The sequence below is a fragment of the Mya arenaria genome, chromosome 11 (assembly GCF_026914265.1).
Source record: "Mya arenaria isolate MELC-2E11 chromosome 11, ASM2691426v1".
NCBI classification, from domain to species: Eukaryota; Metazoa; Mollusca; class Bivalvia; order Myida; family Myidae; genus Mya; species Mya arenaria.
In genome coordinates this window covers 65,030,216-65,102,304 of record NC_069132.1, presented here as the reverse complement: position 1 = coordinate 65,102,304, position 72,089 = coordinate 65,030,216, and the positions used below count along the sequence as shown (strand labels likewise).

The 72,089-nt window shown below is 35.0% G+C and overlaps 2 protein-coding genes across 3 annotated transcripts; one reads left to right on the top strand and one right to left on the bottom strand.

The window, feature by feature from the left end:
• Positions 1-12,516: 12,516 nt before the first annotated feature.
• LOC128207970 (galectin-5-like) lies at positions 12,517-23,463 on the top strand. Of its 2 annotated transcripts, none has more exons than XM_052911206.1 (5): positions 12,517-12,613; positions 18,502-18,534; positions 19,065-19,153; positions 19,454-19,649; positions 22,881-23,463. In XM_052911206.1, exons 1-5 carry the CDS (start codon positions 12,593-12,595, stop codon positions 22,998-23,000), a joined length of 459 nt encoding a protein of 152 aa, XP_052767166.1. In that variant the 5' UTR covers positions 12,517-12,592; the 3' UTR covers positions 23,001-23,463. The 2 variants fall into 2 exon arrangements, with proteins under 2 accessions (XP_052767166.1, XP_052767167.1); XM_052911207.1 differs by lacking the exon at positions 12,517-12,613 and adding an exon at positions 12,668-12,692.
• A 36,180-nt stretch (positions 23,464-59,643) lies between these two features.
• LOC128208695 (uncharacterized) lies at positions 59,644-62,560 on the bottom strand (the record flags this gene model as incomplete). Its single annotated transcript, XM_052912242.1, has 4 exons — positions 59,644-59,673; positions 59,888-59,971; positions 60,530-61,317; positions 62,380-62,560. Coding segments are annotated over 4 exons (1,083 nt in total), but the record flags the coding sequence as incomplete, so codon positions are not given.
• Positions 62,561-72,089: the final 9,529 nt, after the last annotated feature.

Sequence of the window (72,089 nt, the reverse complement as noted above, 5' to 3'; positions counted from 1 at the left end):
CCAGACGACAAGCTAGATCACGTGTACAAAAACGACGTCGATTATCATGGTGACAACTTCGACCAAAAAACTGTGACTTACAAGGCATTAGGCCGAATTCAAAACATCCACTCTCACTCCAACCACATTCCCGTAAGGGACACTCAAGTGATCACTTGAGTGAAATAAGGGGAGTGACACTCAAGTGATCTCTTCGTATTCACATGCCTCGCTAACACTCCACTTCATCAAGTGACCAATACAGTTTATATACATGTATGTTAACATGATCATATCAGATTATCTGTTTGACTATGGTGATGTTTACATTATACAATGTGGAAATTACACCTCGGAGTAAAACACAAATACTACTACTACTACTACTACTACTACTACTACTACTACTACTACTACTACTACTACTACTACTACTACTACTAATAATAATAATAATAATAAACATGATGATGATGATGATGATGATGATGATGATGATGATGATGATGATGATGATGATACTACTCCCTGACCAAAATGTTTCCTATTCCAAAGCATTTTTTATGCGTTCTTTTCTAAAACAATGATAAATAAAATGTTTCTATTCATAAATCAACATCCTTTAGCGAATATCAGCATTTCCTCTTTTTTATGGGCTGCTGGATTGAGTTTTGGGGAATTTTAGGCCGCTAGGCCACCAGGCCGCTAACTTCACGCCGCTAGGCCACTGGACTGCTTGATCGACTTATAGATAAAAAATCGCTAAGGCCGCTATGTTAATGTACGAGTAAAAAACAGTGATCAATCACTCACGCAAAACACTTGAGTCTCACTCACACCTGAAAATACGGATATACTTTTTACTCGAAAATATCTGGACCTTTATGTGATAACAGAGGATTAACTCATTGAGTGTGAGTGAGAGTGGTTGTTCTGAATTCGGCCCAATAAATACGACCAGTCTCTTATTGAACTATGCTGCACAATAAATCAACACATTCTAAACGACCGCTTTTTGAGAGATATAGGACCGAATTCAAAACATCCACTCTCACTCTCACTCCAACCACATTCCCGTAAGGGACACTCATTCATCAAGTGACCAATACAGTTTATATACATGTATGTTAACATGATCATATCAGATTATCTGTTTGACTATGGTGATGTTTACATTATACAATGTGGAAATTACACCTCGGAGTAAAACACAAATACTACTACTACTACTACTACTACTACTACTACTACTACTACTACTACTACTACTACTACTACTACTACTACTAATAATAATAATAATAATAATAAACATGATGATGATGATGATGATGATGATGATGATGATGATGATGATGATGATGATGATACTACTCCCTGACCAAAATGTTTCCTATTCCAAAGCATTTTTTATGCGTTCTTTTCTAAAACAATGATAAATAAAATGTTTCTATTCATAAATCAACATCCTTTAGCGAATATCAGCATTTCCTCTTTTTTATGGGCTGCTGGATTGAGTTTTGGGGAATTTTAGGCCGCTAGGCCACCAGGCCGCTAACTTCACGCCGCTAGGCCACTGGACTGCTTGATCGACTTATAGATAAAAAATCGCTAAGGCCGCTATGTTAATGTACGAGTAAAAAACAGTGATCAATCACTCACGCAAAACACTTGAGTCTCACTCACACCTGAAAATACGGATATACTTTTTACTCGAAAATATCTGGACCTTTATGTGATAACAGAGGATTAACTCATTGAGTGTGAGTGAGAGTGGTTGTTCTGAATTCGGCCCAATAAATACGACCAGTCTCTTATTGAACTATGCTGCACAATAAATCAACACATTCTAAACGACCGCTTTTTGAGAGATATAGGACCGAATTCAAAACATCCACTCTCACTCTCACTCCAACCACATTCCCGTAAGGGACACTCAAGTGATCACTTGAGTGGAATAAGGGGAGTGACACTCAAGTGATCTGTTCGTATTCACACGCCTTGCTAACACTCCACTTCATCAAGTGACCTATACAGTACAAATACATGTACGAGTATGTTGACGGATTATCTGTTTGACTATGGTGATTTTTACAGTAAACATATGGGTTTTTTTTGCGATTTGAGTACATTATTAGTAAATATGGCGACAAACAAATGACAATAATTGTTATTCTGAAACTTAACATTTTAAACATTTGGTTAATAAAAATAAACGTTTTGGATTGTATAGTACTGTTGCAAACTGCGTTTAAATGCATGTTTTTTTTTGTTGTTTTAAATATGCAGCCGTTTTCCATTTTATCACATGATGTAAATATGTATTGGTATATAATCTTGCTTTTGTAGTCTACATAAAGCGGTCTAGGACGTTTGAAAATAAAATATGAAAGTTGAAAACACTAAATTTTAAACAGCAAATGAATCTACCTCTTATGGGGAAATTACACCTCGAAGAGAAAAAACAACTTAACAAATGTAAGGGAAATTGGATGACGATAATAATAATAATAAAAAAAAATAAAAATAATAATAGTAATAATGATGATGTTGGTGATGATGGAAGTGGTGGTGGTGTTGGTGGTGTTGGTGGTGGTGGAGGTGGTGGTGGTGGTATTTGTGGAGGTGGTGGTGATGATGATGATGCTGCTGCTGCTGATGATGTTGATGATGAATATAGGCTAGAAATTACATATCAATTCTCTGACCACGCTCTGAAATGAACATGGTCATTGCGTTAAACTGTGTACATAAAGTCTAGCGGCCAAGCGGCGTATAGCTAGCGGCCTGGCGGCCTAGCTGCTTAAGTGCCTAGCGGCCTTAAATTGTTTCCTGTTCCAAAGTATTTTATATGAGTTCTTTTCCAAAACAATGATAAATTAAAGGTTATACTAGTATTCATAAATCCACATCCTTTAGCGAATAACAGCATCACCCCCCTTTTGGTGGCTGCTTGATTGAGTTTTGGGGTATTTTAGGTCACTGCTTGATCGAACTTTTGAAGAAAAAAAAATCGCTTTGTTTATGTACGAATAAAAACACATTGATTTATAATATTTCCCAATTAAACGCATGAACAATTACTTTGAAATAAAGAACAAATTTAGGCCGCTGGTCCACCAAGTTCACGCTGCTAGGCCGCTAGGCTGCTAACTTTGCGTACATTTAGCTGCATGTTCTTGCAGCCATCGATGAAACGCAACCATCAATTTTGCTGGGCGTTAAAGATCATTACGAAACAAAACAAATGTATGATTGGGGCATCCTTTCGAAAATTTGATTTTTTATATAAGGCAAAGTTATTGAAGCACACGTACTTCAATGGAATATCCCTGTCTCTTAAATATGTTCTGGGAACGAGGATGTCCCTTATTTGTTCCAAAATCTGATATATTTAACCTTTTCTACTTGTCATGTATATTTATCCCTCACACTCCTTCAATTCGTATTCACAACCAATCCTCGAGGGCTGTTCAAGTGGCCTAGCCGAGCACTCACAAATGTCCCACTCACGCAAAAGATTTGAGTCTCACTCACACCTGTGAATACGGATAAACCTTTCACTCGAACATATCTGGACTGTTATGTGATTACAGAGGCTTAACTCATTGAGTGTGAGTGAGAGTGGTTGTACTGAATTCGGCCCATATTTGGTATACGTGTATACAGTTCAACTTCACCCCAGCAGTCCGTTTTGTTTTGCCACATGTGCTGTTCATGTAATTGTCACTCGTTTAGTCCATGTAATTTTCATGTTTGTATAATGTTCTGTATGGTGTGATGTCTTAAACAGGTTTTATATATTTAATGTACAATTTCATTGGTCGATATTTATATTATCACCGCACCAGACCAAGTTTTTATTTTCCTCTAACCATTCTTTACCTGGACGTCATCCTGCAAAGTTTGACAGAACATTTAGTGCTTGCTCTACATTTCAGCCAATCAGGGGCGCTAGATTTTTATAATGTTCAGTTTTTTTTATTTGTGAAGAATCGCTACTCATTGCTGAAGAAAACTTTTTATGAATAAGTAAATTACTATAAGTGCGCATACGCATATAGTCACGCCTACTGTTTGCATATTTAATGACGTCACACTATCTGGCAGTGATTGACAGGTCTTTTTGACAGGCGAACGGATTAATTTTAAAGCTGATGCAATTTTGGAAGGGCTATCACTTCGCTGCGCTCCGCTTCCCTAGGTTACTTATTCACAATGACATTACTTAATGAACTCTAGCCTATACTTAGAATCAATTTACAATTTGTTAAACATTCAGTTTTTAATATAACTGTTTGAAATTTTATATCGTCTCATATCCTAGTGAGTTGTTTTTATGTTATAGGTTACTATTAGTCATTGTATTGAATAATATCTAAATAATTAAACCCATTTGTATTTCGTTCTATTTTGTTCCAATACATGGTCGTGACTATTGTATTGTACCCTCTATTATGTCTTTTTAACATTTGTATTGTTTTGTTTTAAAATATGTTATGTTTATAGGTTTCACCATACTAGTAATATGAACTGAAGAACCCCAAGAAATGTTGTAATATATTTCACCATCTACAAATTGGCTCCCCGATAAGAGTTCCCAGTGGGCCAGGATATTGTTGATCCAAGACCCAGTGAGGTTGGAATGTTGTAGGCACTGTCCGCCATATCGAGCAGCCAGACGTCCGCCCAACTCCGCGCGGCACTCCACTACTATTGGAGCGGTATACCCCCCCCCCCCCATTAAATTCTACCACCCTGCCAAGCTCCATTTCGCCAATTTTATGATTCGATTCCCCATATCCCCTTTCCCTATTTTTAAAAAAATATTTTAATAACCCCGTCGCTCGATCTGTGGATATTAACATTGACTGAGTCTGTGTTAACAGAAATCAGCTGTTCCTGTGTGATTACCCGTTGGATTCTTCGCTGAAGGATTTTGTTTGTAAAATGTGCTATTTGTGTTAGTTTAAATTGTAATTTGTATAAAAAATATGAAATTTGGATTGGACTGCTGTAAGTACATTTTTCTATTTCATTATATTTGATAGATGTTTGCTGTGTTAATTGCGCACTACTTTTTTACACTGCCAGTTTAAAAACTAGAACGTGTCGGTATTTAGATTTTTTGTTACACATGTTTGAAATTGTTTGGAGTTAAATTTCAATTAAGAACGTAAGGTTTTTGGTTGAATCATTCAATTTCATAGTGATCTTTACAAATTAAAAGTATCAAATCTCGTTAACATTGTCTATTTTTCATTTGTAGCATAATGATATTATTCACGTTATTTTTATGATATAATAAGCTTTTAATTAAATGGATATTTGTCTTCATACTGAATGTTTAGTAATTATTGTAGGGTATATTTGATTGTTAATGAATGCGGAAGTGGTTGACAGCCGACTTGGTTCAAATGCGCTTTGGGTTGTTAATCTGTCACATGTGCCTCATATTCATAGTATTTAAGTTTGATCATTTTCTATGTGAAGCAGAGAGGGCCGGGGTCCTTTTTGGACTTGAGTTAGGTTTTGGGATGAGATTAGAACGTTACATTGTATTTAGAACTGTATAATTATATTTGAAAATAACGTTTTAAAATAAAGAAAGAACATTGAAGCCATTGTTGGTTGATAACTTAAAGAGTTCTAACAAGTTTAAGTGGACACTTAGAGAGTTCTCCGTAGTGTTACGCTACACACGTTATTGGCGAATCATTCATTTTTTAATACATGTTTATGACCTACTTTCAACTTTCGTTTTTGAGGTTTTTTTTTCATTAGAGCGCATATACAATTGGTCTTCTGTCAGTTTAATCTTTTGAGGTCCAAGTCCATAGAGATGTATATATTGTTTTAGCCATAGGGTGACTCTCTGATATGTCTTAAATATTGCATCATCAGAGTTTGTTTACAATAATACTATACATGTTAATTTATTGAGTCTTTGACAATACAATTCATTCAAAATATTTTGCTTTATTGTGACATTTACATATTGCTAGATATTAAGACAGCTTGGCCTATCTCAGATGTTTTTTTTAGTAAATTTAGTGAATGAAATAGTGTTTATTGGAAATTTTGCTTTAGTTTTATAGCGTTTATTAGAGATAAGATCATACTCTATCGTAGCTATAGTTTTTGACAAAATAGTGTGAAGTATAAAAAAAAAATTAATCGCATCTGTTCTTATTCCTACAATCACTTTTGCATGTAAAATTCTCTACGTATATTTCAATATATTGCATTTCCTTTGAACTGCATTTATTCAGGTGATTTAGAGAAAACTTGAGCGAGAAATATACATGTATATGTCTGTTTATTTGTGTATGTGTTCATTTTATGTTTTGCGTTTATCTGTCAAATCGCATAGTTTTATAAGTACATGTCTCGAGAACCTATAGGTAGACACATATGTATATACGTAGCTAATTGTGTATACATAACCATACATTGATGGTTATTGTTTTCACGTGATCCTTGATTTATTTATTGTTCTGCTTGACATTTTTGTATAGGCAGTGTTACATTTCTTACATGGATATTTGCTCATTCCGGCTAATTGACATTAACCTCATCATTTTAATAACAGTTTTGAAGCAGCACATTTGTGTACATCTTAAAGATACATGTATATGTAATAAAACACATAATATTTCAGCTGTTTTCTAATAATACATTTTTTTCAAGATCATTCATATTCCCTGTGCTTTTGTATTGCATATTTTGTACATAAACATATTTAGGTTGAGGACATTGTGTACTTGATCAATACAAACTAGATTTAGTGACCTACTTAGTTGACACTACATCAGCTGTTTTATTTTATCGACCTGTTTACATAAGTTTTTAATAGAACGAACACTTTAAATCTCTGATAAATAATTTAGTGAGATGGGGTAGGGGAGGGTTGGGCTCATACTGCATTGTGAGTGAGACAATTGTGGGGGAATGGAAGCCGGACGAGGAAGGAGGTGCTTTAAAAATGCCCAAAATGCTTCACATCAATTTGTGCAAGAGGATGGTGCTGTCACTGGAGGGCCTGGGGGTAAACTAGTATCAAGTTTGAGGGTTGGGGGCTTCGGTTCGGAAGCCAGAGGGGAGTGCTATAGAAGGATCTTAAATACTACTTCAACTAATAGAAAACACTTATATGGTCCCTTCCAAATACATTATTTTGTGGGCGGGGGATAGTGGAGGCTGAGGCTGATAGTGTATAGGGAGGGTATGCTGTGTGTGGGTGGGGAGGCGGCGGAAGAGCGTTGGGAAGCCGGGTCGGGGTGTAGAGGGAGGTGCTAGAATAAGTCTTAAATACAACTTAAATTACAGCAAAACACTTCAGTTTTCCCTATTACGTACACCATTTTGTGCGAAGGCTTGAGCTGTCATTTTTTCTCGCGATGGAGAAATTCCCTTTCACTCACCTTATTTCGTTTGAGACGTGGAGTTGGGTGAAATGGGGCCCATTCTTATGTGTGAGTAGGGTATGAAGGGTGTTATGAGGGTCGAGGAGGATTATCGCGTTTATAGCAAGTAGGTATGTAATTTCAGCAGGCGTTTAGTCTACCTTGTTTTTTAATAATATACTTTTACAGAGATCGGAAATTGTCAGAAAGTTGGATGTTAAAGCGGCACGCCCTAAATGTTTGGACACCAGTAGTTGAAGACTGCTGACAAAAGATCAGATTGCAGGTTATCATATCAATGTTAAATTTGTTATGCCATTTAAAAAATATTTCTTTAAGCATTTGAATGCTTTTAGGCATAAAACATCAATTTACAAGCGCAAATAAGAAAATAATTGGTTTCCAGACATTTACGTAAAACAAACTGATTCTAAAACAAAATAATAAACTTGTCAAAACAGTCAATCTACGAGAGTGCAGTTTTAAGACACATTTTAAAAATTAAACAATATCCGGATATGTTTGAGAGATTTTTAAATATTTTTTAAAGAGTTGTAGTTTGGGTGGGGGTGGTAAACAGGGGTTCTAAAAGACGCACCGGACACCTGTGGATACTAGAAAACCAGTATCGATTGATATGTCATATTTGAGTCATTCATGTTTTGAAATGACATATTTTAAGCAAAATAATAAATTGAAAAAACATAATTGTGTACAAACTTTATAGCAAGTGAGTGTAAGCAAATGCAATTAAGTGAAAATAGCCTCATATCTACGAATATTAATCGCATGCAGTGACGAATCTTGAACATTTCACGGCCATAACACGATGATTATTGACCCCGTCTGCGCATGTGCAGTATTGTAAGTATGACACTTTTCACTGGTCTTCAAGTCACAATGCTGGCTCAAAAACTAATGGCCGTCTACGTTATAAAAACATTTACACATAGGGCTTTTGTAGCCAGAATATGCACAGGAAATAACAAATAAAACGGAATCACAACCTGCCTACCAACTCCACAACTGGGGGCAGGTAACCGCAGACATTTGTGGTCTAAATAAAATTATTTCGAGATGTTAAGATTAGATCGTCTCGTATTACAAATCAGGGTTTAAGCTGGTCTAAATAAAATGATTTCGAAATGTTTTGAAAAGCACGTCTTGTTTTACAAATCACATGAGAAGAAAGGTACGAGTCACTTGAGTTTCGTTTCTTTTTGCATGTGGTAAAGGCAATTATTACCAGTAAGATGTGCGATCTTTAAGCACTTTGGCGAAGGTTTGTAAATGCGTTTTAGATGGAATTCTGCTGCAATCTTCGTCCTTGAAATGTACATTGTCATAAATAATATATATAGTAAAGCATAAGTCTAAAGAACATGTAGCTTTAATTATATCAACCTTCAACTGCTATATTTTGATCGCTTTTCACTCGTCTGTTTAAACCAATAATATATTGTGGAGGGGCTGCATGCAATTAAAGCAATTTATTTTGACAATGAGCTAAGTTAATTGCTGATTTCTTCAAAGTTAAGACCGCCGCGCAGATGACATGCAAGTCAATTGTACCGATTATTGACTTAAATATTGTTATACCATATTAAGTGAGGCATTGCCGGCGTTGAAAATGTAATCTTTGATTGGAATAATCTTTCCATCGGCTAATTGCTCTAGGTTGAAATAAGCCTTATTTCAAGTGCATGCTATTCATAAAAATATTTTTATATTATTTAAACATCAAAACAAACTACAACTGCTACTACTACTACTACTACAACTACTACTACTACTACTACTACTACTACTACTACTACTACTACTACTACTACTACTACTACTACTACTACTACTACTACTACTGCAACTGCAGCTGCTGCTGCTGCTGCTGCTACTACTGCTACTGCTGCTGCTGCTGCTGCTGCTGCTGCTGCTGCTGCTGCTGCTACTGCTACTGCTACTGCTACTGCTGCTGCTGCTGCTGCTGCTGCTGCTGCTACAACTACTACTACTAGTACTACTACTGCTACTGCTACTGCTACTGCTACTGCTACTGCTGCTGCTGCTGCTTCTGCTGCTTCTGCTGCTGCTGCTACAACTACTACTACTACTGCTACTGCTACTGCTACTGCTACTGCTCCTACTGCTGCTTCTGCTGCTGCTGCTACTGCTACTGCTACTGCTACTGCTGCTGCTGCTGCTGCTCCTGCTGCTGCTGCTGCTGCTGCTGCTGCTGCTGCTGCTGCTGCTGCTGCTGCTGCTGCTGCTGCTGCTGCTGCGTCTGCTACTGCTACTGCTACTGCTACTACTACTACTACTACTACTACTACTACTACTTCTACTGCTACTGCTACTGCTACTGCTACTGCTACTGCTGCTACTGCTGCTGCTGCTACAACTACTGCTACTGCTACTGCTACTGCTACTACTACTACTACTACTACTACTATACTACTACTACTACTATACTACTACTACTACTACTACTACTACTACTACTACTACTACTACTACTACTACTACTACTACTACTACTACTACTACTACCTTTTACTACTACTACTACTACTACTACTACTACTACTACTACTACTACTACTACTACGACTACTACTACTACTACTACGACTACTACTATCTATAAATAAAGAATGCATTAGAGATGATACGAAAGAAAACAATCGCAATGGAAATAATAAATAAGGAAGAAATAACTGCCTTTACAAGGTTTGATATATATTCTGATAATCTGATTTTTGAGCACTTTGGATTTTGTAAATTCAAAAACAAGTTTTTCTTTATATGCAAACATAACATTGCAATATAGTAATTTTATGCCTCATGTTGTAACATAATGCGTTTGTATTCAACAGCTCAAACCTTTGATTAACTCAATATCTCCTTTCATGATACAGCGCGTATCTTTGCTTTAAAGACACTAAATACTGAAATATGCTTCACATAGGCCAAGGACTGTTTCATGCTTAGCACGAACGATCACAAGGGTTGTTCCAAAATCATTGACTTATGATGACTTTTTATTTCAAACACAAATCGATCTACAGGTCCGAAAAAAAATCCTATTGAAAGGGGACGAACAAACGCTGTATATCTATAATACCATACTCGTAAAACGATAACGAGATTTCGAAAAGAACAGGTTACTATAGTTTGTCTTCGGTAAGTTCAAACACAAATAGTATCATTGTTCGAATGCAAAAGATCTCAATGATTATTCACACACATTTGACTATATAGCTATATATTCACTCCAAAGCTCAGAAAACGCCAACATGATTTACTTAAAGTAATTATTTTCAAAATATGCCTATGTCATCTTAATCTATTACCGACTATTGTGTGGTGCCATTTTAGGACTACGTGTCATTCGTTCGTTGTCAAATACTGACATGAGATTCATAATTTTCAAAATACAATCGACATATAACACCCTAAAACATCAAACATAGTTCACTATTCATCAATTGTAACACAAGTACTTTTTGTTGTTCAATCATGTTTTAATAACAACTATACTTTGATATACGAACGCTGCTTATTGCTCAGTAAGTTTGACATGTTTGCGTCGGACTGTTACTATGGTACAGAATATTAAAGATATCAAAACCACGTACAGTCGAAATCGAATCTCGTTTGCTCGAACTCCCAGGGACCGGCGGAAATACTTCGAGCCTCGAAAACTTCGAGCCAAGTGAGAATGTTTGCCTTCAGTTTAAAGAAACCTTGACATCCAGTTGAAACCAACGAGGAATTCGAGCCTAGCGATTTCGAGCCAACGGGATTCTACTGTAATAGAAAGTATACATACCTCGCGCAACCAAGAATTAATACTTATAAAGAACACATTTGCTTAAGAAAAACGTGATAGATTGTTCAAAATTGCGCTTAATGAGCTAAATACTGATTCAGCTAATGATTTATTTCAATACGGTGTTTACGGCTCCTTTAAAACACAAAAGAAAGGACAACTGGGCTGGTATTCAATATTGGTCTTAATTGGATCTAAGAACGATGTAGCTAATCGGATAACTTGTTATTAAAAACTGGCCAATAGAGTGAATGCCGTCAATGTTGTATGACCATTAGATTGACTAAAGTTGTATAAAGTTGTATATATACCACCCCTAGCCTAGTATGTACTCTTTATATAAAATTAAGGCAACACTGTTTCTTTCTTTCCGTTGATGGATATACGTTGAATTGTAATATAATCTCAAACTATAAGAAGAAGTGTGCATTGTGTCGTATATAAAATGATTATAGTGTAAAGTGCTGCACTGACATTAAACTGACTCCCGGCATCTAGTACAGTTGAGTGACGTTATTTTTATGGGCAAATGTAAAATATAATTATGTATTATACTTTTTGTTTTGCCTTAAGTAAAGGAAAACAGTTAACACTTTAAGTATATGGTTCCTGCATAATTAATCGTACGCGAACTTCTAGAACAGTTTCTAAACATGAACATATCGGGGTTTCATAAGAATTTTAAATAGGAAATGCTCTACATAGTATATCGTAACCTTTTTTAAATTTCATTTAGTTCACTTAAAAGATAAAATTGATAATTACTGTATTTATACCAATTTAAGTATATAAGACAAAAATTGGTATGTGTCCACTATGGTGCAGTCGTTATGGACACTTGCTAAGTGGTATGGAGTTCGAGTCATGCTGTACTATTTTCCCGCTTTTGCTCTTTATTTTCAAACTTTTAAAGCAATGTTTTACTTAAATTATGTAATGATAGGTATTATGATTGCATAGTGGTCTGTTGTCTTATGGCTAGCTCTTCATTTGATTTTATACATACATCATAGTGGCTTATACATGTCTGTGTTATATGCGAAAGGTGTTATAATGGATGGAAAGTATCTATTGTCCAGTAAACTGACTGGAAAATGATGGAAACATGTATAACAATGTAGTAGGATAATTATCGACATTAAATGTTTTAAACATTATTGTATGAAAATCAAACATGTGAATAAAAATGGAATATTTTTATAAAATGGAATAGAATTATAACCAAATGTTTACCAAATCACCTTCAAATTATTCTAGTACTTATAATATATTGGACAGCCCTCGTTCAAACATTTGTTTCATAAACTTTCGACGCTAGATACCTATAAATTACTTGCGTGGTTAACTGCTGTCAAATTTTGCAGAGGAATATAAAAACATGGCAAAGCCAACATTTCAAGTAATACTTTTAATAACATGTTTTAATAATTGTGTTTTGAAATATATATATTGTATTATCATGAAAGGATATTTTGATGGTAAGTTAAATTACATGTACATGTTTATATATCATCACCAACATGAAATATACAAATTAATATGCCAAAAACTACAAGTTATGCGCTGTACAAATCTTCATATCGCTTTCTGTTAGTGTTCAAAGCGTCCTTTAAATCCTTTCAGAAGTGTCTGATTTAAACATCTGTAGCCAATCGAAGTATTATTAACTTCAATGCACAGTTTACTGTTTTACCTTAATTTCCTTTGATTACGTAACCGGAAGCGTCCTGTGACACATAAATAAAACTCAATTCCTTATGCTTTTAGTGACGTTAACTTGTTTAGCAATAACGTTGCAACAAAAGTATTTAAACTAATAAGACTGACTTTGAGAAGTATTTGCCGGTTTGATTTTAAAATGTTCGCTACAGTTTCATGATTCAGCAACATTTTTCTGCATTAAGATAAAAAGGAAACATAAACCTCTATAATGATGTAGTACTTGTAGAATTTGGATAATTCAAACATTATTATATTGTTAGGTTTGACATTTCTTTATCAAAAACAAGTGTCCTAATCAAATATTAAGAAACAATAAACAATATATGCAGCGAATTGAATTATTTGCTATCTTGTCCCATCGCACTTTGCTCAGGCGGTTCTATTCACCTCATAAGTTAATGTCAAACTGATTGCACATAGTGTGGTTGGCATTGATTTAGTTCATGCCCAAATCCTATTCAAATCACACTTAGTATTGCCATTCATTACCATTTCGCCGGTATCGGGTATCAATCGGATCTTTGTCTAACCGTTGAACAAAGACCTCATAACTGATCATTTTTGACTTCCCTTACCAGGTTTGAATTGAATAACCTTCAATAATTGCATAATTCGGTACTTTAAAGCTGCACTCTCACAGATTGAAAGTTTTGACAACAAATTTTCTTTTTTGTTTTGGAACGAGCCATTTTTTGCGAAAATCCATGGAAACCAGTTATATAAGACTGCTGACAAGAAATTATATCGGAGATTGTTATAATTAAGTTCAAAAATTGATGTTTTATGCATTTTTCATAAACCATTAGTTAAGCCATTTAACATTTTCGAACAGAAATATGAAAAACTACGATCTGATTTTTGTCTGCAGTGTTATATCATTGGATTAAAGATATATAAGCAAAAAAAATGCTCTTTCCAAGACAAAAAATAAAAAAGTGGTAAAATTCGTATATCTGTGAGTGTGCAGCTTTAAACGCGTATCAAATAACTAAGATAATGATAAACTCTAGATTTCTAAATCAAATGTGTACGCAAAAGTCTACATTCTTAATATTCGCCCTTTCTAATGGATGTTTTAAAGTAATTATTTAACTATCCACCTTTCTCGCTAAATTATTTCACTTTTACTTTGATATTTTAAGCAAAGATTTCCTGAAGCTTAACTCGATACATACGGGGGATTTAAATAAAACTTTTCACATCGATTTACAACTATTGTCAGTTGTGCACAGCGGATGCATTGTAATACAAAGGCAATTCTTGAAAAGTTACCTCCCCTTGTAATTGGGTTTTCCTAAAACACATTTTATCCAAAGCCAAACTCGGAAACTAGGTGTGTGAAGTTGGCGCGTAGCTCGTAGATCGTACATCAACATAACAATAAATAAATTGGTCAACCTGGATCGTAGATCGTAGATCGACAATGCATTGTTGACCTAGATCATAAATCGCAGATCGACAATAAAACGGAAATATGAATCAGTTGACTTGGGTCATAGATCGTAGCTCGACAAACCAAAATACATAAAATATTGTCGACCTGGATCGTAGATCGTAGATCGACAACCTCTTATACATAAAACTATTGTTGACCTGGATCGTAGATTGTAGATCGACAATAGTTTTATGTATAAGAGATTGTACATCGACAACCTCTTATACATAAAACTATTGTTGACCTGGATCGTAGATTGTAGATCGACAAACTGTTATACATAAAACTATTGTTGACCTTGATCGTAGATTGCAGATCGACAACCTGTTATACATAAAACTATTGTTGACCTGGATCGTAGATTGTAGATCGACAACCTGTTATACATTAAACAATTGTTGACCTTGATCATAGATTGTAGATCGACAACCTCTTATACAGAAATATATTGTTGCCCTGGATCGTAGATCGACAATGCATTGTCGACTTAGATCAGCAATCGTAGATCGACAATAAAAGTAAATCAACATCAAACATATTGATGACCTGGATCGTAGATCGCAGATTAACAATGCATTGTTGACCTAGATCATAATTCGTAGATCGACAATAAATGTAAAACAACATCAAACAAATTGCTGACCTGGATCGTAAATCGTAGATCGACAATGCATTGTCGACGTAGATCATAACTCGTAGATTGACAATAAAAGTAAAACAACATCAAAAATAATGTTGACCTGGATCGTAGATAGCAGATCAACAATGCGTTGTTGACCTAGATCATAAATCGTAGATCTACAATAAAACGGAAATATGAACCGGTTAAGCTGGGTCATAGATCGTAGCTCGACAAACTAAAACACATGAAATATTGTCGACCTGGATTGTAGATCGACAACCCGTAAACAGAAAACTATTGTTGACCAGTGTCATAGATCGTAGATCGACAACCTGTTATACAGAAAACTATTGTTGACCAGGGTCATAGATCGTAGATCGACAAACTGTTATACAAAAAACTATTGTTGACCAGTGTCATAGATCGTAGATCGACAACCAGTTATACAGAAAACTAGTGTTGACCAGTGTCATAGATCGTAGATCGACAACCCGTAAACAGAAAACTATTGTTGACCAGGGTCATAGATCGTAGATCGACAACCCGTAAACAGAAAACTATTGTTGACCAGTGTCATAGATCGTAGATCGACAACCTGTTATACAGAAAACTATTGTTGACCAGTGTCATAGATCGTAGACCGACAACCTGTTATACAGAAAACTATTGTTGACCAGGGTCATAGATCGTAGATCGACAAACTGTTATACAGAAAACTATTGTTGACCAGGGTCATATATCGTAGATCGACAAACTGTTATACAGAAAACTATTGTTGACCAGGGTCATAGATCGTAGATCGACAACCTGTTATACAGAAAACTATTGTTGACCAGGGTCATAGATCGTAGATCGACAACCTGTTATACAGAAAACTATTGTTGACCAGGGTCATAGATCGTAGACCGACAACCTGTTATACAGAAAACTATTGTTGACCAGGGTCATAGATCGTAGATCGACAACCTGTTATACAGAAAACTATTGTTGACCAGGGTCATAGATCGTAGATCGACAAACTGTTATACAAAAAACTATTGTTGACCAGTGTCATAGATCGTAGATCGACAACCAGTTATACAGAAAACTAGTGTTGACCAGTGTCATAGATCGTAGATCGACAACCCGTAAACAGAAAACTATTGTTGACCAGGGTCATAGATCGTAGATCGACAACCTGTTATACAGAAAACTATTGTTGACCAGGGTCATAGATCGTAGACCGACAACCTGTTATACAGAAAACTATTGTTGACCAGGGTCATAGATCGTAGATCGACAACCTGTTATACAGAAAACTATTGTTGACCTTGATCGTAAATCGTAGATCGACAACCTGTTATACAGAAATATATTGTTGACCTGGATCGTAGATCGTAGATCGACAACCTGTTACACATAGAAATCGGTTAGAGGTTGTCGATCTATGATCTATGATCCAGGTCGAAAATGTTTCATGTACATTATTTTTTATGTTGATTTACTTTTATTGTTGATCTACGATCTACGATCCAGGTCAACACGCCAACTTCACAAACCTTCGGAAACTACGGAAAGCTGATACTGATTAAATTATATATCTTGGATCCAATGTTTTGAACTGAAATACAATGCTGTCTTTATTATTACTCTGAAACTTGCTTAATAATTCATAGAAAGACCGGTTTAAGTGTAATTTTCTGGGAATTCTGTAGTCCTGAGCTTGGAAAATAAACATTTGTGATTTAGTAAAATTTATAAAATATTTGTTTTTAACGAGTTCCGCTTTTATCGCTATAACTTCTTAAGAATTATTTTGTGTATTTAGTATTAAAGTCATGGTTTTAGTATTAAATGTCTAAACTAAGCTGTCAATCATAAATTGATACAATCAAAAGTTATATTCTTAACAGTTTACTACTGTTTCTAAAGATTGATAAACTTAACACCCCTATACTACTCTTTAATGTAAGTTATATTATAATAGGTACATCCAAAAGAGTTGTTAAAATGGATCATTTCGGTTTGGTCACGAGATGTTACTGTACTTAAGCAGCGAAATGATAGATATGGTTAGTTTGTGTCTCACCGCAGATGGGAGAACATCACGTTAATATATATGTAAGCTTTAAAGTATCTTTTTGTACTGTTTAGGGCGGGTTCTTAACTAATGGAGACTACGAGAATAAAAGTGAAGCATTGCATTTTTGGGGCATCTTAGTAAGTCTGGATCATTGCGAAACAGACGGTCTGAGCAGGGTCAATGGTTTGATTCTCCATACAAGCTATACAATTAGGACTGTGGGTTTCACTGATATTGTGAAATTGTTTTGTTAACGTTTTGTACGATGGTCCTTTTTGAAGATGAACCATAGGTGTTGTAGTGTTTCTGTTTGTGCGTTCTTGGTTTTGGGATAATTAAGCACTGATTCTTGAACCATAATAATAATTTCTAATCATTTTTGCAAGCAATTATTGTCAATCGCGTGTATATATTACTGATTTCATATTTATATTTGGGGCAGTGCAGTCGAAGAATAGGTTTGTAGTTTAATTTTAAGGTAGCGTGGCCGAGCTAGCTAGAGAAGAAACGTGACATAACAACAGATTCGTTTTTTCACTTCTGTTTCCAACTGGTGAAAACCATTTATATAATACAAATATTTGAAAGGAATTGCGAGTTTTTATTACATTTTATGATCAACTGACTAACATGTTATTCCTTTAGAATTTAGGATGTTCTATTTCGATAAATTCTTATGATTAGGTACGTGTAGTTAAGTAAATTATCACATGAAATTGCAATAATTTTAGCTACTTATCGTTTAGAATTGAACTATTCCAGATCATATATGCTTAAAGTATTCAAGGCCGCGAGGACAAGTTAAAACTCACCCCGTATTCTATATAAATCCGCAATCTTGAAATGAGGAAATTTTCGAAACCGATGGGCGTTACGCTATGAGATTTCTAACAGACGACCCGCCGATCTTTTAAACCGTCTCGTGAAGTGCTTTAAATTCAAATGTTTTCGAATAAGATCATGGCGCCCGTCCATTTGGTTTAATTTCGATTAATACCATTGTTCAATAACTCAGTTTTCTACTTATGGTATCACGTATCTTAAATAAGGAAACCATCTTATTAAGCCAATTTAGGAATTACCATTGAGGTATCCTAGCGCAGACCTATTCATGGAAATTAGACGTGTCTTTTTGTAGAAATCAAATACAAGGTTCATGAATTTAAATGCTTTATTAATCGACATGTGTAAATACTTACAAGTAACTTTTCAAATATTGGTTCAAAAGATAAAATTGTATGAAAAGTACGAATTTACGTAAATAATAGTAAACAATTAAGAATGGGTGTACATCCTGAAAACACATGTATAGACATAGCATATGAACAATATCTAAACTGTTAAAGTTTTAGTTTTTAGCTCTTATTATGTTTTAACAACGTGACATTTTTGTGCAAGGTTATAAAAAGTAATTTAATTTAATTTTTGACATACTTTCTTTTTCAGACTCAATGCGACTTTAATCCAATTTTCAACCCGGTACGTGAACTTGTATGTTATAATACATGTAAGACTATTACATAAAGGTAAACATTGCCAGTGAACTACATTGTAGGTGCAGTAAGGAGTGTTTGGCCTGTCACATTGCTTGACTTAACGTTTTCGTGGTGTCACAGAAAAGAAACGAGAGCGATTTGAACAATTTAAACATTTAATTAATTATTAACTAAATGATAATTAGATATTTAACATCTTCACCTATATTTAATGAGACACATGATTTTAGCACGCGAACCTAGTAAGTTTTCAAACTAAAACATCTTACGATTATGTTACACTGTTTAATATCTCTGATACAGATTTTTTTAATATTAATGTTATACTTTAAATATGGTAAAATGGTAATATCGTTGTTTTCTATAAAAATAAATATCCTCTACATAGCAAATATTTTAAGTCTTTATAGTATACCACACTATTTTTTCAGTCGTACATGAGTTGAGAGAATACGCTTGTTGACTTGATTTTCACGAGTAATTGATGATTGATTATTTCTTTGTCTATGACAGCCTGTGCCGTTTGTGCAAAATTTTGGCGGACTCTACCCCAACAAGATGATCGTCATCAGCGGCATACCCATTCAGAGATCTAAGAGCAGGTATCCTGGCACTTAGTCAAACCTACTTGAAGTAATTGTTTAAATTTGGAGCAAAGATGGATAGTTATGTGAGGCTGTGAATCATGCAAGAATTATAACTCTAGGGCACTTTATGTCGATCTATATTCCCTTGTTTATTTGCTATAATGCAACTTTTGTACAGACACTAACTCTGTTTATTTATATACATTGACATAATACCATGTTTACTTTTAGAAGTATGTAAGTAACTTTGAATATTGCCAGCCCCCCAATGATACGTCTTAAATCAAGTAGATAATTGTAATTGTGTTTGCCTAGGTTCACTATAAACTTTGAGCATGGTGATGACATCGCGTTCCACTTCGACGTCAGGTTTGATGGCAACGTTATCGTACGGAACACCCAGCAGAGAGGTATCGGTTGGGGCAGAGAGGAAAGGGACAGTGCATGGTTTCCATTTAGCCATGACGTTTGGTTTGAAATGGTGATAAAGGTCGAAACGTCAAACTTTAAGGTACTTCACAACAAAACCATGTTCTAGCTCACATCTCGCAAGCAATGTAAGCTTGTTATGTATGTTTACCTTGTAGACTATAACAGAGTTGGTCCGATGTCATCAATCTCTTTCAATCATTTACGTAACAGTTTGTTATGAAACGCTGTGCTCGTATTCCTAGCACGCGGTCAACCTACGCTTGTTTATGTAGCATTTTTCAACTTTGACGAAACACGACAGTTAATGATACTGTTGCCCGGATGATAAATGTCCTAAATACCAATCACAATTAACTGGATGTGGCGCCTTGAATCAGGTGGAATATACACAATGTACTATATCCCTGTCACTAACATATTAATATACTGATGATTAGACAATTAAGAAATACAGGGCGCGAACGATTCATGCGTGGTAAAAGAGAAAAGGGCTTATTTTCATACACAATGATTTTAGAGGTGACACGGGATTGATGTAATGTCATACATCGCGTTACTATAAAAGGACACATGTGAAACCATGTAAAAATATCTCTGATTTAAGGGATAATTGATGATAAAAATAATATATTTATTACGACTGGAAACATTATTTAGTCATTGTCGACGACAACTAAGTTATTTAATGAGATAAAGATGTTCATTTAAGCTGTATATAAACCTGACTGTTTCCTATAACAATAATCTTTGCAATGACAACTCGGGATTTTTTCTTTATAGTTTAATACTATGGGTGCAAGAAAGAAGCATGAGCCTAGATTTCAAAGCTTCAACTCCAAGCGTGCTTATTAATCTAGTACCCTGGCCAGAAAACGTGTTAAATTCGCAGTTCTGGTTTTAAAAACAAACCGGTTTACTTGTGTGAAAACAAGAAGCCATGATGGATCGTAATCACTGACCTGAGTGGAAGTTTTAAACTTTGATACTGCCTGACAATGTTACCCACCAAATATCTTAGCTCTAGGCCTTTGAGTGTCAGACAAGAAGAGTCTTTGTGCTTTCCTTTACTTCTGAAATTAACACAGGTGACCTCGGGACGAGGCCAATTTTGAACACAGGGGCATAATTTGCACAATCTTCGTAGAGGGCAATTTTACAATCCTACGCAACATATATTGATATTTGTTTTCAAAACTTTACACATTATCCAAATTCCATGGTTGTAGCTTCAAAAGTAAGAAAGTAGCTCAAAAAGTCAAACTTAAGGTGATGCAATGAAAACATTGCAATTATTTTTCAAAACTGTACACATGGTTCGAAATGCATTGCTGTAACTTTAAAATTAAGAAAGTAGGTCAAAAGGGATAAGGCCAGCTTTGACCCTTAGGGCACACTTTGAGCAAACTTGGTAGAGAACAACTTTATTATACGACTTACAAAATACGAGTAAAGGGTCTGTGTCTAGCGATTTTAGACAAAAATATTTACAAATGTTTCTTATATCAGTCTATAGGAAACTGTTATCCCCTGGGATGGGGCCAGCTTTGAACACAGGGGCATAATTTGAATAAACATGATACAAAAATAAATGATGCTACATACAAAATATCAAGGGTCTGAGCCAGGCAGTTTCAGACATGATTTTTTTTAGATTTCCATATTTAAGTTTATTGAAAACGTGTGACCCCCGGGGCGTGGTCAGCTTCGACCTAAGCGATATATTTTGATTTTTTTAGAGGGCCATCATATGATGCTACATACAAAATATAAAAGGTTTAGGGCTTGTTGTTTTTGACAGAAATATTTTCAAAATGTTCTTTCCATAATTATTCAGGAAATTTGAGACCCCCGCGGTGTTGCCAGCTATGAGCTAGAGAAATAATTTGAACAAACTTGGTAGAGGACAACTATATATATATATATATATATATGGTGCTACATACAAATATCAAGGGTCTGGGGTAGCGGTTTCAAGCAATTATAGTGTTGAAGATTTCCTTATGTAAGTCTAAAATTTGGGAATCTCGAGGCGGGGCCAGTTTTGACACCAAGGGCATAAATTGAGCACACTTTGTAGAGGACTACGTATATTATATTCCCTATGCTGCCGCTATTAAAGACTACAGTAGAGGTCATAACTATCGCAACAACTGTCTCAAAGATGGTGATTTCGTAAACTTTGTGAATAATTTTGATAGTATATTTTGTAGCAAAACTTGGCAGAGTAAAAACAATGAATTTAATTTAAAAGGTTATAAATGTGAATGTGTGTACCTAGAATTGAAAGTATGTCTGTAAAACGTAAGAGTCAAAGAGGTCATGGTGGTATATGAATGTTTATCAAAGAAAATGTGTTAATAGGTATTAATGTATTAGAAAAAGATGAATAAATATAGAAAAAAAAACTATTATAATCTAGACACTGACATGTGTATCTGTAACATAGCAGTTTTTCCGGATATTCCCATGTGCCAAAACAGATAAATTATAAGATTATGTTAATTCATTATAAGGAAAATACTGACCCAGTTATAATATATAAGTTAGTATGGGATATTATGAAAGCTGAACATTTTAATGAAACATTTTTAAATGAAGAAAACCATCAACATGAAATTTTCTCCTGTATTGTGTCATCTAATGTTGATATAAATAATGGTATAAATACTGTTTAACAGGTACTGTATGCAAGTGCATTTGGTGTATTTGGTGTAACAAAGCGCATTGTAAACACAACTCTTAATCCCCCCTAGGAGAAAGCATATATGTCCGTGGTATACGGATGAGTGCGAACAAGCAAAAAAGGCGAAGTCAGCATTGCAGGTTTAAATTCCAAGTAAAAGAACTTCAGAAGAAAAAGAAAATTCAGAAGTAAACAAAAAAAATATTCGCGGCGAAATAGTATGTGCGGGCGCAAAAAAAAAGTTTGTTTTTTTCGATTTTCGAATTCTAGGTGCGGTAAATCCGACGAAAAAATGATCAATTTCTTGTGTACTAACAAAGTAATACAACATTAACGACGAAAGCTTTATTGCGCATTCATAGACTTTCGATCTAGAAACGGCATACGGTTGAAGCTTCTCAACAATAATGTTTCATCAAAATTTGTTTAAAATGTTACAAAAATCTATGTATAAGTTGTAAAAATATGTGTTTTTCCCTTTAAAATGTATTTATGTTAATGAATGCTTAACAGTGTTTATGTCCAAATAAACTATTTTATGTTACGTACATGTTGTTGTTGACATGTCCATTTCTTCTGTAACTGTACAACGATAGTAACTTATGTTCATTTCTCTGTCATCATAAGGTTGCAGTTAACAACCAGCATCTGTTGGAGTACTGCCACCGTCTTCAGCCATTGGGGCGCTTCGACTCCCTCCGAATCACCGGAGACCTTCGTCTGACACAGGTCCGTTTCCATGGATAAACAGTTCCTGTTATTAATGTCAGTTCACCATCGGTGTAAAAGAATGTGACGTCATTTTAAACAAAAGTGGTTAGAATTTGTGATGACATTTTTTCATGTTTCTGTTGAAAGTAATTGGCATTTCGTCTTAAGTTTAATTCGAGATACGTTTTGTTACTTTTTGTTCTTTTGCATAAAATACATTATCATCTTTCTAGTGTGGGATAAAAAATAAAGTGGTGCATAATATGTTTCACATAATCATACTCATTGTACAGCAAGTATTGATTGTCCATTTGCATTACATTTCCGTACAATTTAGAAATGTTAACATTTCAATGTGTTATTTCCTTGCCCGTTGGATTGCCCTCCTTTATGAGCGACGGAGTCAGGCGGAGCTCAAAATTAAAGTTTGCCTTTTACATTCATTTGTAAATATCCCCTTAAATGTAATACAGTATCACAATAAATATTTGAACTGCTACATGGTTTCTAAAAATGTGTTTTAATACTGAGGACTATTGTCCTACAGAAGGATGTGTATACAAGAAGACAAATTTGTAAGCTAAAAAACGTGAAGAATTAGATATGATCAGCCTTTGAACGCTTTTGAAAAGAAGAATAGTTAGATTACAACAAAACTCCATATGTATTTATTATTGTTAGAACATACTCATTATAAATAAACTATTACGTATTTGAAGCGACACGGGGATAATTATGGTACTAATAGCAGACAATTGCTGACAATTTATGCCAAAACTCGGCCAATATCGACCAAACTCGGCTAATATGAGTTTCCACCGTTTTGATTGGCTTCAAAACTCGGCAAATACAGGATTGGAGAAATGGACCATTTTCATTGGCTGTCAAAATCGCCTTTTATGAGAAATGTGATGGAATCTTTTTTAAAAGGTAGCGATTTTGTTTTCCGTTTTTCCGTATGAATTCTTAGTGAATTTCACGAATGGTTTTTACATGTATATAAGCTGTCTCGCTTCATTCGTTCGAAAACACGCTGCGATGTGTTTCTGTTTTTATACAGAGAAATAATTTCCGTATAAATGTCCTTTTGGATAAAATGGCTGTAATGGTCTAGTTTTTCTTGGTAAAATGTTGTTGAACGCAGTTCATTAAGAAAATTAATTGGCCTCGTCAGCAAGTGCTAATAAAAGTCGAATTCATTATCGTAGAAGTTTTGAGCGTGTTACCTCACGCGGTTATACTGTTACAAGCTTAACCTGCTATCATCATTTGGTGAACCAGGACAGCTCCATGTGGTACCGCTTTCATAAGAGAATATCGTATATACAACACAGAAAAAAATCACCTGAAGAACGCACAGCTAACACAGTAAAACGTTTCATAGCACTCTCAAAAACGTCAACAAGTAACTTTGAAGCGTGTTCATAATACGTCTTCAAAATCTTAGTCTTTATTAGTGTTTCTAAATTTTTTAGTCATAAATTTTAAGACAACAGCCTTCCGCAAACATACTTTGAAAGGCAATTGATATGTGTTCCAACGAAATAATTTTTTTCAATGTTTGCTTTAAGTGATTGATTCCATCATGTTACAGTGCTGCTTTAATTTACATGTTTTTGACTTTTGAACTTTCTAGTATTAATCGTCCATTAACATCTTGCAGTAATGTTCGATATTGGATGTAATATGACAACAAATTAATGAACTGTGAGTCCTTGACGAGTCCGTAGTTAATGTTATACACGTTGTGTAGACAGGCGAATCGGTGTCTCATGAAGAAATAGGTTTTTTTCTGGTCGAAAGAAGACAGAAAAGAGGATGAGCAACGTCATCCTCTATATACGGCATATCAATGAACGTCATCTCTGTATCTATAAGGTCGATAGCAGCTACATTAGCAAAGACAGACGCTATGTACCGAGGTGTTATATTGTGTTCTGTAGTACACCTGAATAGTCATTTAATAGCATTTAGTCTACAAGCAACAAATCATTTAAATGCTAATTACAGGAGTCGTCCTTTTGTACACCAACCAATTTACCGTTAAGAGAATTGGAAATGAAATGTATCTATGCACGAACTAGATTATAAAACATGACAACTTTCCGTGAACGCATCGCTGGGTTTGCGAAATTGTAATATTCTAATTATGCGAAGGATCTGATCCGTTTTTAAGAAAAATGTCCTATAAATGTTACTCTTTTGTAAAATGTTTGTAATAGGGTTTCCACCAAGTAAACTATAGTCGTACGCCGTGAGATTCTTTATATCTTTAAATTGAATGTTATTGGAATTAAAAGCTTAAAGGTTTGAAAAAGAATATCCTCAGTGTCATGATGACTTAGCAAAGAAAATGCACGGAAGGTGTATCTATCAAATATCTGATTGTATCCAAGTACAACATCGGCTTAAACTACAAACGCGCTTTACATTGATAGTCCGTGCCCCATTGAGAATGACCTAATTCTCTAAAAGATGTTTTAATTTTAGAAACCCATTTGTTTCTTAGCTTGTTTGCGAGCAACGCTGCAATAAGAAGTTTTGAAGACATTTTAAACGTATCATAGGTTCATAATAATAGAGTACTGTTTCTTGAAAAAAAAATATCTTTCTGTCTGTAGCAAACATGTTTGCATGTCCATTTTTAATGAGTATTAAACCGGTTTAGTTGATAAACGTCCACATACACACTCGCACGCACGCACGCACACACTCTCACACACACCCACACGCACACAAACACACACACACTTACGATCAAACGAACACAGACATACTTACGATCACACACACACACACACACACACGCACACACGCACACACACACACACATGCACACACACACACACACACACACGCGCACACACACGCACACAACTACTCACACACACAGAATGGAGTTAATGCCAGGTTCCAAGCGATATATACTTAAAAGGTGTCGGTACCAGCTGACATAAACAACACGAAAATGAATTTACTCACACTGCATTGCCCTACTCTACAACTGTAGGCCTCTAGGCCTACATACTCTTTAACGGTAAAACGAAAACTATCATCGTTAAATCGACATTACTAACACCGACTGTATAAATGCGCGAACGGGCGTATTACCACCGGCGCTGTTAGAACAGAACGACGGTGGTTTACAACCTCCTTAACATTATCATTCTGCTCTGATAGATACGGAGCCGTGTTGTGCATGAGTAGCTTATAAAGTAGTGCTGTAATTAATGTTCATAAGATGTTTTGCGGTTAGGTAATAGTGAAATGTGAAAAAAACCCTGCTTGTTCGCTATCTTGTTATGCAATGAATATACAGTCGAAACTCGATATGTCGACTTTGTCGGTACCTAGGGAAAAAGTCCACATAACGAACATTCGACACATCCGAATTTCATAAAAAATATCACCAATTCCAACACATTTCAGTCTGAAATTGAACGGTCTTGTTATCGTCGTAAAAACGGCAAACATACTATTGAATAAGGTGGCAAAAACACGAATTATTTGTGTCAAATTTATTTAATTCACGTTTATGGATTACACAAATATATATTAAACCACAATTACATTCACTTGTACACTGTAAGAAAACAGTACAGCACACATGACAACAACTTAAAATAGCACATTCGTTATGCCTGTTTGTTTTCTACATGCAGTATAGTTTCTTTCAATGTTGTCGAATTTTCCGAAGATGTCATCGGCGTCCTTGTGCGTTTCGATGAATAGCTTGAGAAATAAATATCTCTTCAACTAAAAATATAAACAAACAACTTTAATTATTCACACTTTAATCAACTTCAATTTACCTCCAATTATGACAGTTTGTTATTTTGACATGCACGGTAATTTTGCGACAAGACGCAAACGTCGTATTTTCGCACCTTCAACTCGATCTACAGTTCGACATGAGAAACAAGGAAAATGTGTGAAGTACACAGGGACTAAAATAGGAGGTGGACAAAGCGGAAATATCTAGATAAAAAATAGGCACAAGCATATTTATTTTTATATAGAATAAGAAGTAATAAATTCGGGACCGGAGAAAAAACCCGAAAAGTCGAGATATCCTACGTCGACAAAGCGATTTTGGTATGTATAATTAATGAGTTATGAAGACATTTCACAAATAAAGTGTTCGTCGATATTCTTGCGCGATGGATTTATTCAAAAAGCACTGCCAGAAAAAAAACACATTTTGGCCTTTTTTAGTATCTTGATACTGACCGTAGAAATATACTCTCAAAACATAAGTCGTATATAATATTCTATTCCCGCCAAACCAAATGCATCAAACTTAATGCATTGGACATATTTATCAAGTTAATTTTTAAGGTAGCAATCTATAATGAAATTATCATCGCGCTAGATTCCTCCGGATCGAATTACTCTCGCTCTAATTAGTCCCTATCTATGCGCCATATTAATTTAACATGCATTTATATATCCTATTTATGTTGTTGCATACATTGCAACCTGAATTAGTAAATAAAACGAGTGTTGAGTTGAGTTGAGTTGAAAATTGAGATAGTGCACTTGAATCAGATGTTCGTGCATTATAATCTCTTCATGTGCAAAACCCAATTAGGCCACACCAAATTAATGTTTCGTTTTTTTGCACACACAAAAATTGGACCGAGCGAGCAAAAAAAAAATAATACAATTTTCTCAGTTTTCTTAAAACCCGAAGCGAGCGATGACCGAATATTTTTTTTCCTTAAAATCAATTTAAGAAACATTGTTCAGTATAATTGCCCTTAAACCCATTTCAATGCAATCTTGAACTGAACCTCTAATGGACATTAGGAAAATGTCTAAACATATATTATTCATCATCTGTGTTTAGTACACACATTATATGGATAAATCAAATTTCTAATATAATTAAAACATATTTCAAGTATGACGATCATTCATAATAAAAAATAACCCTGCGTTAAGAAAAAAGCTTGAAACGACTTATATAAATCTAAAACTGAATCACTTTAACATCATTTGCAACTGTATTTAAATATTAATTAGGATTTATTTTGGATGTTTGAAAAAAGATGTTTTACACTGGCATCATCAAAGACCTGACTCCATATACACTTAAGTTTCTTAACTGAATTTCGTTTTTGTTTTTATTATTACAGTAAATGCAATGGCATGTGCTTATCGAAATAAAAAAAAAATGGGTATATTCAGAATACTTTTATGGTCAGTTAGTTAATTTTATAATCCCGGATTATGCTGCAAAAGAAATCAGAATTTAAGGTGATAAATTTAGAGGCTTGCCTATTTTTGGTCTATCCAATATTTACATATATTGTCATACATTGGTTCCACAGAACGGTTTCAATTTTTCGTTTAAGTGATTGATTTCATTAGCTTTTAATTAGTGCTGCATCACGAAACCTGTTTTCGACTTTTGAACTTGCGACTATTTATATTTCATTAACACCCTAAAGCAAATACGAAATTGGATGAAATATGACAACAAAATAATGAATTGTGAATTGTTCACGAATCTATAGATAATGTTATACATATTTTGTTGACAGTGCCTCATGTGCAAATTGATGAGCAAATTCTATTTTTTTTCTGGTCGAAAGTAGGCAGTTTAGTGGGTGATCAACGTCTATTTGTGAAAATCTATCTAAGCCATCTAATACATAACATCAACGTGTTTTGACGGCCGTTTCAATGTACAACGTTATATTTTCTTGTGATTAAATTATGTGACCTAGATTGTTATACAGCTGCTAGTTCATTGTTATTAAATTGGGAAGTATCTATATGAAACAAATAGTCAACATTATTGTGGTTTCATGCCATATGCATAACGCATATACATTGGGCAAAGACGACTTTCGTGCGAGGAAACAGCACTCTGCATAAAGTTCTTGTTTTAAGAAATAATGCGCACTCTGCAACACTTGTGGTGAAGGCAATATTGTCTCTCGTTGATAATGATGTTAAAATAGCGTTGCCCAAGACTTCTTTGTGTATCCAGTTCCTACGTTTTATGCATATCCAACGGGTGTTGGATATTAAAAGTGACAAGGATTTCAACTATTAATGATAAATATAATTTTGTTCTTTGAAGTCGGAGGTGACGATACAATTTCTGAAAAAAATCAATCTTCTTTTGCATTTTGACAGTGTGAAAACACACACGAAAAACTTTTTTGGTCAAATAATAATGCATGAATTATAAAATGAAAACTACAGGGGCAAGCCCAGTAGTCAAATATTAAAAATACTGCTTAGAGGCACAAGGAAATGCAAAACCTAATAATCAAGAGGTGCAAACGTATAATTACCACTAATACAATTCACTAAAACAGCCTGATCGATAATGATGAGATGGCCGCCTTATATAGGTCAGAGAAACACGAGTTCTCCGGAACACGAGTCTACTTGGGGCTTAAACTAGGTAATATGACCATAACTTCATAAGTGACCCAACATCCATCCTTACATTTTAAAATGTAAGCCTCATCAGAGCAAACATCAACTTGAAAAAAATACGAATATAGTAAGAAATAACATAAAAACCGGTAAGGTAATCTCAGGTACTCAGCGACCAGATACAAACATCACCTGCAAGTGAATAAATCAGGCAAAACTCGCAATATGATGAGAAAAACAGTTAAAAGTATTAACTCAAGGTTATCTCTCCGCATGCGGAAGAAAGGACAGATGATCCTCACAAATTAAACGACAATTATCAATACATGGTTATGCTATTGTATATTAGTATGTCGAACTAACTATCGACTATGTCTTAAGCTGCTCATAAACTGATAATATTACACATTAAAAGAAAACACAATGGTGGGAGTTTGCGTGAATAAATAAATATATTCATTAACTGATTACAAATAGGAAGAAACGACAACGACGAGACTGCGCGTGAATAAATGCTCATTCTTATATATACGTTACACGTTATGCAGACAAGACAATGGCGAGAGTGCGCGTGAATAAATGCACATACATATACACACATTACACGTATGCAGACAAGACAATGGCGAGATTGCGCGTGAATAAATGTACATACCCATACATACATTACACGTATGCAAAAAAGACAATGGCGAGATTGCGCGTGAATAAATGCTCATACCCATACATACATTACACGTATGCAAAAAAGACAATGGCGAGATTGCGCGTGAATAAATGCTCATAGCCATACATACATTACACGTATGCAAAAAAGACAATGGCGAGATTACGCGTGAATAAATGCACATACCCATACATACATTACACGTATGCAAAAAAGACAATGGCGAGATTGCGCGTGAATAAATGCACATACCCATACATACATTACACGTATGCAAAAAAGACAATGGCGAGATTGCGCGTGAATAAATGCTCATACCCATACATACATTACACGTATGCAAAAAAGACAATGGCCCGATTGTGCGTGAATAAATGCACATACCCATACATACATTACACGTATGCAAAAAAGACAATTGCGAGATTACGCGTGAATAAATGCACATACCCATACATACATTACACGTATGCAAAAAAGACAATGGCGAGATTACGCGTGAATAAATGCACATACCCATACATACATTACACGTATGCAAAAAAGACAATGGCGAGATTGCGCGTGAATAAATGCACATACCCATACATACATTACACGTATGCAGAAAAGACAATGGCGAGATTGCGCGTGAATAAATGCACATACACATACATACATTACACGTATGCAAAAAAGACAATGGCGAGATTGCGCTTGAATAAATGCACATACCCATACATACATTACACGTATGCAAAAAAGACAATGGCGAGATTGCGCGTGAATAAATGCTCATACCCATACATACATTACACGTATGCAAAAAAGACAATGGCGAGATTGCGCGTGAATAAATGTACATACCCACACATACATTACACGTATGCAAAAAAGACAATGGCGAGATTGCGCGTGAATAAATGCACATACCCATACATACATTACACGTATGCAAAAAAGACAATGGCGAGATTGCGCGTGAATAAATTCTCATACCCATACATACATTACACGTATGCAAAAAGACAATGGCGCGATTGCGCGTGAATAAATGTACATACCCATACATACATTACACGTATGCAAAAAAGACAATGGCGCGATTGCGCGTGAATAAATGCTCATACCCATACATACATTACACGTATGCAAAAAGACAATGGCGAGATTGTGCGTGAATAAATGCACATACCCATACATACATTACACGTAAGCAAAAAGACAATGGCGAGAGTGCGCGTGAATAAATGCTCATACCCATACATGCATTACACGTATGCAAAAAAGACAATGGCGAGATTGCGCGTGAATAAATGCACATTCCCATACATACATTACACGTATGCAAAAAAGACAATGGCGAGATTGCGCGTGAATAAATACACATACCCATACATACATTACACGTATGCAAAAAAGACAATGGCGAGATTGCGCGTGAATAAATGCACATTCCCATACATACATTACACGTATGCAAAAAAGACAATGGCGAGATTGCGCGTGAATAAATACACATACCCATACATACATTACACGTATGCAAAAAAGACAATGGCGAGATTGCGCGTGAATAAATGCACATTCCCATACATACATTACACGTATGCAAAAAAGACAATGGCGAGATTGCGCGTGAATAAATGCACATTCCCATACATACATTACACGTATGCAAAAAAGACAATGGCGAGATTGCGCGTGAATAAATGCACATACCCATACAAACATTACACGTATGCAAAAAAGACAATGGCGCGATTGCGCGTGAATAAATGCACATACCCATACATACATTACACGTATGCAAAAAAGACAATGGCGCGATTGCGCGTGAATAAATGCACATACCCATACATACATTACACGTATGCAAAAAAGACAATGGCGCGATTACACGTGAATAAATTCACATACCAATACATACATTACACGTATGCAAAAAGACAATGGCGAGATTGCGCGTGAATAAATGTACATACCCATACAAACATTACACGTATGCAAAAAAGACAATGGCGAGATTGCGCGTGAATGAATGCACATACCCATACATACATTACACGTATGCAAAAAAGACAATGGCGAGATTGCGCGTGAATAAATGCTCATACCCATACATACATTACACGTATGCAAAAAAGACAATGGCGAGATTGCGCGTGAATAAATGCTCATACCCATACATACATTACACGTATGCAAAAAAGACAATGGCGAGATTGCGCGTGAATAAATGCACATACACATACATACATTACACGTATGCAAAAAAGACAATGGCGCGATTGCGCGTGAATAAATGCTCATACACATACATACATTACACGTATGCAAAAAAGACAATGGCGAGATTGCGCGTGAATAAATGCTCATACCCATACATACATTACACGTATGCAAAAAAGACAATGGCGAGATTGCGCGTGAATAAATGCACATACACATACATTCATTACACGTATGCAAAAAAGACAATGGCGAGATTGCGCGTGAATGAATGCACATACCCATACATTCATTACACGTTATGCAGAAAAGACAATGACGAGATTGCGTGTGAATGAATTCTCATACCCATACATACATTACACGTATGCAAAAAAGACAATGGCGAGATTGCGCGTGAATAAATTCTCATACCCATACATACATTACACGTATGCAAAAAAGACAATGGCGAGATTGCGAGTGAATAAATGTACATACCCATACATACATTACACGTATGCAAAAAAAGACAATGGCGAGATTGCGCGTGAATAAATGCACATACCCATACATACATTACACGTATGCAAAAAAGACAATGGCGAGATTGCGCGTGAATAAATTCTCATACCCATACATACATTACACGTATGCAAAAAGACAATGGCGCGATTGCGCGTGAATAAATGTACATACCCATACATACATTACACGTATGCAAAAAAGACAATGGCGAGATTGCGCGTGAATAAATGCACATACCCATACATACATTACACGTATGCTAAAAGACAATGGCGAGAGTGCGCGTGAACAAATGCACATACCCATACATACATTACACGTAAGCAATAAGACAATGGCGAGAGTGCGCGTGAATAAATGCTCATACCCATACATACATTACACGTATGCAAAAAAGACAATGGCGAGATTGCGCGTGAATAAATGCACATTCCCATACATACATTACACGTATGCAAAATAGACAATGGCGAGATTGCGCGTGAATAAATGCTCATACCCATACATACATTACACGTATGCAAAATAGACAATGGCGCGATTGCGCGTGAATAAATGCACATACCCATACATACATTACACGTATGCAAAAAAGACAATGGCGAGATTGCGCGTGAATAAATGCACATACCCATACATACATTACACGTATGCAAAAAAGACAATGGCGAGATTGCGCGTGAATAAATGCTCATACCCATACATACATTACACGTATGCAAAAAGACAATGGCGCGATTGCGCGTGAATAAATGCACATACCCATACATACATTACACGTATGCAAAAAAGACAATGGCGCGATTGCGCGTGAATAAATGCACATACCCATACATACATTACACGTATGCAAAAAAGACAATAGCGCGATTGCGCGTGAATAAATGCACATACCCATACATACATTACACGTATGCAAAAATACAATGGCGAGATTGCGCGTGAATAAATGCACATACCCATACATACATTACACGTATGCAAAAAAGACAATGGCGAGATTGCGCGTGAATAAATGCACATACCCATAAATACATTACACGTATGCAAAAAAGACAATGGCGAGATTGCGCGTGAATAAATGCACATACCCATACATACATTACACGTATGCAAAAAAGACAATGGCGAGATTGCGCGTGAATAAATGCACATACCCATACATACATTACACGTATGCAAAAAAGACAATGGCGAGAGTGCGCGTGAATAAATGCTCATACCCATACATACATTACACGTATGCAAAAAAGACAATGGCGAGATTACGCGTGAATAAATGCTCATACCCATACATACATTACACGTATGCAAAAAAGACAATGGCGAGATTACGCGTGAATAAATGCTCATACCCATACATACATTACACGTATGCAAAAAAGACAATGGCGAGAGTGCGCGTGAATAAATGCTCATACCCATACATACATTACACGTATGCAAAAAAGACAATGGCGAGATTACGCGTGAATAAATGCTCATACCCATACATACATTACACGTATGCAAAAAAGACAATGGCGAGAGTGCGCGTGAATAAATGCACATACCCATACATACATTACACGCATGCAAAAAAGACAATGGCGCGATTGCGCGTGAATAAATGCACATACCCATACATACATTACACGTATGCAAAAAAGACAATTGCGAGATTACGCGTGAATAAATGCACATACCCATACATGCATTACACGTATGCAAAAAAGACAATGGCGAGATTACGCGTGAATAAATGCACATACCCATACATACATTACACGTATGCAAAAAAGACAATGGCGAGAGTGCGCGTGAATAAATGCACATACCCATACATACATTACACGTATGCAAAAAAGACAATGGCGCGATTGCGCGTGAATAAATGCACATTCCCATACATACATTACACGTATGCAAAAAAGACAATGGCGAGATTGCGCGTGAATAAATGCACATACACATACATACATTACACGTATGCAAAAAAGACAATGGCTAGATTGCGTGTGAATGAATACACATACACATACATTCATTACACGTTATGCAGAAAAGACAATGGCGAGACTGCGCGTGAATAAATGCACATACCCATACATACATTACACGTATGCAAAAAAGACAATGGCGAGAGTGCGCGTGAATAAATGCACATTCCCATACATACATTACACGTATGCAAAAAAGACAATGGCGAGATTGCGCGTGAATAAATGCACATACACATACATTCATTACACGTATGCAGAAAAGACAATGGCGCGATTGCGCGTGAATAAATGCACATACACATACATACATTACACGTATGCAGAAAAGACAATGGCGAGATTGCGCGTGAATAAATTCACATACCCATACATACATTACAAGTACGCAGAAAGGACAGTGTCGATATATAAAAAAATATGTTTTAAGAAGTGGAAGTGGTGCCCATACAAAAAAAGGGTAGATATTTTGATATTGAGGGTCAAGCAGTTAAAACATGTAAAATCAACATTACATATTTTTTTTCAACCAAAAAAAAAAAAAACAACGAAAATGTGGAGACTATGAAACACTGCGCTAGAGGGTTTTGCTAAATGTAATTCCTCTTTTAATACATGCCATTTTTGCTCGGGACCATTGATTTGTCATATATAAATTTAATTTCAATAATAAAGTTTATAATCTATTTTGATAACACAATCAAGACATTATTGAGAGGTCTTTATTTTTATTTTTGAAGAATCCAAAACTTATCGAAGATATAGACGTATGGAGATATCCATTGACAATAATAGATTATTTAGAGTGTTCCACAATTTTTGTATGATTCTGCGTTCAAAGAAAAGGTGTTTCATTGTCTCTTAATATTCAGAAACAACTTCCTAGATTATATCCGACCCTCGGCTTTCTCTAGTAACAAAAGCTGGAAGAAAATCGGTAATTTTAACCTAAAATAGTTTTAAACCATATAATTATGCCGGGAAAGGTAGATCTCAAAGATTTTACGCGATTTCTTGATATTCATGATAGCTTTGTACCTTCAAATCTCTGGTTGCTTGCCTATGAAATGAGATGAAATAATACATGCAAATAAATGGATGAATGCTTTAACCACACGGTACTTGAAACCCTTGAATGTGTTAAATATGTAAAGCTCTTGACTATGAATTGCCAAACACCTTAGTGTAAACTGAAAAGGCATAATTTATTTTATGTTATTTCTTGCTATTTTCTTACATGTTTTATTACACACTTTACTATTTTGTTTGTTCATATGTTAATATTTCATTACTCTTAGTATTTAACATTTCAATAACTTGACTGATAAAAATGTTTCAAATATTGGCTAAAAAAGTGAAATTATTAGAAAAGTACGAATATACGCAAATAATAGTAGACAATTAAGAATGCAGGTAAAGAATGTCCGCTTGAATTACGGAAAACAAATTGATTTGACATTGCATATAAACAATATCTACAGTGTTAAAGTTTCAGTTTTCAGTTTTAATTATGTTCTAACAATGTGAAATTTGTTGTGAAAGGTAATAAAAAGTAATTTCATTTCATTGTTGACATATGTTCTTTTTCAGACTCCATTCGGCCCTGAATCAATTTTCAACCCGGTATGTGACTTATAATGTTATAATTACATATAAGATCATTACATAAATGTCAACATTGCACTCCCCACCATCGCCAGTGAACTACATTGTAAGGAGTGTTTTTCCTGTCACATTGCTTGACTTAACGTTTTCGATGTGACAAAACGAAGTGGGATTTGAACAATTTAAACATTTAAATAATTATTAAAATGGTATTTTAACTTCTTTTCCTACATTTAATGAGATAACTAAATTTAATCTAGTATTGCCTACAAGTTCTACAGAGAATATCTGTTTTATAGTTGATGTATACTGTTCTGTTAGATGTTTATAAATATAACTTGGTAATTTTTCCAATTTCAACAAATCTTACTATGCTGTAACATTTAATATCTATGATACAGATTTTTGTATTTAATACTAATTATAAATTTTAAATATGGTAAAATGTTAATTTCGTTGTTTTCTATAATTTATTGACCATGCTTCTACATAGCATTGTCTTTATTATATACCTCAATATTTTTCAGTCGTACATGATTGATTTGCGGAATAAGCATGTTGAGTTGATTTCCACGAGTAATTATGACATATTGATTATTTCATTATCTGTGACAGCCTGTGCCGTTTTTCAACCGCCTTGGCGGTCTCTACCCCAACAAAGTAATTGTCATCTGCGGCATACCCCTACCGAGAGCTAGCAGCAGGTATTAACATAGGGTTAATATGGTTGTTTTTGTTAACTTTTTCTCCTAATTTATTATTATTATTATTATTATTATTATTATTATTATTATTATTATTATTCAACCGAATTTTGTCCAGATCAGTCTCCAAGGGTACCGAAAGAAATTTAATGAAATTTAGAACACAAATAGATAAGAATTAAAATTTGGTGGCACTATATTGCAGACTTATCGCCATTTAATGCATAATTTTCCAGGCACATTTTCAAAAACTGCTTAAAGAAATTGATTGAAACGTGGATAAGACGGAAATTAATGTGAAGTTGTGCACCCTGCTTGAATTTATAATTCTTGGGCAATTTATATTACTGTTATCTTCCCTTTTTATTTTTTATAATGTTAGTTTTGTCCTGGCACTTAATCAAAAACTACTTCGTTGAAGGAATTGTTTGAAACTTGGCACAATGATAGATAGTGATGTGGAGCTGTGAATCATGCAAGAATTATCACTCTGGGGATCTTTTATGTTGATCTATAATTCCTTTTTTTTATTTGCTACAATGCAACTTTTGTTCACATACTAATTCTGTTAATTAATATACTAGACATAACGATAAAGGTCGAAACGTCAATGTTTAAGGTAATGTACTGATGATGTGCAAATATTTTACCTTTTCCTTCAATGGCCCATTTACGTGCACATCTACTTGCTGAAGTAGGTGCGTTGTGTGACTGGGCAGTCCTAGTAAAACCACCTGATTGGCCCTCTTGGACTCAATCAGGGGCAGGCTCACGTGGCTGTTATGGTTGTCCGTGACCAGCACCACTGCGCTCTTGCGCAGTTTGGCAAAAAGCAAAAAGCAGCGTTCGAACCATTTACAGAATATGTCAGTGTTCATATAGCCGGTGATGCTCGTCGCATATAGCCATAACCCTGAAAAGGTACAACACATTGCAGTGCGTTCGTTACGAATAAACAACTAAACAGTAAATTGTAGACAGTTTATGTGGGTTTGCAATATTGTAAATCAAAAGCTTAAACACAAACCTGGAACTCCGTCCTTATATGTGCGATAAGGAAGCGGCCCTTGAATATTATAAATGGCGGTAGTACTTTCCCGTCGGCGGATATGCACAGATGGGCGGTGACATGGTCGGCGGTCAATAAACGTCTTCTTCCTTACCGCACCATCCCATTTCATCGCAGTTATATATATAATATAAGATATGTGCATGCATAAATTTAGAAAGAAATACCTAAATATATATCTGCAACACCGTAATAGTGTATAATGGCTATTGCTACTGTACAAGCAAGTCAAATTGAAAGTTTATAAATAAATAAATTTGACGATGATTTGGTCTACAAGTTTATATCACGATAAGCACCCGAAATATGTTTAAAAAATAAATTGGGAATTCTGGTTTAGAACTGCAACCTTCATGTTGAATGATATTCTTATTTAGTAAAAATACTATTAAGATTTGATAAGAAGACAAAACTACCTGGGCAGGCTTGTCGTGAACGCCGTGTGTTGTCAGCTGACAGTTCCAAAATCTAAAGAAATCGTCAATGACATTCACATTCGACAACCTGGTTCTCAAACTGTCCTCTGTTCTTGCTGTTTGGAATCTAACCTCTGGGTATTCTACCTCCAGCTTTCTGAACCATTCATCGCTCGGCCCTAATTACGAAAATAAAGTTTGACGTCCTGCAATATGAAAACGAGGTTTATGTTTATATCGCTTTCATAATTCGACGTAAATACGATTAATATCTATTTAATAATTTCCATTTTGATATTTTCAGGCAGACATTCATATAATTATCTAGATGTATCGCCAATACAACAACAAGTTGTCCATGGTTATTAGTTCATCTTCTTTTACATATGCTTTAGGTCTGACGTAAAAACTAATAATTATATGGTTATTGTATCAAAGTAAGTGCAAAACTGATTGCCAGAACGTTTTGCTATGAGTTGGACATAACCGCGGGCCTGGTCCCTCGTTAGGGGGAAGCGCTGGCCGGCGCAATACAGAGCAAAATTAACCAATCCGGTTCTTTCTGGCTCCGTTAGCTGCTTATTTGGTCCTTTTTTTGTGGCTAACCCAGGGTCCTTAATATTGGCATGTATTGTAGACCGAGGAACGCTAAACTCCCGTGCTGCCTTTGAAACGCTCATAATTCCTCGGCGCACACTGGACATGGCCAGTTTCAGATCTTCGCACGTGTATTTCATTGCCCTATCGTTGAGTAAAATAAAAAGACACATATACTGTACAATGGGTTACTGTGTATGTCATACTGCATTCATTGAAAATAACCACGTAACTGTAGTTAATCACGAAATAAGATAAGTACTTATCCAAAATTAAGAAATGAAACTATACAATTATACTGCAGGTAACTTATGATCATCATATTCAATCTTCCTTATGGAAAATGTTTTATCAACATCTGGACTTTGAAGATATCAGGCTCGATTTAAATTGATAATATTACATGTAATTCTTAATACTGTCAAAGTTATAATAGGCATGATTTCATAGTAGTCCCAATGTTCAATTAATATTGACATCATCACGTTCATCTATTATTTTACATACGTTCATTAATAGTTTTCATTAAAATATATGAAAATCTACATTATTTTGCATTCACTTTTTATCATTGTCCATTGGAAATTTTATCCAACATAGAATGAATGCATTGTCGACTTTTGAAGGGGTTATTTACGGCTTATTAAGTTTAATTTCCCCATGGAGTGCCTCTATTGAACAGGGAATCAAGCATTTACAGCGCTGGAGTAGTCCCTCTTTAACAACGCGTCTAAAACCATACCATGGCAACATGAAATTTTGAATATGTCTCAATATTGTTGGAAAGCGATTGACGGGCAAAATAAAAAAATATCATTTCAACAGGCTTTTTTTATAAAAAAAATACATGTTGCTGTGATTCATCGACTAATAATTGTTCATAACCAAAACTCGACTGTCGGTAAATGGCAGTGCTATAATCAGATATACAAATCTATTCAATTGCGCATGCGCAGTTACATTCACGTGACTATCCCTAACCAGAAAGTTGGCGAGCTTTTTGACATTTCCAATACTTTTTGTGAATAAAATGGTAAAACTTACGCTTTGTGTTGAATTCGATGCAAATGGTGTTGCTTGGATACGGTTCTTTTTTACCATTCTCACCTTCTTTAAGAAAATTTAAAAAACACGAATAAAAAGCGCTTAAGTGCTTTCCGCCGGCTACTGCTCTCCAACCAGTAAGCTCGTCATGTATGTTTACCTGTAGACTATAACAGTGTCCCTCCGATGTTATCAATCCTCTTCAATCATTTCTTCAACAGTTTGTTATGAAACTCCACATTCGAATTCCTAATGGCACGAGGTGCGCTACGCTTGTTTATGTAGCATTTTTTTCAATTTAGACGAAAAGCAACAATTGATGATACCGTTGTCCGGATGATACATGTCCGAAATACCAATCACAATTAAAACTGGTTTACATATGTCGCCTTGAATAAGGTCGATCAGGTCGATCGAATATATATAATGTGCTGTATCCCTGTAACTTAAATCCTAACATACTGCTGTTTAAACAATTAAAAAAACAAGGTCCAAAAGGTTCATGCTTGGTAAAAGGGAAAAGAGCGTATTTTTATACACAATCCTTTTAGAGGTGTTGTAGAAAGTCATAACATTTTGCTCGCAAAGTAAAAATACCCATTAACCTCATTGATTTAGCGTGACAGTATTTTCTAGTACCAAACACTTATCAAAAGTCAGATTACCAAACGTCAAATCCTTGCATGCCCTTCGCATGTTTCGTTGTAATCACACTATATTTGTAATCAGCGTTCGCAACGTCATACATCGCGTTATATCGAATAGACTCATGTGAAAATGTGTCAAAATATTCCTGATTTAAGACATAATTGATAATATAACTATTTAATATATTTATTACGATTGAAAACATTATAAAGTCACTGTCGGCGACAACTGAGTTATTCTTTTTGATAAAAATGTTCATTTAAGCTGTATATATATAAACATATATATAAACATGACTGTTTCCTATAACACATGTTTGCAATGGTTTTCTACACTAGTTGCATGAAAGAAGCATGAGCCTAGATTTCAAAGCTTCAACTCCAAGCGTGATAATTTATCTTGTACCCTAGCCAGGAAACGTGTAAAATTGGCAATTCTGGTTTTAAAAATATACGGGTTGACTTGTGTGGAAACTAGAGGCCATGATGGATCGTACTCGCTCACGTGAGTGGAAGTTTTAAACTTTGATTTCGCCTGACAATGTCACCCACCAAATATATTCGATCTAGGCCTTTGAGTAGCATTTTGTTTAGCATTATTTCTACTTTTACATTTTACAACATTTGAAGGCTTTTCCAATTGTGTCATTAAAACCAGGAAAGTCGCTGATAGCCGTCAACTGAAAACGCTTCTTGCATTTAAGACATAGCCAAGTGCGCGGTCAAAATTGCAAGAGTGTCATTCGAAGTGAAAGTAGAAATACCGCAACAAACAAAAACGTTCGATTTGGATAAATACGCATCTTACTCAACGAGTTCACAACGTTAGGGATGATATTTCAAGCTACTCGCATACGCAAATGTTGCATGTCAGTCTGTATTCAACGTGTTCGTAGTTTTTGAACAACGTCATAGTTTCGTAATTGTCGTTTTTAGTGTTGAGTCTGCGCATTTCGTCTGATTATGTTAGAAGAACTGACATAAAAGTAACATTTTTCTTGTAGCGTAGTCTTTTACTTTACCGGCAGTGTATAGGAAATATTTGACATTGGTCAGGGCAACTATGGTTATGGGGATTTCTTGACATGGGAATATATATATACTGGTAAAACCGTAAAAGTGGGCAGTCGTCCTCAAACCGGTGTTACGGGATGATGACTTTGCCGATGGCTAGGCTTCATATAGTTAACGTCATTGCGTATATATATGGTTCAGTATACTATATATCACAATATAGTGTCTGTAATCTCCCTTTTTAAAAACAACGCTGTGGGATGATTTTACAGGCAGAATACCATCTGCCCATATATATTTGTCATCTGCCCATATTTACCCGCAATATGTCTTTCAATATTATATACTAGTGATCTGCCCACTTTCCGTCTTGTATATATATGTATATATATGTCACATATATTTGTCATCTGGACGGTATTATCAAATTGGTTACACAGGAAAGGGGCCTTAGACACGTTTACAGTTGCGTACGAACACAAGGATGTGTGTCCGAATGGTTCTAGATACAACAAGGAACGAGACAGGGGGAACGCTTGAGTCAATCTCCTCTACATAATCAATCTTATGCACACGGGCACTCGTTATCAATATTAGATGTCTGTGTAGGATGTTCGACGTACGCCGGTGACATGGTTTTACTTTTACTTGGCAAAAACGGCTTAGAACTTTTCCCCACCAATTCACTAAAAGAACGATATCATTATAATGCAAATAATACACAAATGGTGGTATTAAATGAAACAAAGTCGATGTTAACATGCACCCAAGAGTCTTATGCGACAAGTACATGGACATAAATAATAGTATTTAAAATGCGTGCTGTGAACTCAGAAAACCATAATCCAGTCTAATAGATTGCGGCGCATCCGATGATAAAAGTCTACACTAACTAACCATGAAACATTTTTTCGAACTATAGTCCTTACAAAATAAATTATTCGGTTGTGAGGTTTGAAACAATATTTCAACAGCACAAATGATTTCCCTTAATCGAGTGCATAAACAGTGTATCATTTATACACTGTTTATGCACATGAAAAAACGTAATAATTCTAGAATTGACTTATTTTCACATTTATGAAGGTCGGATGTAGATACAGTATTGTCTTTAACAACCTCAGATAAACTGCATCATATTTGGATTATATTATATACATGTATATAGTTTGGATTGGTTGTTTGTTCTTTCACTTTTATTTACTTCTGCTTACGTTTGTTTCGTCGTATCTTGTAAATGTATTTCATTTTGGTTACCTGTTTAAAATCCCTTCATTATGGAGGAATTAAAGAATATCTGTCTATCTGTCAATGTTTCTCCTTTCAAAAACAATGTTTGTGGGATGATGATACGAGCAGAATACCATCTGCCCATATATATTTGTCATCTGCCCATATCTACCCTTCAACCTGTCTTCCAATTGATATATACTAGTCATCTGCCCACTTTCCGCAAGATATATATACTTGTCACATACATTTGTTGTATCTGGACGGTATTATATTTTTTTAACACAGGGAAAGGATATAATAATAATAATAATAATAATAATAATAATAATAATAATAATAATAATAATAATAATAATAATCGTTTGCTTACAACTGCTCAATTTCATTTATAAAATATATTTTCTCCAAGAGCATACTTGCTGAACTTTGATATCACAGTGACTGTTGGATACCACAGTGACTGAACATTTGATCAATTTATGATTGATGGCTATCATTGGTATCAATATTAATACATATAAAACGTGTTTGACGTACTTAACGTGTCTTCTCTATGCTAAGCATTTCAGCTACATGCAGGATAATGGTTATTATTCAGAACAATGCGTAATTTCAACTGGAATGGTATGTATGCAATACCGTCTTCATAAATCTTGTTTATAGAACGAAATATATATTTTCCCAAACATAGTCAAAAAAAAAAATATGATTTCGTATTTTCGTTATAGGATTGCCCGTCCAGTAGTAATTCAATTTCTCTTGATGGCATTTTTATTTATGGACTACCTCAGCAGGTTGAATAAATTGTATGTTGCCTTACTTCAATGTGAACACCTTTTGCATTAATATTCACGTCTGGTCAATCGATTGCAATCCGAACATATAGTTTGGATTATGAATGATGCAGCAGCGTAACGCAAATAAAAACAAAATCGACGGAATCTCATTTTACAAAAACGCATATACGTATAATGTTCTAAACCAACTTGCACTATTTTAACATGCCAAAATTATTAAATCAAATACTTGTAGTAAAGCTAACGGTGGAAATGATGTGGCATGTGTATATTTTTATTTATTTCGTACGACGGACATACTTAGTCGTGCGCACGAATTACTCTGGCGTGAGCATGTGTGACTAAGTCGTGCGAACGGGACACTATGTCTCGCACACGATTTACTATGTCGTGCACACGCGATTATTATGTCTGGACGAGAAAGATACGACAGCTTATTAGCATTTTTCAAAATATGTCAAAAGGCAGGGTTGTCCACTAGTTGACAGCCAAGCAGCCCTTTATCAAGTCTGGTGTTTTCTGTAATAACTGTGCAAAACTAACCAGTGATGTTGCAAACACATCCTACCGTTACCCGTCTTCAATAACTTCAACTAACGTTGCGTCCACTCAAAGCTCAACCCTTACAGCGGAACCCCTTCTCGTCTACTATTTACCGCCTTCCACAACAAAGTCGATACCACTCAAAAACTTCAGACAGTGACATATTCTTTCACATACATGTTTATTGCGTGACGTTAAATATCTTAATTGTTGAATATCCAACCTGACAAGAAAATGTGATTATTGTGCGACTTTCCGGCGGATTAAATGACTCCGTGATAAGACATGGGTTGAAGCGATAGAAGTGGAGTTGTTTACATATATGAACAGAAATGATGGTGAATATTTGTCAAATGACCTCAACAATGTCCAACAGTGTACGTATACACGTTTGTAGAAACTGATTGATGTTTCATAATTCTATGCGACCTCAGGAATGAAAAGAAGAAGCTACCACAGCCTATATATTATATTATCCGAGGTCTTCACAATAAATGAGGTGTCGGTGTACCTTCCTTGGCATTTCCATCAAGATGACTTGAATATATATACAACATTTGAAATAAAATATTAACTATATTTTTCACTCATTGTCTAAAACCGCAGAGTCTAAAACTAAATACATGCATTTTATGTTCCGTCATATTAGAGAAGTATTTAAAATTGACGTAATGGCGATTGGTCTAATTGCAGAACAATATTCCTTTGATGTATTTGCAAAGTGATATTTAGCTTTGAAGATGTTTGAAACCAAAATAATATACTTTTACCTTTACATATCTGAATGAAATAGAAAATAACACTATAATTATTAACAAATATGTGTGTTTATTGGGCTTTAAGTCCAAACGACAGTTTTTTATTTGGAAACACGTTTGTCCAAACGAGGCGGATTTAGTCTACCAAACTGTTTTATCACACGGTAGACAAGTGGAATGATACCACGACCGACTCACGTTATCCTGACACTGGCAAACAGTTCTTGAAATATACTTTGCTGAGCGACAAGCACAAGGAACAAATAGCAATACCAGTTTAACGACTTTGGTGAGTCGCAGCTGGGGATCGAGCCCGTAAACTCACATTCTCCAGGCGGATGCTGTAATAACTAGGCCACCGGGGACGGACTACGGATACATTTTACTGAATAACGTCTGTCACGTAAAAACAACGTTGATATCTGCCATTTCGTTCTGTGGTGGTTCAATGAAACATATCAATTCTATCACAGATATACTATGCATCTATTCACGAACCATAGTTCCCCGAGTTTGCGATACATAATAAAGGTATATCTAAAACGCAGATTCAATCTGACTCGTAGTTAATTCAGAATAAACAAAATTTCAAATGATGAAAAAGTATGAGTACGTTTTTATTATTTTCATTCTCCTTTGATAAGAATGCAATACCAGTTATAGAAATATAAAACAATATCTGCTTCTTTGTGATAACCTTGACCACTTTAAGAAGCCTGTGGTCAGCATTACCCCGGTTGCATTGCTCTGTATTTGAACATGTCACAGATTACCCAACAGATAAGCCACATTTCCTCCAGTAACTCTTTCCAGTTCATACGTTGTGTAAACAGTCTGTCTGCATCTACGTAGAATCTAAGGATTGTTATATTTTCATTAAGAATGAATCACGGCAGCGTTGTGGTTTAAGGCCTTTGCTTTGAGAGCAGGAGGTCCTAGGTTCGAGTAATCACGATGAGTTTGACCGATGTGACTAGTCGGTAAGTCGCCGGCTAGTATTTGATGCTGACCGCTTGTCAACCTACCTGGCATCGGGGAGTTATGCATTTCTAAAGAGGTGTCTCAAAACCTTTTTGCTCTTTCAATTGGGGTGACACTTTAATTAGCAAAAACATTACTTAACATTACTTAACAAAGAAGACTTCAACCGTTGCAATATTTGAAAGTAAATTGCTTTATGGTTGTGTCTCAAGATCACTTTTGACCACAGGTGTGAGAAATTACTATACTTGGCCCAAGTTGCGAGAAAATATCGCTGTTTGTAATGTACAATTATCCTATATATTGTTTTACAACGTGTCACACAGTTAGGTTTTCAAGATCATTAAAGTTCCGCTTGTTAGGTCTAAAAGATGAATGATTAAACTTTATTTGGCCCAGGCAATCTCAGTTTAGATTATGATGATAAATTTAAATGCCACCATTAACACATTTTGCAAAAATTAGCTCTTTTCAAGATAAAGGTAAAAAACACGGTATATCTGCGAGAGTGCAGCTTTAACACTTACTACAAATTTTAACCTACGGTGTAAAGAAATTAAGGGTCCGGAAATCTAGTTAAATTGTCAAGCAATATGAAACTGGGGTCAATGACATCTTGAGCAAGGCAAAATTTGTTAAAAAGCAACAAAAATGCATTTCTACATGTCAAACACATGTTTTAACCTCCAACATCTTGCCTTCATCGACATCATTGTTCATTAACTAGTGGTATGTTGTAACAGCAAACCAAATAATTCTCTAATTTGGAGGACACAGCTTCATTCTCGATTCAGGAAAGAGTTAACACATTCTTTTTTCACCATGACTACGCCGCTTTGACTTAGAATACAATAACTTTTACTTGCCTAAAACTTTAACCTAAGTCAATCAGGGGCCATAACTTGAATTAAGGATATGGAGTTATGTAACCTCATTGGGTGATGGTCCTGAACAATTGTGTGAAGTATTAAGTCAATTGAATGAAGGGTATAGAAGTTATAAAACAATATCCCAACCGCCCTAAAACTTTAACCTAAGTTCCATAGTCAATCAGGGGCCATAATTTGTATAAATGATAATATGGAGTTATCTAACCTCATTATGTGATGGCTCTGAACATATGTGTGAAGTATTAAGTCAATTGAATGAATGGTATTGTAGTTTTAAGTGAAAATCCCAACTTGCCCTTAAACTTTAACCTGCCCTTAAACTTTAACCTAAGTCAATCAGGGGCCATAACTTGTATTTAGGATAATATGGAGTTATGTAACCTCATTGTGTGATTGTCATGAACAACTGTGTGAAGTATTAAGTCAATTGAACAAAGGATATAGAAGTTATTAATAAATATTCCAACTTGCTCTAAAACTTTAACCTAAGTTCCATAGTCAGTCAGGGGCCATACTCTGTGTAAAGAATAATATGGAGTTATCTAACCTCATCATGTGATGGCCCTGAACACCTTTGTGAAGTATTAAGTCAATTGAATGTAGGGTATTGGACTTATAAGTGAAAATCCCAATTTGCCCTAAAACTTTAACCGGACGCCGACGCCGACGCTGGGGCGTGTAGTATAGCCCACCTATTCTTCGAAAAGTCGAGCTAAAGACAATAATGAAACACAATGAAATATACAACTTATATTTAACCACATACATTTATGTTTAAGTTTTTTCTCTGTGTCTCAGACGACACGGGAACAATGAACAAAACAAGAGCATGCTCTACTTTTCAGCAACTTCTGAAAATAATTATCGAAATATTTTGTAAAACTGTTTTAGATCAATATAAAATTGGATGGAAATGATGCCTGCATTGATTTCAATTTTGATTAATCAATCAAGAACATTTACAGTTAACAAAAAACCATACCAGATTGAAATTAATGTAACCTTAACAAGAACATCTTAATCAGATTTTTTAAATGAATAATAATGGGACAGTTACTTGCATTATCAGCAAAACATAGTTATCTGTCCTGATGCACGTGAACACTTGTCTAAAGTTTCAATGCATTACATTAAGTATTTACTGAGAAAGCATCTTAAATGTGAGCATAGCTCTCCTTCCATACATTCAAGCAAACAAAAATGCAACAAAATATAATGGCCATGGCCTGAACTTTCCTACTAAGTTTTTTGTCACCAATTTATTAAAGATCACACAAAAATGAGACCTGTCAAGTCTTCGAATATATATTTTGTCCACCTCAGTTCACGGAATAATGTACTTGACCTAGATTTTACAAACACTCTTATTAAGTTTCAAGAAGAGCACCAAAAATGGTCCCGCTAATACTTGTTTGAGAGTTGTATATCACAAATTCAATATAAAATCAGAAACGGGAATCTGTTCCCTGATGCACATGCCATGTTCTGTTCAAAGTCTAATAAGCATATTTAAACATATACGCATATAAGCATGTTTAAACAAAAAGGGAAGGGTTGCCTACACAAGAATGTATAAAGCAAATAACAAAGGGTTGTAACCCCTGATCGAAGAGTCCAACAGAAGATGCAGCTCAAATACATATAATAACTGATAGTGTGGACAAGCTTCAACAAAATTCTTCATAATCTTGAGAAGTTGCTTTCACAAGATTTCCTTATTATATAAGTACATATATATGAAAAAATGACCGAATGAAAATTCAAACCGTTGCTTACAACACTGACTGATTGTCTACTAGTAGTGGGGTAGTTCTTTCATCAGGATATTTTCAAAATTTGAGTTGGGTTTTTTTTAATCCGAAAATTAAAAAAAAAACTGTCATGAAATAATTTAACTTAAGCCTAAGGAGATCAGGATGAGGTACACTTAGGTGGTAAAGTTCCAATTCAACAGGTATATTTCCCAGACATTTCTTTCTGCTTATATCCAACAGATGAGGAAATGTTGTCTGACGTACAAAATTCAATAAAAGTTTTTGTAAGTACCCGTATGTATTTTACAAAACTATTTCACACTGAACCTAGGGTGCCCAGTAGAATTGAAATCTTGATTTTCTGGCATCTGTTGATGAATTTACAGACTTCTGATTATAATCAAGCAATAATATAATTTCAAAAATGGAGCAAAAAGCACAAACATCTGACAACTAACCCCTGGTATGCAAGTTTCAACAAAATCCTTTTAAACTGTAGAAGTAACATTTACAACAAGCAAATTCAGCATGTACTAATGGTTTAAAAAAATGCATAAAACATCAGTTTTGGTTTGCAGATACATTGTATTTACGCAAAAAAAACTCATTCCAAGACAAAAAATAAAAAAAAAGTTGTAAAAAACATTATATCTGTAAGAGTGCAGCTTTAAGTACAACATCTTGTGAAAGTAACTAGAATTGTGTCGATATGACCCGGATGCCCCCACTAGCCTCATGTGATCTCAGGAAATGATCACAGCAGTTCTTAATAATTTCCAACCAAACTAAAAGTCTATTCACAGGTAGTCCATTATCCTGATAAGTGGGGGCATTAAAATATTAAATGTCTTTAGATCATGTTTATAACACAGAAGCTTAATGAACAATTCATGTTCAATTTCGAAGCAGTCCTATTCACACTGATGGTTCTTCAAAGCAACTGTGCACCAGATCATCAATTTGCAAGAAAAAAAGACAATAATTATTGTCGAAAACTGTCACAAACTTAGTATTAATGTGTACAATGTATTGAAACTTACTAACTGAAGTACTACATAGTTTACAATTTATTCAAGTTTAGCAGTTATAAGGTATTTTTCCATTAAAAAAGATTACTGGGTATATCTACCTAGTAAAATTCATTCCTTATGCTTGATTGGCTAGTCGGTGTTATCACCTGATATTAAAGAGTTAGTTGTTTAGCTTACTTATGTCACCTGATTAAAATAAGCCATCGTAGCTCAGTGAATACGACGCTGGACTTCAATTTTGGCGACACTTGTTCGAACCCGGTCTCCGACACATTTTTTTTTTTACATTTTGGTACATTTTTTTACAATTATGGTATCAAAGGGTAACACATTCTATTAGATAAATGTCCTGAGATTCGTTACGAAAATTGGTGCCAATCTGGTGTACAGTCCCTTTAAAAGAAAAAAAGGTGTTGATGACCCTAGACATCTCAACTAAGTAGCCTGGAGACCAAACCTTTAACACAATTTCAATGACCAAGCGTGTTTGCCTGTTGTGAACTCTCTTCTTTATTTGAGCTATTGTCCTTTCAGGTATTTTCCCAGCTGCAAGCCTTATGCGGTAAGAGTTGATATGTGTTTGTCCGTTAGACATGCTTTAAAGATTGGTATGAAGATCTTGTTTTCTTCTTCAGACCACCTTTGTTTCTTTTATTGTGTAGAATCCTTTGATATTGGTTCACCATCTATGCTGGTCTCTCCCCTATTACAGTTTCCATCAAAGTTGGATCTCCTATCGAGTTATCGCCATCATCATCTGCAAAAAACATAGCAAAACTTTCATGCAGCATAATGTTAACAACTGATGAATAACAATGGTGGGTTTTATTTTGACAAAACAGACAGTTAAGTTTCTTTAATTATTTCAATATCCAAAAATGCACAATTATTGATTCCCAGATTCTAGAACAAATCTATCTAGAAACATGGCCAGTGTACCATGAACCTGCAAGCTCCAGCCACAGTGTACAGTTAGGCTAACTGATGTCAAACGTAATTTGATTGTTATGATTTTTTCCAAAGAAATATACAAATAATTTGAGAAAAAGATAATTGAGAAATTATATTTCACTTCAAAAATTTTATGGCAGTATTTACAACTGACACCTTTTGATGGAGGAATGTGTAAGCAACAATATACCTTTGGGGACTGGGTAATTCTGGATCGCTTCACTCCATCGTATACCATTTTGGAGGATTCTGCTTCTGCTGTTGCTCTGCGGGGTAGGTCTGGGTCACTTCACTCAATCATATACAGGTTTGGAGGATACTGATTCTGCTTGTTGCCCTGCAGGGTAAGTCTGGGCGCTTCACTCAATAGTATACCATTTTGGAGGATACTGCTTCTGCTAGTTGGTCTGCAGGGTAAGTCTGAGTCACTTCACTTGATAGTATACCAGTTGGAGGATTCTGCCTCTGCTGGTTGCTCATCTAAAATATATAGGATCTACCGTTTAAAATTTCAAATGTTACTTTAATTTTAACCATTATATATTTTACAACGATTGTGAAGGATGCTATGATAGCTTATACTAAGTCACTCTCGTTGGCACAATGTTTCATGAGAGTGTCATCTTGTGTTGTGGGGGAAACCAGGGTACCCGGAGAAAACCCACTTGTCCGGCTTGGTGACCACTTACCAAACTCAAAGGCGTCCAGGCCGGGAATCGAACCCCGGTCGCCTTGGTGAGGATGTTACAGCTAGACAAATCACTAACAGATCTGGGCCCCACAACATGGTATGCACTGTTGCACTGTTGAGGCATTATAAACACAACACACTACGTTCAACTTTTGTTGGTGTTATGATAAAGTTTCGATAAATGGATAAACAGACAGACAGATAATGACATTATTTTAGGGCAAGTTTATAAAAACTATAAAAGTTAATTACTCCAGACTTGCCCTTTATCAAGTTGAGTAGCATTCAATTTCAAAAGTCAGTGTAAAACTACTTCTTGGTTTTAAAAACAGCTTGTCATGAATGTGCTTATGGAACAGTGATAATTCAGATATGATAATATAATGTTTTTTCCTAAATAATCTTCATGCTTATTAGTCAGAATTTAATTTCTTAACATCATCGCAATGTAAACATTTCAATTAGTGATGTACTTGTCCGTTGAATTGAACTCCCTTATCAGCGACGGAGTCATGCGGCGGTAAAAATTGTAGTTTGCATTCACTGCAAGACTGCTAAATATCCCTTTAGCTATGTTTAATTTAACACTTTATCACACTAAATATTTTAACTATTATACGATTATTGGAAATCTGTTTAACACCGAGGACCACCATCCGACAGATCGATGTGTATCCAAAAAGTCAAATTTATAAAGCTACAAAACGTGTGTAATTGGATAAGAGACTTTTTTACGAACAGCAGCCAATTGTATAAACAGATTTACCCAGGGTAATATTTGACCGGTGGTAATTTTTCGGGTAAATTGGCGGTAAACAATTGTATAAAACAAAATAAAGATTTTACCGAGCTATTTACCGCTGTAATATTTACCCTTCTCCAAGAGGTGTGTAAATTGATTTACCGTTTCAGTTACCGGAATCAAGAAGGCATAATCAAAGCCTTGATTCCAAACTCCTTTCGTCGATTTTAAAGACAAATTGAAACTACTTGAATAGAAAACTTTTCCATTACATCCATATCCTTACATGTCAAAAATACAGAGGTAAGAAAACGCCGATAACCACTGTGTTAACAAATTTATGCATTAAAAATATTCAACGGAACCAATTACATGAACAAAAAACAGTGACGCATAAAGACACTGCAGTTTTAGAATGTTTTACCTTGTTCCACGTTAAGACGATTCCAAAATCTTTCAAAATTCAATGCACTGGTTCGATACCAACACTTGATTGAAGGTCTCGACCTTACTGTGTACAAATATATCCCACTTTGGACATACTTTGAGAATTTTGCACATATTTACAATCACATTTAACCCCCTGTAAGCATTGAACAATAATTGAACAATAAATGACAGCAATGACGTCATTTTTAATGCCAAATTCCTCAGTCTACAGTCTATTTCTACTATTTTCTTTTTATATAGAGGCACCCATTAGGTTGATTGCTTACCAGATACTGTACACTGCCTTGATAATATGAACATATATATTTGATAAAACAACAACTATTGTATGACCTCAGATCTCAAACAAAAATTCTATCCAGCAACTATTGTAATGAAGTAATAAAACATTAAAAAACATGTTTAAAAGCTATGATCTAAGTACTGTACACTGCTAGTACAAGACCCACACAGGGGATATTATGTGTTCCTAACCTATGTATCCTCACTCTGATATCAAGTATATATATATATATTGGCTAGAAAACATAAAAAACAGTTGTCTTCTGTCCTATGTGGTAAGTACTATACTGCGGTTTGTGTTTAAACGTTCAGAGTAATCATTGAAAAACAATATACCAAGTATGATTTTTTGTGTTCTATATAATTCATTTACATAATATTACATGTACAGTTCTGTTATTAACATGTCATGTTTATGTTTAATTGTACATATCCATTTCATAATTGTGACAATGATTATAAATAATCAATTTTAGGCTTTTCACCCGCGAAAGCCAACAGAGCCAGTGTGACAGTATAATATTATCAATTAGGTGATTTCATATTGGCTTAGTACTTTGTACGAGGTTGCTGTATTTGCCTGAGCCCGAATTTAATCTTTAATTGTCTGGTATTGGTACCGCAATTGTCTCTATATCTCGTCAAATACGTAATAGTTGATTAATAATAGAACATATTGCTGGCACCGGATTAAAGAATCCAAGAGCAGTGAACTAATAATGAGATATCCTTATCCAATAGTCATTAATCAGCCATTTTAGATATGACATAATGCTGAAATTCACATACAACATATAATTGTACTGACTTTTAATTTGACTTTTCCTTAGTTTGCTACCAGTGGAGAACCAAGGTTATATGACAAACGTCTGGTCAAGGAAACATCGCTAAATGAACTTCCTGGAGCCTCTAGTGTATTATATGCTGTTTTACATTGCGGATACCGGTTATTGGTATCTACATAAGAATTGATTTGATTTTGAATTTATATGCTCCCGTTGAATGGAAATATAATGACTATATGAGTAAGTACTTCGAACACTTAAATTTGACATCGGCTATGGGACACCTTTTAAAACAGTATATTAACAGTATGCATTATATAGTTAGTAGGTGCCTACAATAACTGAATAGATCATGTTTCATTCTATTTTAAACAGAAACAAGGATGACATATATCAGCAGATAAGGTAATTATACATGATTGCATATTCAGTAATTGGGGTAACTGCAAGCATAGGTGTAATAACATAGTTGTACAAACAAACATGTTACAAATAAGACTAAGTAAAAGATTCTTGAAAGATCATTTGGTCATTATTAATAACATAACTGATATAGTATACAAATGACGCTTGTAGTTTAATAATTAAACAGTGGTTGGATGCAGCATCTAATATATGACAAAAAGGCATGACATTTCAAACAGGAGATTTAGAAAAGATCAAGAAAACTTATAATATGTATGTATTGAGACTAAACGAATTAGTCGTGTTTGCTTACAACAATAATTGAGTTTAAAATATAACAATGGACTCCTATCTTTAATTAGCATATTCATGGAATAGTAAAACAATGGTACATATAATGTTAAAGACATCAATTATTGATCACTTTAATTAGTGTAGATTCTATAAAACTCAGTGCATCATTTCTATGACAAGTAAACTGATTATAAATTCCTTAGATGTCGGCTTGAGAAAAACAGCTTAATGTACGATGCCGTTAAATTTTATTTGAGCGAAGTTGTTTATTTTTGTATTTTGATAAAGCAAGTATAATCTCTTGTTAGTTTATTTTTGTTTATGAATTATTCAGATATATTGTACCATTATTAAATGCATGTGTAACAGGCTGTTATATTCACCAGTTCATGTTCGTTTATTATCATTGCCTGCTTGCGTTTAGATTGCGCGTACATTTTTATAGAGCGAGTTAGAGAGTGGTCAGTGTGTACGCATGATTGGTTAACTATTTTTATAATTCATTTATGCATGTAATCACTCGTAACATTTCCGCAATTCCATCTCTCGGGCATTCCTGACATGGCAGTCTTTGGGTTGACAGCTTAGAAATATTTATTCTCCCATCTCAGATAAGTAGATCCAATAATTTAACCATGCTGGAAATTCTTATCTTGCCCACCTGCGAAGATAAAATGCCCGTATGGAACTCCTTTTTAATGGTCACCAAATTGTAATTACCTACCTTGTTGAAGACTGTCGTCTGTAGCATCATGAAAACCTTGTCTTGTGGCAATATTTAGAACGCTAATTTATTATTTCTCGCTTCAAATGTCACCATAAAACAGTTTCCACGCACCCTTCAAGAAAAAATGCTTCACTCTCCTTGGAACTATTTAAAGACCGATTTTACTATTAACATAATCTGAATGACTGCGCGCATATCCATGACAACCACGAATTATCGTATATCACAAAAGAGTTCCAGCAAAAAATATTTTTTTACTTAATTTTGTTTAACTGAGTTTGGAGAAAAAGCATATACCATGGCCGCTTGTGTAAGATAGGTTTATCCCGACCCTCGCGCAGGGTGTTTTGAATGAATGAAATGAACCCATCTTACACTCTCGGCCTTGGAAGATACTTATAATCACTATTATTAATACTATTATGCACTGTTGCAAAGCAATACATTTTACACCGCTGTTATGTTTCAATTATTTACTTTGCTGTATTTAATTCCATTTGTATTTACCAGGTACTGTGTATTTATCTTACTTGGTGTTAGTATTTAATCAAGTATTTTAATATGTTTTCTTGAATATATCTTTAGACCTTGTGTAATGTTTTCCAGGCTTTTTCTCCTTGTAATTACAAATAAAAGTATAAGACCCGGAATGACACCTGTCGTATTTTACCTCGGTTACATATGTCATTGCAACGATGTTCGAGTTTTCCTGCGTTTTTCGCTGACCTTTTTGTATGAAGTAAAGAGTCATATCCCTGAAATTCAGAATAAACCAAACCCTTAAAGTATTGCATGTGTTTTATTTATCAGTCACGGATGGATCTTATAAATATTTCGTTGAATTTTCACCATGAAAGTTGTTTGGCCAATCTAATTAAATGTATCATTTATTCTGCCTTTTGCAAAGAATTTTATTAAAATTGGAATATGAAAATGATACCTCCAATCTGACAACTGTGTGGGAAAATGACGTCACGCAATTGCATTATGGGACAGTTTGGTAAAATGTACCGCAGGTAAAATATCACCCTTACCTGCTTAATTTACCGCATTCGTATTTTTTTTGATACAATGCATTTACCGGATTGGTAATATTACCACGGAATTTACCGGTGGTTTTATTCACCGAGGTAATTATTTACCATTCTTTATACAATTGGCTGCAGAAGTATTTAAAACACCGTGAGACTATCTGCCAATCAGGCATTTTTGAAAATTGCCTCATATACAAATATTAATCGCAGTTCACAATAAAGAGTGTCATTTTTTATCATTTATTTTTTTTACATAACAATAAACATCTTAACGATTTAGAAAAGATAAAGGGTTAAATTATAGCCAAACTCCATATGATTCTGTTTGGGTGAAAAAATACTATACATTATAATGATAATATGAATTTAATAATGTGCTCTACCAAGCCAGTCCTCTACAAACACAGTATATTCACATCAATCTCAAATTCTCTTATAAATTGAATATCTGAATTATTCCAAACACAATCATCTTTAGTTTTTAACATCACTTCCAGTCTACTTTTGTCACTAACACATGTATCACATTGTGTGTGAAAAAGCAATTGCATCGAACTAATTATATTGAGAAACATTTACAATAATACAAAAGAACACTACATAAACAAGCACAGTAGACAAAAATCAAATAAAAACCTTGTTTAGAGGGAAAATAAAGAATACCGGACATAGTCTTTTTAACAAAATAGCAACATAAACCAAACTACAAACGCATCTAATACATATTATCATGTTACGACGCTAGCATTTTACATATTAACAACATCTGTCTTTAAAAATTATATTTTTAAACGCACATTGTCTTTGTAATTTAAATGTGAATTTCACACATCGTGTTCTACATGTAAATAAGCTGACTCGCGTCATTCGTTTGAAAACACGCAGCGATGTGTTTCTGTCTATATGCAGGGAAACAATTTCGTTGAAATGTCCTTTTGGATATAATGGCTGCAGTGGTCCAGTCTTTCTTGGTAAATGGTTGTTGAACGCAATCCATTAAGAAAGTGTCTGGGCCTCGTCAGGAAATGCTTATACTTGTCGAATTCATTATCGTAGAATATTTGAGCGTGTTTCCACAAACGTTTATGCAGTTGCGAGCATAACCTGCCTTCACAATTTGGTGAACCAGGGCAGGTCCATCTGGTATCACTTTTCATTAGTGAATAGCTTATATACAACAGCGAGAAAATTTCTTCTAAAGAACGCACAGTTAACACAATAAAACGTTTTATAGCGCTCTCAAAAACGTCAATTTCGGAGCGTGTTGATGATAGGTCTTCAAAATATTAGTCTTTGCTAGTCTGGTTTCAAAGTTTTTGAAATCCATGTGATACAATGAACATCAACATGTCTTCTGTTTCTTCGTCTACATGAGGCATACCATTGAACGTCATCTCAGTATCTATAAGGTCGATAGCAGCTCATTAGCAAATGCACAAGCAATGTACCGAGGTGTTATATTGTGTTTAGTAGCACACCTGAAAAGTCCCTTTCCCAGATACTGAGATAACTTAGTGTTCAAGAGACAACTTATTTGAATCATTTTTACAGAAGTCTTCCGTTTGTTAACCAACTAACTTTCCATAAAGAAAAACCTGGACAAAAATCTATTACGAAGCATAATGTTCAATGTTTCCTTGAACGCATTGCTTGGTTTACAAAATTGCAGAAGTTTTATTATGCGTACGATATGATCTGTTTTAAAAATGACTGTTCTATAAAAGTAACTATCCTGTAAAATGTTTCGTGTAATATCTGGATCAGTACTAAGTATATAATATTTGGTCAACTTGGGACTATTTATATCTTCACATTGAAGGTTATTGAAAAAGATTTCTTCTAATGTTGGAAGAAGAAAATCCTCAGCGCCTTGTCGACTTATCAAAGAAAACACGTTCAAAGGAGATGTATCAAATGTCATTTTGCATCCATGAATAACATCGGGTCTTACTACAAAAGCACTTGACATTGATAATCCTTGGGCCTTTGAGGATGACATAAAGTTGGCGTTCATATATGTTTTGATGCTAAAAACTATTTTTTTTCTCAGCTTGTTCACGGGCATCACTGCAATAAGACGTTTTTAAGTCCACAGTAAAAATAAAAGAAGACTTCGTAAACATATCTAACAATATATAATTTTCGTCGATCCTTTCCATGTCGCGGACAGCCAGATCTCTTGAGCATAGCACTTCATATACACATATTTCCCAAGGTGCGTAGTGATATAACACACTTTCATCGAAAAATCGTTTAAAAAAGAGACGAATGTCATAGGGCTCTATTCTGTTTGAATAAAACGTTTTCGTCTGCCCATGTTTCAATGCGTAATGAACTGGTGATAGTTGATCGACGTCTTGATACCGAAATAATTCTAACAGAGAGGTCGCACTTTCAGTTTGCAATATATATTGAAGAGCTTCGGAATAACCGTTGAGCAGGATGTAATGTATGATATTTCTTTTATTTATATCTCTTTTATGCAGCTCAGCAGAAAATTCTTCCATGATTTGTGTTTCAAAATTGCTTATTTTAACTCGATGGTGATTGAAATGTGGATACTTGTTCGCATTGGGTGTCGAAAAGGTGTAATGCAATATCGTTTTACGATAATTATCCAATAACATTCTAGGTTTGGAAATGTTTAAGAGTGCTCTCATCGACCATTCGTTTTTATGGAGACCTGCCAAATGATACACTGTTGACCCATTCTCAGTTTTCGTAGTTAATAGATTTATCTGCAAAACTTCATGGTTATTTATGAATGTTACAAATCCGTTCTTAGCGGCATAATGTACTGGATATATTCCAGTGTTATCAGGATTGTTCCATGACAAGTTGTGGAAGTGATCGTACAAATATTGAAGCCTGTCCAATCTGGCATTGATAACTCCCACGTGAGCAAAGTTTCCACCTTCAGGACATGAGTTACTGTCAACGAAATCTTGAAGTGCACTTGGAAATCCCCGAAAGGAGGAACATGATGTAATCATATTATTTAGGTAATCTGAGTTACAGCCACACACATCAGTTTTAACATTTTCAATAACTGTTTCAAAAACTTCCCTCCTATTATGTCTTAAACTTAGCAATGCTGGAGTATATCCATAATAATCTGTGCATTTCAGTATTCCAGGCATGTAGGTTATAATCAGTCGAACACTTTCTACGTCGTTCCGCTTGATAGCGTTATGCAGTGGTGTCTCCATGAATATTAACCACAAACTATCTGATACTTGGCATCCATCAAAATAATTGTTATGAAACCTGAATGCATGTAAACGGTCTTTGGACATATTCATTGAAATGCACGTTTTCGATTGGGATGTTTTAAGTACTTTTTCGACGATTTCTCTGTGTCCATTAGCTACAGAGTAGTGTAAGCAGGAGTACGTTGAATAAATTTGTTGTAAAAGTAGAGTAGCAATATCAATAAAACCGTATTCACAAGCAATATCCAATGCGGTTTGTCCAACTACTGTTTCTTGTTGTATAATTCTTCCACCTTTCATAAGGGTAGCAAGATAGTTAACCACATTGGTTCTGTTGAAGTATGATGCTGCATGAAGAAGTCCATAAGACGAAAACGTTTGTTCCTTTATTTTTCGCAGTTCAGCTGGCAAATCATCAATGCGCACCTGGCAAGTCGAATACTTTTTGGTAAAATTCCAGTTAGCTCCTAGTTTGATCAAATACTGTAGTTGGTCTAGGTGACCTACTTTAACGGCAACGAATGCTGCGGTTTCGTCTCCTTCATCTAGATGTTCCAGATTGTTAACATAATGTAAAATGAGCTTCATAGACTGCAGTGATGGCGTTTCTCTAATTAGTTCATGAAGAACTGAATTGTCAGTATTTATCTCCAATGACTGGTATATTTCATACAACTGATCATTGTGTGAATGGGCAACATGAATAGTTAGCTTGATTAATTTGTTTTTATCAATATATGTTGTATTAATTTCACTGAAAAGGTACTTTGAAATGAGCGTATGACCTCTGGATTGAGAAATTGAATACTGTGTGTTTGCCTCACTTACCATCCAATCATGCATTGATTTGTGTATAAACGTAAGACCATCTTCATTTTCGACAACGTAGTGTTCTATCTTTTTTATTTTACTGTTGAATTCATCTGTAGTTGTAATGTTGTTTAAATAAAGGATTTTCAGTATGTTTTTTCTTTTCATTGGAACAAGCGCCGCACAAATAATTTCAAATACTGGTCTTATTTCTTCGAAATCGTCGTTTTCTGCGAATTGTCTGTCGAAGTAAATGTCATATATTTCTTCAAGAGAAGCCGGAATTTTTGATTCCATGTCCATGTTTCCGGTTTCTATCATATAACCAAGAGCATGTACCATATACAGAAAGTTCCCTTCGCTTATGTCTGTAAGTCTATCCATATTTGATCCCGCTTCTGGAACTTTACTTAAAATGAACATTTTCATGTCTTCTATATTTCTGCTGTCGTCAGTTGAAAGGTGAAATGAATGCATGTATTGTCGTATGCGAGTTTCCACCGAAAAATTTCTGGATGTCAGAAGCAATTTGGTCCATGTTGGCATTTGCTTTATTCTTGAAAACAATATATCCTTTAGCGGATTACGTCCTAAAGAATTGTCGTAACACTCATCTAGAGCATCGACGACTATAATCCAGTCATTTAAACCTGTTTTGTTTATTTCAATCTCTTTCAGAGGGTTAAGTATAGCTGCATCAAAACAAGCTTCTATCTCTCTTTCACAGGCATACATATCAAATATGATAGAAGATGTCGGTAGCATAGATATGATGCTGCCATATTCTGGACTTCTCGTTGCAAAGAAACCGATCATTCGTCTGATGAATCTGGCAGGGTTTCTTGTGCTTTTTACATCAAATTTGCATATATGAAATGCAACCATTTTGTCTCGAATGTGTCGACCCTTTTCATTCCGCTTTGCACACAGCAAAAGAGAAATCAATGCTGATTTTCCATAGCCCATTTGAGCCAAGAGTAAAACTCCTCGAGGTTTAGTTTGTTCTAAGCTATCCTGTATTTTAGCAAACAGCCATTCTCGTCCAATCAGAGGTTTATGTGTTTTGAAATATCCAATCAAAGGAAGATCCTGTTGAAACGGGTACTCATAGTTTTCTTGAAAACACCCTGTAATTTTAACAAACTCATGACTAATATGTACTTGATATACTGTGTCACATATCTTATTAAAAATATTTCTCATAAAAACAACAATGTCCCATTTGTATTTTAGAGGTTTGGTGAGTATGTGCTTATCATTTTTAATTGCTAGAATTATCATTGAGTTGCCAAACGCTTCCGCTGTATTGTTTTTATGAGAAGACTCATGAAATCACCCTCACATTAAAGGAACGTTATCGGGCTGAGAGAGTTCATTGGTTCATATCTAGGAATATAAAACAAGTAAATAACTTGTTCAAAAATGATAGCCAAAACCTATCCACAAACAAAATTAAAGTATGTTTCAACCAATTACCCCTATTAAACATTGAAATGTTGACAATCTTTAATTTAATGACAAATTCTGCCATAATTGTAATTTTTATTCATATCTTCCATACAACTCATCCTGAGCATCTGTCTACCCTGGGGTAATGGATATGGTGACCGACTGCAGACCTAGATTACACTTTTCCGATTTCTTTTTTCTTCTTCTTTTTCCTTTTAATTGTTATATTTATAGAACTAATTTCATATCTAGACTAACCACCTTGATAAGTTTTCCAAAATTTCAAAAAGAAAAATCATGTTCAATTACATTTAGATAAACATTTAATGGCGGCAATATATATGGCAACAAAAAACAGTTTGTATCAATGCAATAACCTTATCGTATTGATACTTGTGTACAGGAAACCACATATGAACGGAGTGAAAAAAGTTTGAAATAATTTGTGGCAATGCAGAGTAATGAATCGATTGTACTGAGAAACAAAATGAATTACACGGGTAAAGCGTATTCCAATTAAACAATGGACACTCCTGGGACTAATGCAATAACCTAAACCTACCCAGGTTCCCGTTTAACGACCAAACAGACACTAAACGAGATACATTGAACGACGCAAGACAACAAACACAATTACATAAAAATTTCGATAAAAAGTTAATGTTGTGGTTCTCTTCGTAGTACGGTCAGTGAAAACAACTGGGGACACGTACAACACTTACACTTTAAAAATGCCTTACCTTTGTCATAATCTGAATGTTGGAGTGTTGGAAAAAGCCACCAAATAACAAGAGCTACTATTAAGCCCTGGATACATCGAGATACATGCCGCTCTGAATATTTCAAAATGCGCCTTTGTTTTGTTTGATTTTGTACTGGAATTTCATCTAAATCTTTTAATTTAGCTTTCGCTTCTTCCAACGTTTGAGAACACGTTTTTTATAAAATGTGTCAATGCTGTAGGAGCTTGGTTCTTAATCAGAAGAAGATGTTGTGTAAGGTTCTTGGCATCGATATGAGGAATTACATTTCTGTCTTTGAAAACACTTTCGACTGCATCAAACACTCTGGTAGTTTCATCATCACTTAGTTTTCCATCCGAGCTGTGGGCAATAAGTTCATTTCTAACCGTCTGAAGCTCTTGTAGAACGTTTTCGTTTATCTTAAAAGCTGTGCAATTTTTCCAAATATTGGTGCAGTATGAGACGTCGGAAATGGTAGGAACACTTGACCATTTCTGTGGAACACATAAGCTTGCAATTTCTTTGTATGAGTTTTGCCACTTCCAAGATTCAGAATATGTCATATTCAATCGCAGTATATGTTGCTGAAGCTCGTTTCTCCATCTAACGCACGTGGGACACCACCTGAAATAAAACATGTTCACCTTGACAACAAGCAAAACATCAATGAAAACAACGAGCAGGAATGGGCCTATTATGTTGGTTTAAACAATATTTATTTCGATATATTATTTACAATTAGTTTAGTTAATCAAATTTGACCATAATCAAAATTAACAAAGACTAAATATATAATGCATTAAAACAAGGAGCATGTAAGTTATGCACAAAGCAATAGTGTAAACGTAATTGAGAAGAAAGCCTTGAGGCTAATACAATAGGCCGAATTCAGAACAATTACTCTCAATCACACTCAATGAGTTAATCCTCTGTAATCACATAACGGTCGAGATATTTTAGAGTGAAAGTTATATCATTATTCTCAGGTGTGATTGGTGTATTGTGTATTGTGCTAGGCCACATGAACCGCCCTTGAGGATTGGTTTTTAATACGAATTGAATGAGTGTGAGTGATAAAAGTACATGACAAGTAGAACATATGAAATACGTCAGATATTTGGAACGAACAAGGGACATCCTCGTTCCCAGAAAATATTTAAGAGACCGGGATAATCCACCGAAGTAAATATACTTCCATAACGTGGCCATCCATAAAAAATCAAAATGTTCAAAAGGATGCGCCAATCATATATTTGTTTTGTTTCGTTATAATCTCGAAAGCCCAGCAAAGTTGGTGGTTGCAATTCATCGATGGCTGCAAAGACAGGCAGCTAATTGTATGCGAAGTTAGCAGCCTGGCAGCATGAAGTTAGCGGCCTAGCGGCGTGAAGTTGGCGGACTAGCGGTGTAAAGTTAGCGGCCTAGCGGCGTGAAGTTGGCGGACAAGCGGCCTAAATTAGATATCTATTTCAAGGTTATTCTTCGTACGTTTAATTGGGAAATATGATAAATTAATGCTTTTTTATTCGTACATTAACATAGGGATCATAAATTGTTTTCTACTTCAAAGCATTTTTAAATAAGTTTTATTCTAAAACAATGCAAAAACAGTTTCTATGCAAAATTCATCACGCTGGAGCGATTTTTTTCAAAAAACGATCAAGCAGTCAAGCGTCCTAGCGGCATGAAGTTAGCGGTGGTCTAGCGGCCTAAAAGCCCCTCCCCACAAAAAAACCCATTGTGGATTGTAAATAACTGTTGCCAAATGCGTTAAAATACATGTTTTTGTTGTTGTTGTTTTTAAATGAGTAGCCTTTTTCCATTGGTTCACATGATTTAAATATGTATTCGTATATAATCTGACGTTTGAAGTCTGCATAAAGCGGTCTTAGCGTTTGAAAATAAAAGATGAAAATTGAAAACACTTAAAAAAACACATGGATAGAGTTAGCGAAAGAATCTACTTCTTATCGGGAACTTGCACCTCGGAGTGAAAAACAACTCCAGCAATGTTATTATGATCATTATTATTATTTATTATTATTATTATTATCATTATTATTATTATCATTATTATTATTATTATTATTATTATTATTATTATTATTATTATTATTATTATTATTATTATTATTATCATTATGATTATTATTATTATTATTATTATTATTATTATTATTATTATTATTATTATCATTATTATTATTATTATTATTATTATTATTATTATTATTATTATTATTATTATCATTATTATTATTATTATTATTATTATTATTATTATTATTATTATTATTATTATTATTATAATAAACAAAATATATATATTATATAAACAAAATACCAATTCTCTGGCCACGCTTTGAAAAGACCATGTTGCGTAAAACTATGTACGTGAAGTTAGCGGACCAGCGGCGTGAAGTAAGCGGCCTAGCTGCCTAGCGGTTTAAAATTGTTTTCTATTTCAAAGCATTTTATATGCGTTATTTTCTAAAACAATGATAAATCAAATGTTTCTATTTACACAAAAGAACATTCTTAAGCGAATACCATCATTACCCACATTTTTAGGCTGCTGGATTGAGTTTTGGGGAATTTTAGGCCGCTAGGCCGACAGGCCACTAACTTCACACCGCCCGGCCGTCGGACTACTTGATCGTCTTTTTTGAAAAAAAGTCCATTATCGCTCCAGATTGATAAATTTTGCATGAAAACAATTATTTAAGCATTTCTCTAGAAGAATACTGGTTTGAAATAGAAAACGGTTTAACACCGCTATGTTAATGTGTGAATAAAACATTGATTTATCATTGTATTCTAATTAAAAGAGAAAAAACTTAGGCCGCTAGGCCGCTAATTCACGCCGCTAGGCCGCAATGCCGCTAGACGCTAACACAACGCCGCTAGGCTGCAAACTTCACACCACTAGGCCGCTAGGCCGCACTTTACGCCGCTAGATCGCTAACATCAGGTACATTTAGCTGCCAATTCTTGCAACCATCGATGAATTGCAACCATCAAGTTTGCTGGGCGGTAAAGATGGGCACGAAACAAAAAATATGTGATTGGCGCAACCTTTAAAAAAATTTTTTTATGGAAGTCCACGATATTGAAGTACATGTACTTCAATGGATTATCGCGGTCTCTTTAATATTGTGTAAGAACAAGGATGTCCCTTATTTGTTTTAAATATCTGATTATTTCAATGTTTTTACATATCATGTACGTTTATCACTCAAACTCATTTAATTCGTATTCACAACCAATTCTCGAGGATGGTTCAAGTTGCCTAGCCGAGCACTCACAAACTTAATGGTAAATGCACGCAAAACACGTGAGTCCCATTTAAGTTATTTAAACCATTGAGTCATTTAAGTGAGTTACTATCTCGTTTTAACGGGAAAAGAGATAACACATATGTCACCTCTAAGCAATCGTAATTTTACCCATGAAAAACAGTTTTATCTAGAATTTAGACAAAAAATCCAAGAATTTGTAGTGGCCAGGTCGTACAATATGTTTGTCCGACTTGTGTTTATCTACTTTTAGAGTATTGGCTGATAAGAAACAGCTCCCCCACAAAACAAAAAAAGTTGAATATACACCATTTGTTCGATACCGATTTCTTTTGACCGTTTTCACAAGTTAGGTTTCGATGTTTTCAATACACAATGTCAACAAGCTTTCTGTCGAAATACGTATAGGATAGACAACGAGTGTACGTATCTACGTATCTCGCTACGCTCGGGTATATATGTCATAGATACGTCCACGAGGTGTCTATCCGACTTAGACCACGTGAACTTAAGCGAATAGGTTTGGTTCTTGTTCTTCAATCTAAAGACTCATTAAATCCAATTTAACTTTGTATACCTTGACCTTTGAGGTAGGGACACGGGTCTTGCACGCGACACGTCGTCTTGGTATGTGGAACACATGTGGCAAGTTATTTTAAAATCTGTCCATACAAGAGAAAGTTACAGCCCGGACACGACAACCTATACTCTATGTCCTTATATGCAGCACTTTATTGTGAATAAACACTAAGTGTGACCTTGACCTTTGAGGTAGGGACACAGGTCTTGCACGCGACACGTCGTCTTGGTATGTGGAACACATGTGGCAAGTTATTTTAAAATCTGTCCATACAAGGGAAAGTTACAGCCCGGACACGACAACCTGTACTCTATGTCCTTATATGCAGCACTCCATTGTGAATAAACACTAAGTGTGACCTTGACCTTTGAGGTAGGGACACGGGCCTTGCATGCGACACGTCGTCTTGGTATGTGGAACACATTTGGCAAGTTATTTTAAAATCTGTCCATACAAGGGAAAGTTACAGAGCCGGACGGACGGACGGACGGTGCGATTTTAATATGCCCACCTTCGGGGGCATAAAAATATCTAACTATCAACTTGTTGATATCTAAATACTAAGGTTGCCCTTATCCCTTTCAAACAGCCACCAGTTACATGCATTTAACTTTTTCATAGTGCTAGTACATATTTTTTGTGTTTCTCTGTAAATGTAAATCACTGAGTTTATTTAGCATTTTCTTCTTGTCTTCTAATGCAGGAAGAAGCACAGGTCTTACTGTTAAGGTACGCAATGAGGTTGTGACAGTTAGGCTTAATGCTGTGTAGAAAGATGTCTGGCCGGGAGACATACTGATGTTCTGCTTTACTGATGTTGTTGCAAACACCTACAAACCATTCTCTATAACTACCACAACAAACAATATACTTATAATGCAGGTGAATAAAATTTTAGCATAACCATCAGACATCTAGAAAATTTAAGCTGAGTGTCATTCATTTGGTCCAAAAGCCTTAGAGCTTTTGTCAGATCATACTTAAAACGACAAGCATCAATGCTGTTTGCAAACTTTTTTCATTTTTATTTCATTCAACTAAAAATTTGTGTATGTCTAGATGATACATCATAACAAATGCCCATAATTTAAGAAAAAACACACTCATTGCCAAATGCAATACATTCTTTAATTTGTCTCTAATTTCAGATGTATTTCTTATTGACTGTTTAAAATATGTTAGTTGATAGGTATTTTGAAGTATTCAAGGTTTGATTTTGTTATAAGCGTGTGTGAACATTTGCAGAAAATCTGAGCTACCTTTGTGAAAGAGGCCAATAGAGGATTTGGATGGTGGAGTTTCCGATGACACAATGCTGACTATTTCCACAGAGCTGATTTTGCTTCCTACTGGCAGCAGAAGGAAGTCTTCACTTTTATTTGAAACAATTCGGTTCCAATGCCACCAATTTGTCAAGATATCATGTAACTGAACAGATGGAAATGCCACCAACTTTCTTCATTAACACAAACTATCTGTGTACCTGGACCATCAGCTTGAACAGTATACTTCTACTACCATTTTCTCATATTCAAACATAACTAGAAAGGTCTGAAAGGCAATCATGCTATCTTCAGTGATAGTGGAAGAATGATAAACTCCTGTGTTATGAATTCTGCTGTAACTTGATATCACCAGTATGTACAAACAGTGCCAAATTTATTACATTTCTTACTTGTGTCTTATCAGTGCTCTATGCATATATATTGTACTTGATGTCAACAATGACTTTATTAAGATGCAACTTTCATCTCTGTATTGGTGTTTACATACTTCCATTTATGTTGCCATACCAGTGTCAATTGAATAACAGATAATCGAGATGAATTTGTTTTTATTTAATTCTACCACTGTTGTCTATGATCATTTACATATCATTTGGTTAGTACACTTCATTATATACCAGGCAGTCATTGTCTTATTTCCTCTTATTTCCTTATAACAACTCAGCAATAAGCCTGTTGACATTTCTGCTTTCAATTGTCTATATATTTTGCATTCACATTTCTTTTTTAAGTTTGAAATCTGATCACTGTTAAAAAACAGGCTCTTCTCCATGGCTGCCTAAAATTGTCTTCCTTATTGATAATTAATTAAAATAACAATAACCTAATGCCCTATTGTTTTGTCAACTTTCGAAAACATATTCAAAACATTTCTCAACGGCTATGAAATTATTTTTGGACACACCTTTTTGCAGTTTACAGCCTTAAAAAATAAATAATAATAAACATATGGGATTCAACCAAATGCACTGCTTAACCTATAAGTAAATGATAGTTTTCTTATATAACATAACTTCTGCAAACTAAAAATAATCACATTCCAATGGAACTTGCTGTACAAATTCTAGTAAATATACTTACAAATTAGTTCAACAAAAATGTTAGTGTTTGTATGCACTGCTTTGTATGAGACACATAGATTTTAGACATATTGTAACCATTTTCACTCATTGCATGTTTTTCTGCTACAGTGTTATAGCGTTTTCATGTGTATCATTTAGATTCATTGTTTTCACAGTATTACTTCACTCATTATTCAGTGCTGATCTCATTTCATGTAAATTTCTTCTTGTTGAATTGTAAATTATGACAAATGCTGCTCACAAGAGTGTGATTATGGATATACTCTTCCTGTCATTCATGTTATTTGATAATTGTCAGCTGTGTCATCTTCCGTGAATTGCATTACTTTGCCTCAGATTTAATAGTATGTGAAATGGTTTTATGTTGTCGCTATTAGAACAGGGGTCATTTTAATAAGCCCAACATCCTGTACATTAATCATTTTGCCAAAGTAGTTCCTTATAGATACATATGACACTACAGACTGGTTAATTGTAATGGTAAACTATTTTTCAGTTCTTTTAAAAGAAATCCATCCTTTGATATAGCCTTCATATTGCACCATTGTTTCCTCAAGCTTTACCTTGCATTTTTGTGATTCAGGCATGGTTGAAATACATTTCAAGGGACTAGACACCAGATGATACCATTGCAAGATGAAAAAAACAACTGTCCAAAACTTTAATGGAATTTATATCTTAGTGTATATTTTAACTGTGTTTTTGGACCGAGTAAATCCCAGTTATTTAAAAAAATGGCTTCTGAGTGTGTTCCTGTAAAAATCATTTTCGTTTTTCATTTAAAATATTGCATTTTTGACCTCATACTAGCCCTATTTGATAAGTTTAAACTTGTTTTGAGGAAAAATTGATTTTGCTGATTTTGGTACCATCTGGTGTCTCTAGTCCCTTGAACGTATTACGTTTGGTTCATCTACAATTGATCTAATAAACCCTGGTATAATATTGATGATTATGGAGCAATAAAAACGTGTTTTATTTGAAAAGTTAATTGGGCTCAGTTTCAGACCTATTCGGATTATGAAATAAAATACTGGATTATAACTTTTAAGATAGACCAGCTATAAAAACGCACAAAAGAGAACGTTAAGATAGACCTAAAAAGCAGAAGGCAGTGACCTGCTTCCCTTTTCCGACTCCTTGCTGCTGTATTACTATTTCCCACTGTGCCCTTTTGTTTGACAGAGCTTCCATCAATAATTATGAACTATATTTGATATTCAAAATGTCAATTCAAAAAAAGTTTAAAAATCATACAGATACATAATTGTGATACTTATTCGTGATAAAAGCTTCTCTTTACATTTGTATTGGTATTGAGAGTAGTTACAACACATGCACAATATCTTTTCAACGTTGACCCTTGCAAATGCCCCATCAGGGCTCTTTCAATGCGCATCAAAAGATCACTGTCTGACCTAGCACCCTGCCCTTTTTAAATCATAGCTCGGGACCTGAATTCCCACATAAGAAACTTTCTTCTACAAAAAACAGACTAGTATAGTTGTACGGTCCGTTTCAATCTCCTCTTGCCACACATCTGACATTTATACAACCAGTTGTAACTCTCCTGCTGCCAGCTTTAAGCAGTACCGTCCCTCAGCACTTTCAGTGCTTTGATTCTTTATCTAATGCACCCGCTGTTTACAATATTAAAGCTGCATTGGGACGAAACAGAAACCTACTGATAAAAGGTCAAACCATAAAACTTGTTCACTGTCTAAAGTTTTCATTATCAGCATATAAATAATTTGATACAATTGAGGAATGTGACTTGTACGAACTATAATGTAAATCATGATAATGGTATATAGTTTTGAACCTTGTTTGAATATGCTACTAAACCCCAAGAGTCAACAAACTATTTGTTAGCGAAATACACAGTAGGAATGACCAACTAAAATAATGTTTAGCTACTCTGGTTCCACTGAATTCGCTTCTTTATATCTCATTTAAGCTTTTGTTCCAGTATGAAATAGTGTTTCCAGTTTGCTTTTAAAGTATATACAATGATTATTATTAGACCATGATAGATGTTTTAAAAATGGGTGCCTGATAAATTACAGATTATTTTTCTTGGCCTATTAATACAGTTTTGTCAAATGTGATCCATTTTACCTCAAGGAAATCGTGTTTTAGGAGTTGTATATATACTTTTGTTGGTACAACGTGTATATGAGAAATGGAGCAATGAAATAGCGAATGCCGATTGGTTGGATATGAGTGAGCGTGGTCTTAATTATTAAGATAATGCTTCACTTCACATTTAATATGTTATGTCAACAAATGCCAAGTAACTGACTTAGTTTTAGGTAAAACAAACTGTTCTTTATGATATGTATTATACTGTAAGGGGCTGTACGACTAAGATTTTATTGTTTTTTAAGTTTTGTTTATTCTCACGATAGTCAGTTTGATTACAAAAAAATCAGGCTACACACCACTAAGAAATGAATCGATTAAACAACACAAGTAGGTACATATAGACTCTCATCAGAACACAAACCAATATTAAAACGAGTGACATATCTACATGTTAACTATTGAAGTGTCAGATTATAAAAAATAACACAAGCATAAGACACTCATAGTTTGTAGAACAGTTTACTTCCCATACTCCGTGGTATACCACAGTCTTAATAGATACTTTTCATATATTGTTTTATAAAGTTTGGCACGTTTATGTATTAAATAATAGATGCAAGTTCAAATTCAAAGTTTATTAAAGAATTTGATATTCTTAAAGCTGCACTCTCACAGATTTATCGGTTCGACAACTTTTTATTTTTATGAAGAAGAGGGGTATATTGCTTTGCACAGGCATGTCGGTATGTCGGTCGGTCGGTCGGTCGGTCCGTCGGTAGACCAAAGCTTGTCCGAGTGATAACTCAACAATTCCTAGTCGTATGGTCATCAAACTTCACATGAAGGTTGGGCCTGACCAGTAGATGACCCCTATTGATTTTGGGGGTCATCGGGTCAAAGGTCAAGGTCACAGTGACCTTTAATGGTAAAATAATTTTAAAGCTTGTCCGAGTGATAACTCAACAATGCCTGCACCCATGGCCCTCAAACTTGACATGGAGGTTGGGCCTGACCAGGAGATGACACCTATTGTTTTGGGGGGTCATCAGACCAAAGGTCAAGGTCACAGTGACCTTGAATGGTAAAAGGTTGTCCGAGTGATAACTATATATATACGTATGCATTTAAATAAGTTGTAAATAGTAACACACTGAATGGAAAAGGAGTCCATTTTTTCAATTATTGTCTAAATGGTCTAAAGTATACTCACAATTGTGGAAATTTGCGAAACTGCAAGTTCTTACTGCATTTCTGTGTACATGCTGGCTCACCAGCCAACTTGGTGTACACCTGTTGGTGAACATCGCTTAAGCCTTGTATCGTATACACTTCCAGTTCATTCCCCGCGAAAAGAAGTGCTTCATACGCACATAAAAAG

What these genes read in the sequence shown, in the direction of transcription:
- LOC128207970 (XM_052911206.1), top strand. Translation starts at nt 12,593, where the DNA reads ATGGCAAAGCCAACATTTCAA. An exon ending in TGGCAAAGCCAACATTTCAA is followed by an intron (nt 12,614 to 18,501) that starts GTAATACTTTTA and finishes TTTCTTTTTCAG; the next exon opens with ACTCAATGCGACTTTAATCC. An exon ending in TTAATCCAATTTTCAACCCG is followed by an intron (nt 18,535 to 19,064) that starts GTACGTGAACTT and finishes TGTCTATGACAG; the next exon opens with CCTGTGCCGTTTGTGCAAAA.